We start from the raw sequence: 71,115 nt of genomic DNA, 5'->3' as shown, positions 1-71,115 counted from the left end.
GGAAGCGGAGTGAATAGGAGAGGTCCCTTTATCTAGGACACTGACTTTTCTCATCTGAAAATATAAACCGGATTGTCAGAGCTGGAAGACACACTTAAGTACCACTCCGCGGAACCAAAAGTGCGAGGGAGGCCAGCTTCGGGAAACCTTTCAACATCGCTCTCAAGCTCCGCAGAGTTCCGTTTTCGTGACGTCACTTCTGTACCCAACAAACGCCTCGGTTCGAGCCATGTGCTCTTGCGCCCTCTGCCTGCCGGGAGGAGGAATCGACTTTACCGGTCTGAAAAACTGCGGGATCCATAGGTTGAGAGCCAGGAATGCGGCTTTGCCCCCCAATTTCCACTAGTGGAAACCCGAGCCTTCGCCGAGGGCGGAGCTCCCACGGGAAACCTGTCAACCCGGGACTGGAGCGGCGTGGGGCAGGGTCGACCTGGTCTTTGCCAGCTCAGAGATGCCTGGAACCCAGGCCCTGCCTTCTAGTCCACCTGCTACCATTGCTTCCAACTAAGGAGGAGCCTTCCATAGTCGAGAACCTTAAAGCAGTGCGGATGTCTCTGCTGAGTTCCTGCAGAAAGCCGGAGGCTTTGAACGAATTCTTCGTTTCCAGGCCAAGATATTTGGCATTTAAAAGAATACCTGTTGTCAGCCCTGCCTTGCCTCGCCCTTGCCTTAATTCACATTATTTCATTTTATCTACAACCCTGTGAAGGGAATTTTACGACAAAGATTCTCGCCCTCACTGCCTGTATCATAATCTTAGTTTCACCATTTATTAGCAGCGTCTTGCGCTCTAAGTTACTCTGTGCCACGATTTCTGTGTCTGTGAAATGGGATTATAGTACCTGATTTATGTGTTGCTTGATTAACATATTTAAAACATACAGAACAGTTCTTGGTATATGGTAACCACTAGTGATTACCTAAGTTGTTTACATTTACAAATGAGGAAACAGAAGCTTAAATATGAAGTAATTTGTCTAAGAATAGACAGTAACTGGAGAGGCAGGTTAGGAAGCATCTTTGCCTAACCCTAGAGAGAAACTGTACTCACCCAGTTTCTTCCTGTGTGTGTAGGCAGCTGCTGATGAGCATAATTGCCTTTATTAGTAGCATGTGTACTGACTTATTAGCACCCTATCACAAATAAATGTTCTCTAGACATTTGAACACCAGTGGAGTTGGTGAAGGTCTTGTATAAACAGACCAGGGGCCAGCTTTCTGTGAGAAATGGGAAGAGGTGGCTAAAGGTGAATCACCGGCTAAATCCCAGGGGAGAAATAAAAGGGCTCCTGAACATGTTAAGGTTGTGATCCCATGGCATATTCAAGTGGAGAGAGCTGTAATTTGGTGTGCTAAGGGTTGTTTTAGAGAAAAGCAAGACCTCCAAAGGATGTCTAGCTGGAGATAGACGTATCTGCCTGCTCAGCCCAGAGCTGACTTGCTAAAAAGCAGTGACATTTCAAGGGAATAGCGTGTGACAGGAAGAGTAGCCTGCTAATTCCAGGTCTTCGGAGTTCAAGTGCAGAAGGGAAGGTGTGAATGGGCTGGAGGTTGGAGGGCATATTATGAAAGAGCATGATCTGAGTGTTCGAGTGAGTCATCAGAATTTCTGAGCGGGGAGAGAAGATGTCATCTTTACACTTTAGATGATGGGGTAGGAGGCCTGAAAAGTGTGGCAGGCAGTCTCTAAGATTGTCATCAACGATCCCGCACCCCTGTATCCACACCCTGGTTCAATTCTGTCTCCTGGAGTAGGGGCAGAGCTTATAGATCGCATCTTAAAGAACAGAGTATGTTAGAAGTGATGACATCGGGACTGGAGAGATGGCTCAGTGGTTAAGAGCACTGACTGTTCATCCAGAGGACCCAGGTTCAATTCCCAGCACCCCCATGGCATCTTACAACTGTCTGTAACTCCAGTTCTGGGTGATCTGACACCTTCACACCAATGCACATAAAAATAAAGAGAAATAAGTTATTTTTTTAAAAAAAAAGAAGCGATGACATCATGACCAAGACTAGATTTCATCTTAGGTGCCTACTCTTGCTGGGGGAAGACATCAGCCATGTTATGAGCTCTGCTGTGGGCAGGTGTGTATGTCCAGGAAGGGATGAATTTGACCAGTGGCCAGATCGAAGTCTTCTAACAGTCATATGAGTGAGTATGGAAGTGGAATTGCCACCAGGCTGGGTTTGGGATCATGGCAGCACTAACAGCTGACTGAGCCACGTGAGAGGCCCCATGGCAGTGGCACCTGGCTAAGCCATCTGTAGGCTCCTGACTCACAGAAACAGGGGTGGTAAGTTTTGCCTAGTTTCAAGGTAAAAATTTCACACAATAGATACTTCTACAGAGATCAGATGCACAGAGTATGCAAGAAGGTTAGGACCAGAGCAGAGATGATAAAACTTGGACTAGGCAATGGCTGTGAGGGTAAAAAGCAGGAGATGACACTGAGGTATATTTGGAAAAAGGACGGAAGACACTTGTCAGTGGGATCAGATGGAAACAAAAGGGAAGACAGGAGGGAATGGCATCCGTGTTTAGTAGCACACGGGATGGGATCCGAAGCATTTTCAGCACACAGGTCACTGGGATGAGTTTTAAAAGGAGCTCCTCGAGTTCTCCTGTTACAACAAGATAAATCAACAGTGAAGATTCAGGGGTGAGCAAAGAGAAAACAGCCACGGTGATCCGGAGACGATAGAGTGCAGAAAAATAGAACAGAGACGGTAAGTGAGAACTCTTTTCCTGGTGAGATCTCCTTACCCAAGTGTGTGGGGTAGTGCACACTGCTTCATCGGATCACATATTCAGCATGTATTGACCATGTGTCCTCTGTAACAGGCACTGTTTCAGGTACTGGGGACACAAAAATCCTTGCCCTTGTTGCATTCATCACTTGGTCTCAGGTAGAAACAAAACTTTTAATTTGCGGGTGCCACTCCCAGGCTGTGTAACAGGTTTAAACTTTGAGGACTTTGGTATGCGCACAGATGAGCCTTCCAATGCTGTCGTCCTGTTTGTAGACCTCTTTCAAAGATCCTGCCCTCTCCGTCTCTGCCACTCACTACAACACCATTCGTTAGACAGTGTCATAAATCCAATTCTCCGAGCAGCATTTGCTGTGTTTCCAGTTATTCTTTCTTGTAATCTGACTCCAACTCATCAACACTAGGCACTGCAATCATCCTACATTTTGTGTTAAGTCTCACCATGTGAATACTTTCTCTTCCAGTTCTCTTAGTCAGGATAGGCTAAGTGGTGCTGCAGTAACAAAGAGTCCCTACATTTCAGTGGTTTAGACTTTAAGATTTTAAAAGGGGGCTTTTATTTCTTGTTTTTACTACTTAAGCACTATGGGACTTCTGAGAGCTCTACTAACAGCCTTTTAGGGACTCTTGTGATGGAAGAAGCCAACACTTCAAATAATGCTGGCCACGATGTCAGAATTAGTGAACCTGGGAGTGTCTTGTTGGCAATTGCTCCATCTAGGACTTATCACCAACAAACTGACCCAAATCAGGCACATGGCCACAATCAACTTAAAGTGGTCAGAAAACTGTTTTCTACTCAATGTTTAGAAGTAGGGTAAAGAGATGAGGTGGGAGAGCCGGACCAGTTATGAAGAGCATGGGAAGGTTCTTATACCAGCTTCAATTCCACGGGTAGACTTTGTAATCACTCTGTTGCATTAACCCTCAACTCCCTCACCTCTCTTTCATTTGTTGGACTGTCTTAGCCGAACCACAACCCAGTTAAATACATCCATGCAACTGAAAGGACTTCTTACTTCAGACCTTCTGCCCCATCCTAGATATTTTTCTGGGGGGGGCACCAGAATTGTTCCAGGTTCTTACATTTCTGGATTAGGGATGAAGTGTGGGATGGCACTGAGAAGTCTGAGGAAGTAAAGAAGCATTTGTTATCTCCTGTTGTGAACCACTTTATGTGCATATCTACCGAGGGGATTGGGAAGGAGTCGCCATTTTCATTTCCAGAGAGGATAAAGGAAGATAGTTAGGATGGGGCAGAGGAGGGGTGTATAAAGGCAGACAGGTGGAAGCCAGCTTTAGTATGTGACGGCGGTGATCACAACGAGGTCTGCTGCCTCAGCTCCCCCAGTCAGTTTTAGACATTATCTCCCCACTTCCAAGTCCCAGACAGCATCGCCTCAGTTGGAGTTAGTTTTCAGCTGCCTTGTGACCTGTCTCCCAAGCTCGCTCTTCTCCAGTCTGGCCTGTAAGTAGAAGTCAGATCTGACCATGTGAATTCCTTGTTTGAATCTCCTTAAGGGATACCATTGCTTCAGAGAGAAAGACTTAAGCCAGTTCCACCCAGTCCTGAGGGTCAAAATCTATGTCATCCACGGCGTCAGTCACATGTCTGTGGCAGAGGAGCACTTGGAAAGTGTTCAGTCTGAGGTGAGAGGTGTGCAAGTGTAAAATACATAACAATTTCAAAGAAACAGTTTCAAAGGAGACTGCAAAAATATCTAATATTTTAAAGTATCAATTACACACAAATAGAATCATAGGTATATATTTGGTTAAATATATTGCTAAAATAATTTTACTTACAAAACTTTTTAATGTAGCAGTTAGAAAGTCTAAAATTATATATTATATATGTCTTATATGTATATTGTGCTATGCTGACTAAAGCTGTGCTCACCAGTTTCATTTCTCTTCTTTAATTAATTTTAACTAATAAAAGTTTTTTCCCCCCAGCTTGACCTGGATGACATAGACCTGTAGTCCTAGATGCTTAGGCAGTTGAGGCAGGAGGACCATAAACTGCAAAAGCTATTGCATGAGTTCAAGGCCAGCCTGGACAGTTTGGTCTCAGGAATAAAAAAGGCTGGGAATATCTATATCTATATCTTATCTATATCTATATCTATATCTATATCTATATCTATATCTATATCTATATATCAGTGGTACAGTGCTTGCCTAGCATGTCAAAGCCTAAAGTTGTATCCCTAGTACCAGTGTGTGTGTGTGTGTGTGTGTGTGTGTGTGTGTGTGTGTTTTGCACGCACATGCTCATTTTTCATTGAAAGCACAGAAACTAGAGCCAATGAGATGGCTGAGCCGGGGCAACGCTTGCCGCACAAGCCTGATGACTTGAGCTCAGTGCACAGAACCCACAGAAAGGTGGTGAGGGAGCGAGCTGTTCGGAGCCAGATGATCCAAGGCTTTCCCCAAGGCCCTGATGGATGGAGAAAGAGTATAGTTCCTTGTCTAAAGATAGAAACACACTTGGTGGAACCAGTAATATCCTGGGGTCAGAGTCTTAGGGGAGCTTTTTCCTGAGGCTCTGGTGTATGGAGAAGGAACATAGCTACTTGTCAAAAGCCTGGAACCAGTGATGGCCTGGGGCCAGGGCCTTGGGAGAGTTGTGACTTCATCCTGAGACCTCAGTCATCCACTCTTAAGCTCCGGTGCTCAGTCCCAAGGCAGCTGTGTGCTCCTGTGACACTTCTGAGATATTTTCTGGTCCCTTTGTGCACACTGCTTGATTAGCTTCCCACTGACTCTGTCCCATTCCCCTGAAAACTGTACATAAAATGCTGCACTTTTCTTCTTTTTCGAGACAGCATTTCTCTGTAGCCTTGGCTGTCCTAGAACTCACTCTGTAGACCAGGTTAGCCTCAAACTCACAGAGATCCACCTGCCTCTGCCTTCTGAGTGCTGGGATTAAAGGCCTGTGCTACCACTGCCCAGCGAGGCTGCACTTCTTAATAAACTTGCTTGGCATAAGACAGCTTGTATACGACCTCCTGACCCTTGCTTTCCTATCTTCTTTATTTTCTGACTTTATGGTTGGTCCTTCCTTTCAGGGACCTGTCACTGAGGAAGGACCTGCTGGTCCAGGTCAGAGAATCAACTCCACAAAGTTTTCCTCCATGTGTGTGCCATGTAATGTGGGTCCACACGCACATCTTCTTCCCCTTCCTCCCCTTCTCTCTCTGTCTCTGTCTCTGTCTCTGTCTTTCTTTCTTTCTGTCTGTCTCTCTGTCTGTCTGTCTGTCTGTCTCTCTCTCTCTCTCTCTCTCTCTCACACACACACACACACACACACACACACACTCAAGGGACTTCAGGGTGGTAGCACATGGCTCACAGTCATCAAGGCCACAGTAGCTAGGGTGACTGTATGAATGCCTCTGGACCTAAGGGGTTGTTGAGGAATGCCCAGCAGAGCCTTGGCAGGGCAGTGGAATCCAAGAGGCAGGTACCCTAGCTGTGACCTCTGTGAGATTCTCTGGGATTATCTGCATGCATCACCATGGCCGTCATGGTCCTGGAGTGGCTTACCTGGATCCTTCATGGAGATGGAGGGCTGGGATAGGTGAGTCGGGACCGCCGTCGGCATGTCTTCCATAAGATGCAGCTGACTACCAGCAGCGTGGACAAGGAATTCAGTGCTGGGATGATGATTATCGCAGCCTGGAGGCTGCCCTTGTCTGGACAAAGGGATGGGGCATCAGGTGGATTTCTCTCCCAAGGCAGGCTGTGCCCCTGACCTCTGCAGCCATGTCCTACATAACATTAGACTTCCATGTCATGGAGGGGGCATGGTACAGGACAACATAGGCAAAGATTGGAGGCAAAGATTGTGGGACCTGGGGTGAATGTTTAGGCACCTGGCAGGTGCTTGGTAGAGGTTTTGACTTAAACGAGGAGGTGTGACAGTAACACCCCACGCTTTCCAACCCAGCAAGCCACCTCCATTAGCACTATTTACCAGCCAGGGAAGCTGCAGGGCAGAGGAGGGACCCCAACCCAGATCCTCAAGTTTCTATGCCTTCGTGTTCTTCATGTGCTTCCTCCCAAGCATATTCTGAACACTGACCACGAACCAGGCATGTAGCCCAGACCAGGAAGGATTCACTGGCTCCTGAGAGTCCCTCAAAAACTTCTGCTATCACTAAGTGTTATTGTTATGAAGATGGGCTCAGTCTGCACAGAAACCAACAAAAGTAGACATTAAACATATTATTGGCCAGGTGTGAGCGTGCACACCTTTAATCTCAGCACTACGGAGGCTGAGGCAGATCTCTGTGAGTTTGAGGCCAGCCTGGTCTAGAAAGAGAGTGAGTTCCAGGACAGCCAAGGCTACACAGAGAGACCCTGTCTCAAAAACAAAACAAGTTAAAAGAATTTTTTTGGTGGCATATGCATACCATGGTGTGTGTGTGTGTGTGTGTGTGTGTGTGTGTGTGTGTGTGTGTGTGTGTGTAGACAACTTCTAGGAGCTTATCCACCACTGGGCCACCTGGAATTGAACTCTGGCCATCAGGCTTGGCAGCAAGTGCCTTTACCTGCTGAGATCTCTTGTGGGTACCAAGGGTAGATGGAAAACCTAAGGCTGGGAATATGAAGTGTCTTACTCAAGGTCACCCAGTTGCAAAGTGGCAAGGTCAGGTTCAAACATAGGCTGGCTCCACCTTTTCCAGGTCTGCTCTGCCTCGGATTACTCCGCAGAACAGCCACAGGGAGTCTAGGGAACTACCAGAGGGCCCTGCAAGCCTTCTTTCATGGAAAAGAGGTCAAGCCGGTCTGGGGCTCAGAGGACAGGGCCAGGGCCGGTGGACACAGCAGTCGTGGGCCATGGTTGTGAGCTCCATCGTCACACACGCTTACCCAGGGACACTGTGGTGTGGGGGCCTGAGATCACAAGTATCCAAAGAGCTCTGTGGGGTCAGGAACATATGTGGGGGGCTCTGCTGGGGGGCAGGGGCAGGTACTGTACCTGGTAGGTCTGGGAAACAGGGGATCGAGGATGAGCAATCTGACTTTAAAACAGTCCCAACACATCCCTGGCCGCCTACTTCATCCCTCATCACCCCAGGCTTCAACCTCCCAAGCACTGCTGTCTTCGTTCAGGTCTCGCTGTCTCCAACTTTGCTGCATCCTGCACACTAGGACTCCACACTCTCTCTGCTTAAAACCCTGTCCTGGCTCCCTGTTGTCCCCGGGGTGGCCCACGGCCTGGCACAACCCATGCCCGAGTTCCCCTTGGGCCCTGTTGCTCTTCCTTTGCTCTCTGAACTGGTTATGCCTGTGGTCAATTTGATACAACCTAGGGTCACCTGGGACAAGAGAACCTCAACGGAGGACTTGTCCAGATCAAACTGGCTCATGGCCTTATCTGTGAGAGGTGGTCTTGATTGGTGATTGATGTGGGACGGTCCAGCCCACTGTGAGTGACATCATGCTTGGCCAACCCGGGCTGTATAAGAAGCTGGCTAAGCATGAGCTAGAGACCAAGCCAGTAGGCATCATTCCTCTGTAGTTTTTGCTTCCATTCCTGTCCTGGCTTCCCTCAGTGATGGATTGTGGCCTGGAAGTGTAAGCCACCTAGACCCTTTGGTTGTGGAATATCCTTTTACACTGTGTGAAGATGTGTCTCTGTGACTGGTTTAATAAAAAGCCAAATGGCCAATAGCTAGGCAGGAGGTACAGGTAGGACTTCTGGACAGAGAGAGCTCTGGGAAGAAGACAGGCAGAGTCGCCAGCCAGATCTGGAATAACCAGGATGGGCAAAATGGAGATGAGGTAAGGAGCGTGTGGAAGAACATAGATTAAAATATATGGGTTAATTTAAGTTATGAGAACTAGTTAGAAACAAGCCTAAGCTAAGGCTGAGCTTTCATAATTAATAATAAGTCTCCGTGTCATTTTTTGTGAGCTGGCGGCCCCCAAAGAAAAGTCTGTCTACACCCTTTTTCCTCAGTTGTTTTCCGTCAGAGTGCTTATCACGGCAACACAAAAGCAGAGGAGAACGCCCTCACATTCAGTCCTTAGCATTGACCTCCTGCCCACTTCCCATCCCTGGAGAGGCTGCCATCTTCCAGAAACACTCTGCCTAGCTCCCCCTCATCCTCCGGGCCTCAGCTTCCAGGGGGCACCTCTTGTCTGGTTCCAGTAAGCCCACCTTCCCATAGCCCTCGGCATATGCGCTGGGATGGTCTGGTCACTGCGTACTCCTTGACAGAACCCAGGCTCCCATCTGTGGTTGCACATCTCAGTGATTAGCACACAGTAGGTGTGAGATAGGGATCTGGGCGGTGGGTGACTGAAAAGGGGGAGGCCATTGTGGGCTGTCAGAGAAAGAGAGAGAAGAAAGAAGCTTCCTGGCCTAGCCCTTGCCTGCCCCACAGTGATCTGGGGACTCGGCCAAAGTCAACACTTCTCTGAAGTGATCTTGGGCTGAACAAACAACTTTCTCAGCTGACAGCGCCCACTCCTGCAACCCTGGCCACATGACTCTAGTCCGAGGCTTCCTCTGGTTCCCATCATCCCTTCTTGAACACTTAGTTCTGGGCAAGAGGTGAGGGTGAGCTGGGGTGGGGAGGGCACAGAGCCTGGATTCTCCCAGCTCTGCCATGGCCTTGCTGTGTGCTCTGGAGGAGGTCATCTCTCCTTTCTGGCCTCTGTTCCATCAGCTGCAGGAAAGAATTCTCTCCATCAGCAGCTACCCAGGAGCGTGTGTCTGGGCCCTGCACAGCTCTGGGTTAGGATCTGGACTCTTCTGTCGAGTTGCAAAATTTGAACTTGCTGTTTTCTTCTGTAATGAAGAGTATAAAAATGGCACCTCCTGTTTTAGGCTTATTGTGAGAGCTGAATGGGGTGACAGCTAATAATTACCGTGTTAAAAATGTCTCAAGATCTGGTGCGTGACTGGATCAAACCAATTACAAGATATGCTGGGATTTGGAGAAGAAAGAAAACATGGGTTTGAATTGAGCCTTGTATTCTTGAGTGGGGGATGTGCCCTAGGAACCGCATGGCCCATGGTTCCCATTATATAACTATGGGGAGGTGGAAGTCGCCGGGGCAGAGAAGAGTTGCCTGCTCCAAATCACACTCAGTCCAACACCGTTTGGATCATCGCTTCCTCTGTCCCATACCTGCTAGTCACTTGTCTTTCCCTCAGTCCACCAGGCTGAGAGAAAGCTGGTCAAGGTACCAAAGCACTTCCCCTACCTAGCTTGAGTCCAGAGACCCTCCTGCCTCAACATCAGCTCCTCTTCCCATGCTGAGTCTTGGGTTGGCAGCAAAGCTTGAGGACCCCGGAGTCCAGGAAGTGGCAGGGGCAAGGGCTGGCATTTACTTACTGCACAGGTGGGCAGCAGTGGAGGAGAAGTTGTAGGAGGACACCGTGCCCATCAGGAGGATGGTGGCACTTCTGCCCAGGAGGGCCGGATATGGCAGGTGCTCAGGATCTTTGAGAGTATTTCATTCCTGTGAGGGAGCGGGCAGGAAGTGGTCACCCTGACGGACAGGCTTTAGCCTCTTGTGGCAGCACACTCCCTGCTCAGAACGGGACGGGACAAGCAGATGCAGCTCAAACACCATATTAAATGGATGCTATAGAACTGGTCCTTTCCTTCCAATGCATGGGTTTCAGTGACTAGATCCAGGTCATCAGGGTTGACAGCAAGTGTCCCTATCCATTGAGCTATCTCACTGGCTCCTCCACCTTAACCTTTGAGACAGTGTCTCATTGGTTGTTTAGGCTGGCTAGACAATGAACTCCAGGGACCCACCTGTCTCTCCTCCCAGCTCTGGGGGTAGCTCCATCACACTGGGCTTTTTACATGGATACTGAGGATCAGAACTCAGGTCCTCATGTGTGAGCAGTACCACCTTACTGACTGAATCATCTTCCCAGCACCCTGATTTTTGTAAAATATAATCCCTTGGGGAAAAGACTAAACCTTTTTGCCAAAATTGTTATATCAGTGCTTGAACAGTAGCCAATAACGGGTGAGTTTCACCTTGGGCATCTTGACTGTATTTTCCATAATGCATATAAGAAAAATATTTACTTAGAAAAGAAATGGGCAAACCTCTTGACCCACAGCTCCATTAGAAGGAATCTACTACAGAATATGGAGAAACTGGGGCTGGAGAGGTAGCTCAGAGGTTAAGAGCACTGGCTGTCCTTCTGGAGGTCCTGAGTTCAATTCCCAGCAACCACATGGTGGCTCACAACCATCTGTAATGAGATCTGGTGCCCTCTTTAATTAAAAAAAATATGGAGAAAGAGGAGTAGTGTAAAGAATGATCATACTTTTTCAGAAAAAAATGATTATTTTTTTTGTTAATGTACAGGCAAAAATGCCGGGAAGAATGCAACGGACTATTAGTAGCTGATGATTTCTAAATGCAAGATGAAGGAAATTCTGTTCTTCTCTTTGTCTGATATTTATTGTTATTTATTCTTTATTTTACGTGCACTAGTGTTCTGCCTGCAAGTATGTCTGTGTGAGGGGAAGGTGTTGGATCCCCTGGGACTGGAGTCACAGACAGTTGTGAGCTGCCATGTGGGTGCTGGGCACTAAACCTGGGTCCTCTGGGAGAGCAGCTGGTGCTCTTACCCTCTGAGTCACCTCACCAGCCCCTGATTGTTTGAAAATGAATGTGAGTGACTTTATAATTTGCTGCAAATGCAGACAAACCACTCGCTGAGTCTCTTCCACTTCCCCCTGGTTCTCCTTGAGCTGAGTCTGGCTGGAGTGACCAGCGAGGTGCTTCCTGGGAGCCCAGCTTCCAGGGTGGAGTTCTGTTTCTGGTCCCTAAGATTTCTTGCAACTCGGAGACATGGCGGTTACATGACCCCAGCCAATGCCTGTTTTCTGAGCTCCCCCTTTGTCTGCAGTTGGCAGAAGTGTTCTCCATCGTAAGATGTACCACAATGGGAGACCAAAAGCACTCTAGTTCCAGGGCAATGGACTCTGCTGGCCTTGGATGACCCAGACATGGCCAGTTAGCCAGGTTTCAAGAGGAAGGAAAAAAGGGTGGGTGTTCTAGGCAGGGGGAGAGTCTTCCCCAAGCAGAGATGTGAAGAATGAAAGTACACTGTCCATTGTATTAGGGACCTCAATGGCCCAAGTGCTGGGATTGCCACTGTATGCACAGCATCTTCCCCCTCAGGAGGAAGGCCCCTGGGAACTGCTGGGCCATGATGTGTGACCAGGGATGCTGGTAGGAGGAGTAAGGGCTGAGGGCCGGGCTGGCTTGGTTGACAAAAGCTCTGATATTTCCAGTCTGTCTGGGACAGCAGAGTGGAAGCTGCCAGTACCAGCACAGTTTCATATGCAACCCCGATGTCATCTTTATCCCACGGTGCTTACCACAGTACCTGAGATCCCATCACCAGCTGTCGTCAATCTTCTGGGAGGTGTCTCTATTATAAATACGAATGGGTTGGAGATGGATACCTCTCAAGCTGTATACCAGTTGTCCCGAGAGCCCATCCATGGTCAGTCTCCACCCAGAGGACTTCCTGTCACCCCCATGTCCTTCTCCATCTTTCGGGTGCTGCATCCAGACTCTGACAGGCAGGCCTCCACCTACCATGTTGAGCTCACCCCTGCTTCTCCCCTGCTTCTCCGAGCTGGGGCCCTCTTAGCTGGCTTTGTGAGCCTCCTGGGAATCAGGGCACAGAGATTCTGGTCTTAGCTCTGCCCCAGGCTGTGAATCTTGAGCTATAAGCTAACCCTCTCTGGGATTCAGGTTGGGTCAGAGGATCACTCAGGCTCCATCAGGATTCAGACTCAGTCACACCTAGGACCATTGTTTTGGGGGAGCTGCATTGAGAGCCGGCCCTTTGTGCCTTTAACGTCCGCCCTCCTAACAGGCTGTACTTGTTGTGACGTCAGAGGAGGACTCCCCCAGGCATCTGGCCCAAATTGTCAATGCTTTCCTCGTTTCACCTGATTCCTAGGGTAAGGGGGCAGCACTTTACAATGATAAGAGAAACCACAGAACTGTCAAAAACTCGAAAGCAGATAAAAACGCTGTGTATGTCGCATGCGTGCATGTGCATGTGTGTTTGCCCATGAGTACAGTGTGGGCATCAGATGCCAGGACTGGGTGTATTCCTCTGTTGTGCGCCACCTTAGTTTTGAGATAGGGTCCTACCAAACCCAGATCTGTCCGTCTTCACCCGCTTCTCCCCCTAGTGCCAGGCCTGCTGAAGTTTGTGGATACACTCAGCTTTGATGTGTGTGAGGCAGATGCAAATTTGCTTCTTCATGCTTGCACAACAACTGCTTTGTCCACTGAACCATCTCTCCAACCCCTGGAAGACTGTTCCATATTTAGGGTAAAACAAAACAAAACAAAACAAAACAAAAACAAACCCACTTGTATAAAGATAGAAGATGAAGACAGGAAAGTGAAGACATTTAAAAAGAAAGGCATTGCTTTTTTTTTTTTTATGTTTCTGTGCACCCCATTTCTGCTCTGCTCTCCACCATCCCTCCTCCTTCAGGTGGTCCAGGATTTGCAGAAGAAGAACCTGGTGGACAGCCAGGATCCGATTCAGCACCTTGGCCAGCGCCCCTCCCCTCCCCGGGGCCTTCATGTGGCACCCAGCATTTAAGCCTGTGACTCAGGCCTTTGCAACTGACCTTCTGGTGTGGTGGTCCTGGTTCTGAGCTGAGCTGGTGGTGAGCTTGGGGATGTGGAACAGAGTCGAGACCCAGGCAGGAGGAGAGGAATCTGTCCAGGTGTGAGCAGTCAGCCTCTTGGGATGGCCTCCCTGGCAGTGGGGGGAAGGGCCCGTCCCCAGAGTCTCCGAGGTGAGCTATTTACTGCTAAGAGACTTTTTATCTTTGTTGTTTTCTGTCTCTGCCACCACCCCAGAGAGAGGGACAGAGATAATAGCCTAATTTATTGGGGATCGGGTGGCCCAAGCTGTGGGACCCAACATTACACTTACCCTGGTAATCAAGTAGACCTCTAAGCTCTCCCCAGTAGACATGGAGAATCTGAGGCCATCAAGGACAAGGAACCTGCTCAAAGTCACACAGGGGGCTTCAGAGCCCATCTGTTTCGAACAGTTTCTCTGTGTAGCTGCGCCTTCCTGGACCACTGGTAGCCCAGGCTGCCTCGAACTCACAGATCCCCTCTCCCCCGAGCTGAAAACATGCCCCCCCCCCCTCAGCCCATCTTAAGCCATAGGACCCGTGGTGTAAGGTCCCTCTTCAAAGCCCCGGATCCTAGTTCGGGTGGCTGCCCCCTCACTGAATGGTCCTCAGAATTGAGAACGGTCCCTCCAGAGAGGTCCAATGGAGTGTGGCCTCAGTACTTCCAGCTCTGCCAAGGAACAGCTGTGGATCCCCTGGGCAGCGCTGCCTCGTGGCCCTGACACTGAGGTAATGACACTATCCTCATGGGCTCCTCTTTGTGGTTAAAGTGTAAAATGTACTAGCACTTTGCTAGGTTTCAAAGTTGAGGAACTCAAGCAATCCAGCGCCTGGCATGTGTCCTTCTCCCCCATCCCACCTCTAGGCTCTAAAGACACATTTAGTGCCTTAGATGATCTACCTCCTCACCCTGCAGGTGAGGAAAGGAAGCAAGGACACTTCAAGGCAACGCAAACCAATGAAAAGCCAGGACTAGACCCCACATTTCCTGTTCTTGCATTACAGAGCTGTGGAGGACCAGGCAACCTTCTCCTTCTCTGTGGGCACAGCCTGTGTGCGCACAGGCAGGGCCTGGCAGACTTTGCCTAGGCTGCTTCTCCGTAAGTTGGAGGCAGGATGGACTTCTGTCTCCATAGCAACCTAAGGACTTCCCTGTTTACCTTGTTCCACACTCCTCACGGGGTGCAGGAGGAAGATGGACTTCTCAGGGGCCAAGCGGGCGTGGAAGTTTAGAAAATCAATGTAGTTTCAGGCACAGACTGCAGGAGGAGAGACAGGCCCCGTTGACTGTTCAGTTTATAGCTTCCCAATAAATCATGCTAAGTCCATGCTATTATCCCTATTCTCTGAGGGGAGCAACTTAGGCCCTGGGAGGTTAAGCTGTTTTTCCTAAAGTAAAGCCTGATCCAGAGCCCAGGCCTATATAGTTTAAGAGACAAGACTCTTGCTGCCCTGTAGGCTTCCCTTCCTGCTTTCAAGGCTGCCCCATTCTTCTCGAGGCAGAGAGGTCTGCCCTGCCTGGGGCTGTCCTCACAGGGCTGTGGTGTGGGTGCTGGCCTAGAACTCGGTTCTTACTGTCCAGTGTAGGCTGTGGGCTTCTCAGACTCACATCCTGTCTTTGGACCTCACTGTGCTCCTGATCTGTGTCCAGCAGGGCTGCCTTGGGAACGGACTGGCTATGCTAATGAGTGTCGCCTCTCCGGGGTGGGGCTTTGTGTTCATCAGAATGAATGGAACAGACACCTGTGCCCTGTAACTTTAATTTAATACAAATTGATCATAATGCACAAAAAAGGGCAATGTTTTAAATAAAAATACTGTCAGGAGTAGCCTGGAGTCTGGGAGTTGAGGGTGTGAATAGGGCGCAGGATTCCTCTTGCTCAGGGAGGCCCCAGTGCATGGCAGCTGTAAGTGGGAGCCCCTCAAGTTCGTCCATTCTGGCTCCTTGGAGATGGGCATGCTCACCGAATCCCAAATACAGGATTGAAGTCCCAGGACTACAGCGAGGCTGGGGGGCCATTTTGGTTGCACTTCTTACTACTACTACTACCTACTCCTGAGGTTGTTGCCTCTGGGCAGGGACAGGCAGGGACAGAGCCATGGAGCAGGACATCTCTAGCAGCTCTGCTTCAAAGTCAAGGCCTTGAGGTGGATTCATGGATTCTCCTGAGTTCTGCACAGTTGGATGCTGTGGCAAGGAAACCGTAGATGGGCCGGTTCCACCTCCACGTTAACTTTCTGTATGGCTGAGGCTGGAAAAACTACATTTCCCAGACTTCTTTGCTGTCAAAGTCTGGGCTCTGACTCAGGTTTCCCCAAAGGGATCCCTCTGAAAGATGTTGATTTGGAACCTGAGTTGAGAGAGAGAGAGAGAGGCAGGCTCGGACAATCACTTGCTGGTATGGACAGTGGCAGCGAGCAGCTTGTGAGGCAGGGGCTCCCTGCAAGTGGAAACAGCTTTCCTGGTTACTCGAGACACGATCCCGTTAGCTACTTGGAGTTGTTTCTGGAAACCCCAAGGCTCTCCTCCTCCAGCCCTTCCAGTGATCTTGCAAGCCACCAGGGAGCTAATTTCGAATTCTTGTCTGATGAAGCCAACTAAAGTGGTTTTTGTTTGTGCATCAGGATCCTGTGGGAGTCAGATGCCAAGTCCAAGGTGGTCCCCACCAACAGCCCTCCTGGGGTTCAGGCAGGTCCTGATACAAAGAACCAGTGCCCTCTCTGTCCCCATAGCAGGTCACAGAAGCCTGGCTGATGAGGGCTGGCTGGGACATGGATCGTCCATTGGTGCTTTGCCCTGACAGTATTCTGTGTTGGTTTCTGGGGCCTTTACGCCTCACCCTGCCCCAGAGTCCATGGACTGGAAGGTAGTGGCGTGACTGTACTGTGTGGGCTGCCTGTCAAATGCCACAGCATCGTCTCTGACTTGAAGATTAGTGGGAGAGGAGGAAACCCACAGCTCTCGGCTTGGTGCAGGGGTGGCAGGAGAGGGTGACCTCAGACAACCCTAGGATCAGCTCCCACCCGGGTCTCCTGTGGACTTGGGTCAAGAGTAAAATGGCCCATTACTCTCTTGGTCAGGGCCGAGTCACGTCCTAGGCCACAAGCATAAGAGGATTCTGTATATCTTTTGGGCTGCTAGCTAGTGATCTCATCTGATCTGTCACGAGGCTAGGTCACCTGGGCAGAAGGAGGGAGATTTCTTGTCCCTGGGAGAATAGGGATGATGGGTTGGGCAAGGGCAGCCCTGGGGAGAAGCCACGTCACATCCCATTATGATCAGAGCCACAGGATATTACCCATGGACCACAATCTCCAGCTCACAGGCAGGGCAGAAGAGGCTGGGGGATAAACAACTGGCCTGAGGTCTCAGGGTGGCCACGGTGGGTCTGAGTAATCCAGGCTCCCGTCTGCTGGGCAAGGCTCTTGCTGGTGGTCACAGACCCAGTAGGCTTTGGTCTCCCTTGGCCCGGATTAGATTCGGACAGTGTTGATCCTTAGTGGCTGGACATTCTTGCCATTGGCATGGCTCTGGCCAGGGCTGAAGTAGGAGCAGAGCTTGCCAGGGAATTTCTCTCGGAAGGTGTAGAGCCAGGACATGTCATCGGCATTGTAGAAGATGAGGAGGCCCTGGTCGTAGTCCAGGAAGACACCCACTTTGTCAAGCTTGTCACGGACGTTGAGCCGCGTCCAGGGCTCTGTGCATGCGCTGTACTGGTTGCCATCATGCATGACAATGCAGTAGAAGCCACGACTAGGCTGGATCTGGATGCTGCCCTTGCGGCTGGCAGCCTCGTGGGCCAACCCAATCACCCATTGGGTCTTCTCGGCCACCACCACCTCCCAGTAGTGGACACCACTACTGAAGGCTTCGGAGCCCAGCACCGACACCTCCACATCAAAGCGCTTTGGTGAGTCCTGCAGGGGCTGTGGGTGCAGATTCCCATAGGCCACGATGGTGCAATCATCAGACAGGATCAGGCGCTGGTGGGCGGTGCCTGGGTCCAGGGTCAGGGCAGCTGGCACTAGGTGGGAGAGAGAGGAGGAGGTGGAAAGATCAGTGGAGAGAAGGCTGTGGGTCCATTAGCCAGTGCCTCCCTGAGGAGAGGGTCCTGGTTGGTCTCCAGGATGCTATTGACCTACTGTGTCATGATATATATGAATATTAACTTGTCCTCTTGTCTGTTTCTTCCTCCTCTGAAAAATGGAACACCCTGCTATCTTTACACCTGGCTGCAAAGGGGTAGCTGATAGGGTCACGGAATGACTCCCAGGGCAAAGCCCAGAGGAGGTCCAGAATTACAGGAGTTTCAGAGCTGGGAAGGAGCAAGATTAGTCAGATGATACTGCCCCCTAGAGGGCAATCTGGAAACGTTTGCCACTTGTCTCCAAAACTGGTCGGATCCTGGGGCAGGCCGGCCTCATCAGGGATCCAGGGATCGTTCACCCCCACCACTGAACTCCAGATGTCCCGTCACACATCCACGTGGTCGAGAAATCTTTATATGAGGATCCGAAAGTAAACCTACTGATGTATATGTATAAATGTGAGACCGCTTTCGTAATGTAAAAACACATTGAGGACTCAAAAAAAAAACAAAAAAAAAAAACAAAAACAAAAAAACCACAAAGAGGATTTTGGAACGCAACGACCAAACCGAGGGGTCTACATTGTATTGTTGCTGTTTAGAACGAAGAATGATTTGCTCTTTTGGAAAATACACCTTCAAGAATGACGCCGTTGACATAGGCAGTCTCCTGAATGGTGCTTCAGTTACACTGTGAGCACCTAACGGTGGCTTGGCTGTGTTTTCCAACGTCAGTCTGAATGAGCTTCTGCATACTGACCTTCAAAATATTTAATTACGGGCTGCGGATATAGTTCAGTTGGCAAAGTCCCTGCCTGACATGCACAAAGCCCCGGGTTTGATTCCCAGCACCTCATAAAACTGGGCATGGTGGTATGTGCCTGGAATTTTGACACTCTGGAGGTGGAGGCAGGAGGACCGGAAATGCAAGGTCATCTTCCGCTACACAGTGCATTCGAGGCCAGGCTGTGCGGCAGGAAGTGCTGTCTTCAAAGACGTTTAACTACAAATAATCTTCTATTTTCCCTCTATATTATGGTCAGTTGTTACACATGCATGTGTACATTATTGTATATACATATATATTAAAAAGGTCATATGTATGATCTGAGATTTAAAATTCTATTTGTTATGAAAAAAATAGACAATATGTCCCAAAATGTTGGAAATCTGTAATCCTGCCGACTCTTCCATTTGACAGATAGGAAAATCAAGACCCTCAGGAGCCCTGACTAATCGCAGATCAAAAAATGTGGCAGACCTGGGACTGACTATTCAAGGCCACCTGGTACCTGGCCACAGTCTACCTCTTGATTCAGGCCTAGACTTCTGCTCATGTGTCATGCCCCCCCCCCATCCCCACTCTATTCAAAGGCCGGTCCTCTAGAAGCCTTTGCACTGGAGGACTCGGCTGGTTCCTCCCTTAGCCTCCAGGACTCCTGTGCTCTCTCTGTGCTCGTCTCCTACACGGGCATGGCCTTCTGGGCCCTATCGCACCCACTTTGCACCCAGAGGCCTAGGAAGGCCTGGGTTGCAGTGAACTCTCTCTCCCTTGAGAGTTCAGTGCCCAGCACGGAGCCTGGCATGGACAGGCTTCTGGTCACACGAATGCATTCACCCCTGCCCAAGAGCGTCCGGAGGGAGGGTGGTGTAGGCTGGGTCACCTGCTCTGAACTGGTCATACTGGCTCAGCAGGTCTGATTGGACGGTCTCTTGAACTCTTGTCAAGACATCTGTTTATTCTTCCGGCTCATTCTGACAACCCCCCCCCAAGGAGTGGAGGAAGCCTGGGACTTCTCAGCTAGATGAGCATTTGCAGGCCAGAGCAAGACAGAGGCGAGAAAGAGTGGGAGGGATCGCATGGAATACTGCTACTGTTCCTTGGGGCCAAGGACTTTGCCCAGCTCGCTGGTGCTGTCCTTGTTAGCTGGAGCAGGGACATGATCTCTAGACTGGACCCCTGTTACTTCCTACTCTGTGCCTCTGTAGGCTGTACCCACAGAGAAACAAGACGCTCCATGGCCTGTGACCATGCCACGAGGCAGCCACGGCTGGTCCCGGCATCATGCAACCCCAACAGGCTGACCTGCATGGAGCGTCTTTCCATGAGCTAGGTCACGGTAATCCACTTCTGCACCTCACATTTATCTCTTGTCTTCAGAATGCAGAGAGCAGTGTGTCAACAGGAGCCCTGGGTATAGAGAGGCCCATGGAACAGTCCCTTGTCCAGGGACATAAAAGGGGGGGTGGCTAATGGACCCACACATGAACGTTTGCCTGCATTCCTGTCAGTCACTGGGTAGTGGGTAAGAAGAAAGTTGTGCAGTGTGAAGAATTCCCACCGTGAGGGGAAAGGCTGGAGGGAAGTGTGTGTGTGTGTGTGTGTGTGTGTGTGTGTGTGTGTCTAATTAGATACAGATGTTGTGTCTCTGACACTACAGGCAGTGGGACACCCTGGGGGTGGAGTGATGTGTGGGTGTTAGGGTCCCAGGGAAAACGGGAGCAATTGAGAATGCCAGACTCCCACATCCCAGACGCCTGGGATACTGTGGGGAGGCCAGCAAAAGGGAGACCCCAAGGCTCAAGGAACAGCTAAGGGGATACTGGCAGGCAGCATGCAGACTCTGCCTGACTCTAAGTCTGTGTAGGGCATTGTGGGCCACTTCCGGAGCCTCTGCTGAGTGGGCAGGGCTCCCGGCGGTTCTGAGACGGGCGTGACAAAGAAGAATCTGTGGGCAGAGGAAAGCCTGACCCCAAGGGGCATCCATCCTCCGTGCAGACCCTGATTCCCTGGGGGTGGGGCCAGCTCTTGGGGGGCAGGGCCTGGGCTGTGAGCCTGGCATTTCCCCTAGGCAAGAGGTATGGCCTGACTCTGGGCTGGCGTTCGCCTCCAGAGAATGTGAGGCTACGATAAGCTCTCCCACCTCGTCTTTAACAGAGGGTCCCATTCCCAGGTCTCACAGCACCCTCCCTGGGGCTGGCAGGAGAAGTGATCTTCAGTCCAAAGAGAGGGGCTCTGGAGTGGCAGTTCCCTTCCTTCCTCCACTCCAAGAAGCCTGTACCCTCAGGATTGTGATGAGACCCAGTGAAACCAAAGCCTTTCTCCAGGCTCATTGCCTTAGAGGTCAGAGTTCACCTCTAGCTGTGACACTCTTATTTATAAACAAAGGCTGGGCCGAGGCCTCTCTCCTCTCCAGGTGTGTGCTGCGTCTCTAAAATGTCTCCAAGGCCTTGGATCAAAAGGCAGCCAGGAAGGGTCACAGACTTCCAAGTCCCATGAAAATGTTCCCTGTTCCTCCTCCACTATCACAAGCAGCAGAGAAAGGCCTCCCAAATGCCCAGCCCAGGACACGGCTTGGCAGCGGGAGGCCTGTGACTCTGGGTTCTCCAGTATGGTAGGGGTCTGATGGGACAGGAACTATGTCTATTTTTTTTTTTTATTTTCCTCTTCAAGCCAGGCCTTAAAAAAAAGGAAATCTAGCCCTTCAGGTCTCACACCTCCTCAGGCCCTCAGTACCCTCGGCTTCCTTCACAGTCTCTGCACAGAATAGGCACTGCTCCCGAGTCACAGTCGTCCCAGGGTCTCCATGATTGCAGCCATTTTTCGGAAGAGAAAATTGAGGCTCTCCGAGGTAAGTGGCTTGCTTAGATTCTACCCAGGGGTGGAAGGTGAATTGGTCTCTTTACATGGTGTCCTTCCATTCTTCGGCCCCAGAAAATCTGACCAGCAAGATGGGCAAAGAGTCTGATTCATAATAATAAATAGTAACCATGCTTGCTAAATGATGGGATCATCTTCACAGAGAAATCAGTTCTCTCTCTTATCTACCCTGGGCAACAACCAGGACCATCTCTAAAGTGTAGGTGAAGAAATTGAGGCTCAGCTTCAGGGGGTGTGGGAGGTACGGGTGTGTGTGTGTGTGTGTGTGTGTGTGTGTGTGTGTGTGTGTTAGTGCTTGGTGGGGGGAGGGGAGGCAGGTTGCCTTGGGTCCCACAGCGGGGCAGGGAACATTCTGGGACTCTAAATGATTAGATCCAGATGAGTAGCAATGGGGGAGAGGCCAGACAAGGCAGGGGAGGCTGAGGAGGGGAGGAGTGTCTGGTGTCCTTGGGATAATGGGCTGCCTGGCTCCCCGGGGAGGTTTGCACCTGGGAGCCTGTGATAGGGCTGGGTTGGCAGAGGGACGGTGGGCGAAGGGGTGGGGGGTGGGCAGGCGGCTGGCGGAGATGCAGTGTGGACGCTCCAGAGTAGAGGAGCGACAGGTGTTGGATGGGGTTCTCAGATGACCCAATGGGAAGCTCAGGCTGTAAAGGAGGGGCAGGCAGGAAGCCACCAGAAGCCGCAGCTAGGTCTCTGGGGGGAAAGCCGCCCTCCCATCTGGACAGAAAAGGCTCCGGCGCTCCCTGAAGAGCCAGAGTGACTTCATAGGTCCCACAGACAAAGAGAGGGCCCAGCCAACCAGGTCACCGTTGTCTGAAGTCCCAGGGGCCTTTGCTCAGGGCAGAGTGCTCAGGTCACACACCTGCCCCTCAGGCCTCTTGCAGGCAGTGTTCTCAAGGCCTGTGGTCTCCACTGAGACAATTTTGCTTCCAAAGGAAATCTGACCACGGCCGGAGACACTTTTGGTTGCTCTAACGGAGGGGAGGGCCAGTGGCATCTGGTGAGTAGAGGCTGAGGAGACTGCTAGTCTCCTGTGTGTAGGACAGGGCCTCCAGTGAGACCTTGTGGGTCAGTGATGCAGAGGCTGGAGACTCTCTCTCTGCTTGGAGCAATCACTTGCTCACTTGTGATGGAGGCAAAAAAGGGATACTATGGTCCCCATCATTCAGAGGACATAACTGGGCTAGAGGAGAAAGGGAGTATCCAAGGACCTGCAGCAAGTCCCTTTAACACTTATTGAGTACCTGCTGGGTATACTAGGAACTGCTCTAGAAGCAGACTTCAGCCTCTCCTTTAGAACTCAGAGTTGAGAGAGAGAGAGAGAGAGAGAGAGAGAGAGAGAGAGAGAGAGAGAGAGAGAGCCAGCACATAGGCTATGATCAGGCATTGCAATCAGAAAAGCCCAAGGTTCCCTGAGGAAACCCAGCAAGTCGTTTCAGCTGAGGTGTTTAAAGGCGAAGCTACAAAGGAGAGAGTCTTGGCCGTGAAATACCGAAGACGGTGCCAAGGTCTCCAGGCAAACTGTGCAGAGGGAGAATTTGGCTCCCGCCCAGGCTGGAGATGGCTCGGTACAGCTGACTGTGGTGTCTTGGAGGGTTTTGACTGACTGGGTGAGGCTCCTGTGACAGGGAAGGGGCAGGTGGCAGCTGAGGTGGACAGCCACCCACTCGAGACAGCTTCTAGACTGCCCTGGGTCCCGGGGAGGAGAAAACAGATCCTGGGGCTCTCGTCTCCCTTGAGGTACACGGCTTCACCCACATATGGCTCAGTGTGAAAGTCCTTCAGAGGCGGGGAGCACACCCCAGGAAGGCAGTTGAGTTCGCTAGAAAATGTTCCCTCCCCACAACCATCGTTGCTTTTGTTAATTAGCGCCCCCCTTCAAGTCTAAGACAGCAGGAATGATATATTAGATGAGGCCTGTCACCTGAAGGGGAGCCCCAGCTCTGTGGCCCAGCATCGGTAATTGTACCAGGCCCTCTCCATCACTGATGGGGCTCAACTGAGGACATCCTGGGGTGACCCACGCTCCTCAGTACTCAATGCAAACCTGGGCTTCCCCGGGCTGCTCCAAGTGGAGCTTCTGATTGATTGCTCCCTTACCCTGCCCACACACCTCCCCACCCCACCCCACCCCCTAGGCTTCCATGACGTGCAAATCCCATGTCAGAGTCCTGCCCCACTAGACTGCCAAGGTCTGGCCACTAGGCTTGACTCTTCAAACTGAGGGATAGTCACTGTTTGTAGAATGGACTAATGAATCCATCCAGGTGGTCTGACTCCCGTGTCAGGACAGGGAACGTCTGTCCCTCCACTAGGGGAACAGGCACAGTAACGGCACCTGCTGGAGAGGGTTTTCTGGGGACTCGGTGAGCTCAGCATAGGCTCTGGGGACCAGCAGATGACCCATCCCATTGCTCTAGCTCTGAGCCTCCAATTTCACACGTGCGACCTGCGATGACTGTGGTAAGTACCCCCACGGTGACATACAGCACTTAAAGACAGAGCAGAAGCACATCAGCAGGCACTCTGCCCACTTCCTGCTCGGCCACCTGTCACACCTGGCCCAGCTGGCAGTCCACACTTCCCCCTGTCTCCCTGGGAAGACAGGCGGAGCCTCACCTGGGTGGATGTCCTGGAAAAGAGACTTCCAGATGGTGTACTGCAGAGGGCCCGTGTACTTGGAGGTTGGGAAATCTTCGTATGTCAGGTTGGTCTCATGGATCTTCCCCTTGAGCCTGGAAGGACAGCAGGAGAGAAGGCTTCATGGGGTTCGGTACCCACCTCCAGGGCGAGGTCGTGAGTGGGATGTCTGTGGGGCTGAGACGCACGTGCCTGCTTCTGCCACGTCGGAGCTCTCTTTACCTTAACTCTGTTTGCTCCTCTGTAAAATGGGTACTGTGCAGTTGTTTCTCAGGCTCCTGGCCAAAGTCAAGTGCATCGGGGTACTGTGCTAGCCCTGCCTTTCGAGGCTTGTTGAGAGGATTTCACGGAGTCATTCACAGAAAATGTTTAGCTCAGTGGCTCGCTCATGGCCAACATCAAGCACATGACGTCAGTGGTGAGTGTCGATCTCCAGTGGCCAATACTAAGTGATGCCATGAAGGGGAGCTTTGAGAAGCCTGGGTTCAAACCCTGGCTTTATCACCAGACCAAATAGCCTTGACCAGTCAGTCAACTGATTTAACTTCTCTGAGATTCAGTTTCTATACTTGTGAAATGAGTATTGTAACTCCTGGCAGGGGGCTCAGAAGTTACAATAATATAATGTCTCTAAAGAATGATATATAGTATTGTTATTGTAAGTAAGGGGCTGAGGAGATAGCTCAGGTGGTAAAACGCCTGCCTTGCAAGTATGAAGTCCTAAGTTCAATCCCTATAACCCACGTCAAAATAAAAACAGGTGGGCACTTGAAAACCCAGTGCTGGGGAGGTGGAGGCAGGAGGATTCCCTGGGGGCTCGCTGGCCAGCCAGTCACAGCCTGCTTGAAGAGCTAAGGTCAGTGAGAGACCTCATCTCAAAAGACAAGGTGGAGGTCACAGAGACGCATCAGAAGTTGAGAGCTTACTGCTCTTCAGGGGATTTGGGTTCGTTTCCCTGCACCCATGTCCAGTGGCTTACAACTGCCTGTAACTCCAGCTCCAGGGGATCTGACTTTGCCCTCTTTTGGTCTCCACAGGCACCCATACATCCGTGGTATACACTTAAACAGACACACACATAGCTATAATCCTAAAAAAAAAAAAAAAAACAAAACAAAAAAAACCAACAGGACAATACCTGAAGAAGGACAGTTGAGGGTGTCCTCTGGCTTTCACACTCATGAAATGCACACCCCATCTCCCCAAATACATAAAATACATACGTGACACACAGCACAAAAGTGTGTTGAATGACTATAAACACCAACAAATGTTGCTTATGCTGTTACAATATAGGTACTGTTCTGAGATAAGATTTCACTCTGTAGCCCAGGCTGGCCCCAAACTTGTCACAAACCTCCTGCCTTAATATCCCCAGGGTTGTGATTACAAGCGCCAGCCACCACGCACACCCAGCTTAGACAGAATATATTATATACAGAATAGTATGGACACGGAAGGCCTTGAGCCTGGGCTCTGGCTTATCTATGGCAGATTCCTATAAACGATGAGGAAAATATGATTGGATGAATTATCTGCTGGCAGCCCCATTCCCATGAACCCCCTCACTGCCTCGGTTGGGTTGGGAGAGGCACTCGGGGGAGGCTGGAGCCAGGCGGCTCTTACCTCTCAGACAGGGAGGCCACTCCAGCCAGGAAGGTGTGCCGGTCCGTCTCGGCCAGCCGCTCCTGCAGGATCTGGGCCCCCTCTTGCACCTTCCGCAGTTGCTGGCTGTAGCGCTGGACCTTCTGCTCTATGTCCGTCAGCGTGCGGGCGGTGTCAGCCTCCAGCTCCTCCAGCATGGCCTTCTGCCGCTCGCGGAGAAGCCTGTGCAGCCGCTCAAAGGCCTCCCCGATGGTGGTCCGCAGGCTCTTGGTGGAGGACTGTGTATGTGGGATGACCATCAGGGGTTATGGGGAAGCGTAGGTGGGACCCAGTGTGGATCATCTCACTGTGGTCAGTTGCCAGTGAGAGGGGGGCGGCTTTGACACAAAAACGGGGGAGGGGGCCTTGCGTAGAGGCTGGGAACGGCACACAGAGAAGCAAGGTGATGAGACGGGACCTGGCCAGGACAGAAGGGCTCACAGTTCTTTGGGGGTCCATCAGGAGACGAATGAAGTGGTACAGCGGAGTCAATGAGGCTGAGAGGCTGGAATGGGCGATACTGCCCAGATTCCCGGCACGAGTGAAGGAGGGATGGGAAAAGCTACATAGGGATGCCTACGTGCCCAGGCCAGGATTTAGCGGTCTGTATTTTTTTTTTTTTTTCCCGAGACAGGGTTTCTCTGTGTAGCTTTGGAGACTGTCCTGGATCTCACTCTGTAGACCAGGCTGGCCTCGAACTCACAGAGATCCGCCTGGCTCTGCCTCGCGAGTGCTGGGATTAAAGGCGTGCGCCAGGGTCTGTATTTTAAACACCTCATCTATAGGTTCAAAGGATGATGACAAGGAGATCATGGAGACCAGAGACCTTCATAAACAAGCAGAGACTGGGCACATCTTGATGCTCACTCTAGGAACAAGGCCACCGCCATGGGAGGTCTGCACATACCTAGAGATTCTCCCTTCCCCGCGGCCCAGGAGGAGGCAGAGGACTGACTGGAGAAAGGTCCCAACTCTGGGTCTCTAGCTGTGGTGGCCTCAACTACCTGAGCTCTGGGTAGTCCAGTTTCCCCAACTGTAAGAGGGGTTACAAAAGCCACATCGCAGGGGTGTGGTGGAGATGTTCATCAAACGGGGTGCAAACCCAGGCGCAGAGGGAAAGCTGATGTACAGCAAAGGAAGGATCTCTAACGCGCATGCCCCTGGAGTCCACACGGAGAGGTGGCTTCTGAGTGGGCTGCAGGGATGGGGGGGAGCATCGGCTGGGCATGGCGGTGGCGGGGGTGGGGGGGGGTAGGCAGAGGGGGGAGCTTGAGGAAGGCTGACAGTCAGGCGACACAGGATGTGGCCGCATGTGGGGCCTGCCTCTGCAATTTCACTTTGTGGGCCTCTGGCTGGCAGTTCACAGAGTCAGAGACCCCACTGTGTTCAGTGCCCGGGGCTCCGTGGGAGGCTCCACAAAGGCTCAATTAGGGCCTGTTCTCTCCTGTGGTGGCTGCTGGCCTGCAGGAAGAACGGCTGGCAGCAGGCCAGCCTCCCCGCGCATGCCCACCCAACACGCCCGCCAGGGAAGACAAAGGAGAGGAAGAGAGGCTGGGCATGGAGGGAAAGGCTGCCAGGGCCCTCCTGGAGTCCCAACCCAGGGAGGTTCAGGCTGCTGCTGCCGAAAGGATGGGGTCCACCTCCCTGTGTCCTCTAGAGCCATCTTCCAGGGCCTCCCGGCTCCAGGCTCCCCTGCCCGGCTCCCACTAAGCTGCTCCGCAGCACTGTCCACCCAGTGGCGGCTGATAGTCTTGGTTTGTCTCCGTTTCTGTGACTGTGCCTCCCCAAGGCTAGTGGGGTGGGGGAGGGCTCCCCCCCCCCCAGAGGCGCTCTCACTTTTCCAGCTGTTAGGTAGCCAGGGTTCTTATCTGCTGCCTCCTCCACAATATGTCTCTCCAGCTAGGGCACGAGCTCTTCCTAGGGAGGAATGGCACGTTCCCTGTCCTTGTGTACATCCCCAGGCCTGGTGCAGGCTGGAGGTCAGAGAGCATCGCTGATGGAGGGGAGAGGGATGGATGGATGGACGGACAGACGGGTGAACTTGCTTAAGATTATGTCACAGTGTTGAAGGCAGACTCCATTTCCTTTCCAGGCTAGACTGTCCAGTGTCCCCAGGACAAGAAGGGATGGATAGAGAAAGAGGATGAGGCAGAGAGAGGGGACCAGGAAGTGGCATATCAGAGTGACAGCCCAGGAGTTCTGTACCGAGCCCTGTTGGGTCTTCCCAAACTCTTCACGAAGTCATACATCTTGCCACTAAAACAAACAATGGGGCCTCAGGCCTGTCTGCCCGTCTCTCCCGGCTGAACTTTCCTCTCTGATCAGAGTGGGATTGCGCTTTCTCACTACCAAACGAGATTTATTACTATGGTTGTTGTTTACACACTTCTTCCACAACTCCCTGCTACGGATCAGATGCTGGGCCAAGTTTGGAGAGTCCTGCTCTCAGGACTCGCCTTTCACCACGGGGTCCCGGGGATTGAACTTACGCTGTCAGCCTTGGCAGGAAGCGCCTTGAATGTGCTCAACCACCCTCCCTGACCACTCTATCGAATCCTAGGGCCGAGCGACGCTGCCCTGCCTTTCATTTTGGCTCCTTGGTGGGGAAGGCAGCCCGGCTTACCACATTCCCAGACACACACTGGGTCTGGGGCAGCTGTGGCCCTTTCAGAAACACTCTGCCAAGAACGTGTCATCCATCTCAGAGCCTACCAAGGAAAACACCGTCGGAGGAGGAGGGAGAGCAGACGGCCCCCAGGCAGGGCCATCGGAGGGCAGGCAGGCAGGCGCTGCAGAGGAACCAGTCAGGCACCAGGTGAAATATGGCCTCAAAGCTTCCATCAGCATTTCTTATATAAATACACCCGTCCAGACAGGAAGCCGGGCTGGGGAAAGGGAGGGGAGGCGGGCCCCCCAGCAGCACACAGATGGACAGGGAAGGTGGGCAGGAGGTCAGTGGAGGGGAGGAGTGGCGGGGGGGGGGGGGGGAAGTGAAGCTGTAGGGAGAACAGACCCTCAGACACCCGCCCAGCCAGAGAGATTTCCATCTGTTTCTCCTCACGGGAGCAGTGTGGATGGAGCCTCCAGAGAGACAGAGAAACCAAGGCTGTGAGGAGCACTGAGGTCGCCACCCCCGTGGCTGTTTCTCATCTGTCACCCACTGAGGGGTCCCGCTCAGAGGCCCTCTGGAATGTCCTCCGAAGGAATGTATGTCATGACCCTCCCAAGACCACGCAGCGGGTTGGTGGCCGTGCCAGAACACAGATGTGGGTCACCAATGGCTTCTCCAGCCCAGGTAACCCCCAGGCTCTGCCCCAGCTGGGGTGGCTTTTATCTTGTAGAGCAGGGTCAGCCCCAAGTCGTTTCCTAGAGTCCCCCCGTGTGTGAAGCTCTCCTCCCAGACCTGAAGCTCTGGATTGAACCGGCCAGCGTCCCCAATGTTTGGATAAGGAAGCCCAGGAATGTGATTTGCTCAATGTCACATGGCCAGTGTTAGGACTGGACCCAAGCACTCTTCTCAGGTTAGGGACAAAAGGTTCCACCCCATCCCTGTAGCCGGAGACCACAGAACAGAATTTTGCCTTACTTGTCAGCGTTGGAGTCAGGTCCCCCCCATCCTCTCCAGACATGGTCTTGCCATGTAGCCTAGGCTAGCCTGAGACTCAACGTACTCCTGTTGAGCCTCCTCGGTGCTGGGATTACAGGGGTGTCTCACGACACCTGGGTGTAGAGTCCTTATCTCTATGCTTGCATGCTTGAGGGGAGATGACAGGAGCCGTGGCTTGGAGGGGACATGCCACAGTCGGCTCCTGGGCAGTGGGCCCATTTAATAAGGGAAGAACAAAGAGATACTGAGTAGACCTTGTCAGCACTTCCTGGTCCCACCCCAATGCCTGTCGAAGCTGAAGAGCAACGGCCCCACTCAGGCACCAAAGCCCTCTGTGGCGTTGGGGTTGGGTCCTACGCCCCTTCGCTTTCCCAGAAGCTCCACTCCAGCCCACCCTGCCTCTCTCCCACCACGCTTACGAACCCGGAAGCCAGGTTTCCTCAGAGGGCAGGAGGATTCATCTTTCAAAGCCCGGCCTCACCACTGCCCGCCCCGTCCCCACAACAGGTCAGGCTCACCTTGGTCTCCGCCAGCTGTCGTTTAAGTAGCTGTAGCGCCTCGGTGTGCTCACGCTCGCTGTCCTGAAGGGCTTGAAGCTGCTCCTTCAGCTCCCTCTGAAACACACACAGGGCCTGCATGGGGGAGCAGGCCACACCCAGCCAGGGCAGTCTTCGATGATGGAGAGCCCAGCTCTGTTGGCAGCTGGGGCCTATCCTGCCCTTGACCCCCCAACCCCAACGGCCACCTCCCGTTATAGCTCACCCATTATACTCTGCTGAGTATGTTGATTTGTTTCCTAAATCCAAGAGAGAACACTCAGTCATGGTGCCATATCCTAGACCTCTCTTTATTTTGAAATCGGGTCTTATTCTGTAGACCAAGCTGTCTCAGAACTCACTATGTAGCCCAGGTTGCGGCAATCCTTCTGACTTACCTTCTCAAGTAGCTAGGGTTACAGTCATGAGTCACCAGGCCTCGCTCTCTGGTCCTCCTGATGCCAAACAACCTCTGCATACCCTCCCTCGCCTGCCCCTTAGCCACTGGCTGGCACCTGGGTGACCTGGTGGGGACCCAGATGGCGGCAGCACAGCCCCCTGCCGCCGCCGCAGGCTCACCGCCTACGGTCTCTGCTTGCCTGGCTGGACCCTGCTCTCAGTCTCTGCTGGCACTAAGTCACTGCAGCCTTTCTGCAGCACTATTGCTACCCCCATTTTCAAGTGGCAAAAGGGTACGAGGAGGTCAAGAACCTGGCCCCAGACATACAGCCTGCACATACCGGTCAGGGCCAGCACGGTGAGCTGGAGCCGGCAAGCTTAAAAAGCCAGGTGACATATTTCTACAATGACGAATCTAAGATGACGCACCGCAACAAATCCAGGCAGACAAGACACCACTCTCGGACTGAAAACAGGACTGGGAGCCGGGAGACAGGCAGCCAGGAAAGAGCTCGCCATGCTGCCGGAGGCCCCGAGTTTGGTCTCCAGCCCTGAGGCACAAAGCTAGCTGTGGTAGCACATGCTGGGAACCCCAGAACCAGGAATGGGGCAAGGGGATCCTTGGGGCTCACTGCCTAGCCAGCCCAACCTAGTCGGTGAGCCCTAAGCCCAATGAGAGATCCTGTTTAAAAAAAAAATGTGGAGGGCTGGCGAGAGGGCTCAGCTGTGAGGAGCACTGGCCGCTCTTCCAGAGGCGCCAGGTTCAGTCCCGGCGCCCACAAAGTGGCTTGCCACAGTCTGTCACTTCCGTTTCTGGGATGAGATGTCCTCTTCTGGCCTCTGTGGCCATCGCACAGGCATGTGGTACACAGACATGCATGCAGGCAAACACTCAGGTACATAAAATAAAAAATTTAAATCTTGAAAAGAACAATAACAAAGACAATTGAGCTTTTTTTTTTAAAGGTGGACTGCTGCTGAGATTCAACAGGTGAGGCTGACCTCTGGCCTCCATATGTGCGTGTGCGCGCACACACACACATACACACACATACACATACACACACATACACACACACACACACACACACACACACACACGCACGCACGCACGCGCGCACACCCCCAAATGCCTCCCCCTCCGACAAAAAACAGGCTTAGTGTTGTGATTTTTCCTCTGCCAGGAGTTCCATTTGGCTCAGCAGGACACTTATGATGGCCTTGCTTAAAACATTGATAGTTTGTTCATTATAGGTTTTCTGGCCTTAATTTTGTTTGAAAAAGAATATTGTATTGGGTGTTATTTATGTGGACCCCTGAGGTATTTGGAATCTGCCCTTTGCCTCCACCACGGTCTCCACCATCCTCCCTTCTCGCCTTCATCCAGCCAAAATGGCTCTCCTCCATCATCCAGAGTCACACTTGGGACATTGTTTTGGTGGCGGCGGCGGTGCAGGGATGGGCACCCCCCACCCCCAGCTTGGGCCCGCTAGGCGAGCATACCACAGTGGAACCACGTTCTCATCCCTCCAGCCTTGGGACTTTGCACTCACTGTTTGCTCAGGCTTAATATCGTCCACTTATCGGCTGGAGTCTTGTCTGACCTCCCCACAGGCAGAGGCAGCTCCCTCACACAGTCTTGGGGGCTGCGCTGTACCTTCCCTTGACAGAAGGGACCAGACCCGTCCACGGCTTGGGTGTGTATTGCTCGCCTCACTCGTTGCAATCGGACTTTGACGAGTGGGAATCCTGTGCAGTTTGTCCACTGTTATTGCTTCCTGTATCCTCAGTGCCCAGAGTGGTAGGAGCACATGGCAGGGTCTGTTTATTTGTCAAATAAACAAATCGGGGTGGAGGTGGGTGGTCCCCAATGGAGTCCAGCTGTCTGCACTTACTGAGCCTCTAGCCTCTGTATCATAAGCAAGTGTCCTCCTGTCTGTCCCTCCACCTTCCCCTTATTAGCCCTTGGGTTCTCCATGAAGGTCCTGACTACTTATCTCCCTCTGTGATCTGCATCCAGTGGCTATCTGGTACTAGTTGGGGCTCCAGGAAGGGGCCATGTCAGTGAATTTTCATGAAAACAGACCCTGTGCAACCCCAGGGACCCCAGTCAGCTTAGGCCAAGTAGTGCCAGACAGGCTGAGGTACTGGTTCCTATTTTTTTTTTCCTTTTGAGGCAGTTTCTCTGTGTAGCCCTGACTGTCCTGGAACATGTTCTGTAGACCAGGCTGGCCTTGAACTCAGAGATCTGTCTGCTTCGGCCTCCAGAGCACTGGCATTAAAGGCGTGCACCACCACTACCCAGCTGGTTCCTATTTTTCCCCTCCCTCTTACTTATCCATCTTGTCAGAGCAGGGAGGATCCTTGACAAACAGCTGGTCCACTAAACACCGACACGAGATGGCCAGGATGACTTAGGAAAGGAGGAACGGAGAACACAGAATTTCCTCGGCTTACTACCACTCACTCATTCACCAATGGTTTATTGAGCAGCTACGTTGGAAAGGGCACCCCTGAGGTCTGGAGAGACAACAGAGAACAAGGCCGATGCACTTTCCACCTGCGGGGATCTTCCAGTCCAGTGAGAAAGACTGACAACAAACAGAAAGATAAACAACGAGCAAGGGCATGACCAACATGGCCCATGCTCTAGAGAAGATGGCCGAGTGTGTGCCGGGCAGGCCAATTTAGACGCTGAGGTTGGGGAGGTCTACTCAGAGGAAGGTACATGAGCATAAAGCCAGCCATGAAAATAGGGGTAACAAAAAATATGGGGGTGGCATGTTTTGTGAGAGCAGAGAGCTTCAACAGACACAATGGCTGGAATTCTAGCAGCCGTTTCCGTATGAGGCAACGGTGACCCCAAAAGTCACCGGCTGGAAGGCTCCCGGGCCTCCGAGTCCTCGATGGCAGGCCTACTGCACCGTGGTGCAGAATGTGGCTCCTTTGGCCCCCTGGCAGCTTGGGGACTAATCTAGCTTGGGAATCTGTCAAGAAGCAGATGTTTAGGTAAATGGCTTAGTGCTGCATTCTCCCCTACGGTGGTCCCCACGGGTCCTGTAAGGTTCTAGAAACCCCACTTGTCACATTGTTCAGAACATCCTGGGAACGTGGACACACGCCTCACTGATTTTGAATCCAGGGTCCAAGGAACTGGCTTGCCCTTCTTCCTACATCCATCCAGGGGCAGTGGAGACCTTTCACCCCTCTGCACATACACACCAAGGTCTCCTAGGACACCTACGGCACTGTCAGGGCTGGGGACAGAGAGACAAGGGACAGGGTGAACTGGAGAGAGACCAGGACAAACTCACCACAGTGGACTCAGGGACAGTGCTGGGGGCGTCACACCTACCTTTCCTTACTGAGGAGAGGTGGTTCTGTGGGATGAAGGGTACTCACTGACGCCATCCTGGCCAGAAACCTCAGGCCTGCTGTGGAGTCTGGTCCGATGGCCACACCCACAGCTCCCGCTTTGCCTTCATCATCCCTTTTCCGAATTCCAACCTCAGGACCCCTCTCTGTTCTGTGCCCGATGCCCCCCACAGAAGCTTCAGTGGACATAAGAGAGTTTCTCCAAACCCCCAAGATGTCTTCAGAGTCTGGGAAGGAGGGCACAGGCCTGGGGCGGGGGGTGCAGCATTCAAAGCCCTCTCCATCCACCCCACCATCTCTAGCCATCTCTTGGTCTGTACCTGCACCCGCTCGGCACGACAAGCCTCCAGCCTCATGCGGCTACTTACACTGGGGGAAGATGAAATGGGGTGGAAAATTCAATTTCTTGACCGTGCTGGTCTCAGCTCATCCTCAAGGGCTCAACAGCCACTGAGGGCTGGCAGCCAGTGCATCAAGCAATACAGATGCAGAACCCTCCGGTGTTCCAGAAAGTTCTAAATTAGACAGCCCTAAATACCGTGCAGCGTTTGCATCCCAGCCCTTGCTCAGTGTGGCCTCTGTTCAGGATGCTCATGTGACTCAGAGGTCATCTGTCCTGCGAGCCCATCTCCCAAACCCTCCCCTGTCGTGGGGCATTCCTCTCTGTGTGCAGGGCCCATCCTTACACCGTTGTTGCAAATGGATTCTTCTCCCTTTGAGAGAGGGTCTCACAGAGCCCAGGCTGGCCTGAAACTCACTAAGGGGCAGAGGATGACCCTGAACTTCTGATCCTCCTGCAGGTGTGCAACACCACATCCAGCTTATGAGGTGCTGGGGATCGAACCCAGAGATTCACGCATACTAGGTGAGTCCTCTCTTAATGGAACCACATTCCCAAGCTCCACACACTGTATTCTAACCGTGAGGTTAACCTATCAGTCTCCCTTGCTAGATCTTGGGCTCCTGAGGGCAGGGGCCATGCCCTGGAGTTGTTCTCACTTTCAGTACCGAGGCCAGGGCCAGACACATCTAGCTTCTGACTTTTGCTAGGTGAACCTGTTCAGAGACCAGGACGGGAGACAGAAAGGCAGGGAGAGCGGCTTAGGAGGACTTGGGCGGGCAGCTCTGGGCCAGCCTCAGAAACGGCTAACCCAGGGAGCCCAAGGCCTGGAGCCCACGGGTAGCCTCAGGAGGCAGACTGAGCTGTGCCACTCGGCACTCTAGCATCTTCTCCGGCTCTGGATCAGACAGATGTGGGTGAGAAAGTCACCTGCCAGCTGTGTGTCCCCGGTGTTGTCAATCTAACCTCTCTGAGGCCCAAGGCCCTCATCTGCAAGATGGTGATACATCATAGGTCCCAGGGTGGGGACAGTGAAATGAGGTAACAGGAGGATGTATTTAGACCCCCAGGGCACATAACCTGGCATTTACAGAGTGCCTGGGATGCTGTCACTGCGTTCCATCCGAGGCCCCTGTCACCGCTTCATGTCCTCGTCCCAGGCAGTGTCCAGGCGGCCCCTCCCTGCTTCCTGAGATGGCAAAAGCAGGAAGGGGTGGGAGGGACCATCTGCTCCAACCCCAGCCTTCGCCAGGACGGGAAACAAATCTGAGGGACTGACTGGCCCAAGGCCACACAGCTTGCCAGGGAGAGAGTAAGCCAGAAAACTCACTCCTAGTTGAGAGGCCAGTTAGCAAACAGGAAACTGTCAATAAACTCCTAAGTGACAGAGCAGCCACAGAGGAAGGACACGGTGAGCACAGCTGCCCGTAGGGAGGCTTGGAACCACCGGAGCTGGGAGTAGTGTGGTCTGAGTTTGAACTGTACAGGCATTTCATTGTGACCCAGTACTCACAACAGTCTAGAAGGTTCTATCTTACAGAGAGAGGAACTGATGACCAGAGAGGCCAGGCAGCTTGCTTAGGGTCACAAAGCTATTAAGAGAGAGCCAAGGTTCTGGGTGACTCCAAAAACACATTCAAGACTGACCCTTGAGCTCTCTACTCCCTTTATTCAACAGCAACACTTTAGAGTTGCCGAGTACCTCAAAATCCAGAGCAGCCACTGGGCATCAGGGTTATGTGAGGCCCTAACCGTAGAGACATCGAATAGTCTGCAGCTAGTTGGAGAGGCAAAATCTCGAATAGGTGTCAGGGAGGGCAGAGTTCACATGGGGGTCGGCCTGGGATCCAGTACAGCTGCCACCACTTAGCCAGGTCGGTGGCACCTTCCGCCTTCTTGGGTTTCCAACCTGTAAAGTGAGGCTGTAACAGCATCGGCCTCAGAGAGTTGCTGGGACCATTAAACAGCTCGGTTCCTGGCATGACACAGGGTGGGCTGTCATGGTTGTGGAACCCTGTCCTCCAGGCACGCCATGGCCACCGTCGTCTCGAAACCAGAGACGCTGATTGTCTGCTTGCGCTCCCTCACAGAAGTGGGAGTCATCAGACTCTCACGTGAGAGTCCAGCCACCCAGCGCCTCCTGCTCCCTCTGTTGTGTTAACCCTGCCCCGGCTTTGGAGGTTAACAGGAGGTAGGAGGTTAACTGGAGAAGCCACAAAGCCATTTATGTGACTCGTCACCTACGCTATTTCCATGTCGTGCCTCTGGGAGCCATCCACACTTCTATAAGCAACCTCTCACCCATTCTCCAGTAAAGGAGCCTAAACTCATTGGTCCACCAAGCTGGGTGCGGGCATTTCTCTGGCTTGCCATTGCCCCTCTGTCTGACAGAACACCTGGAAAAGTCACGCAATTGTCAGCCTAAGAGTGAGAGAAACAGGACCTTGGATCACAAGAAGACTGGAGTCCACCTTCATTTCTGATGGAAGGGCAGAGAAGGCAGGTGACCGGGCTCCCCTGGCCATTCCAAGTGGTAAGGACTGGTCAGGCAGGGTATACTTGATGTGTGTAGGAAGTCGCCAGAGTCAGGCAGGTGACAGGTGGGTAGAGCCACAAACTGGAAAGGCTGGCTAGGGCCAGCTGGGCTGGAGTGGAGGCCTTGGATGTCATCTGGGGAGAGTTGGAGTCCTCAGTCCATCAGAGCTAGTTCACCACAGGATAGGGAATGGGGGTGGGGTACTGTGTAGGACTACATAAACACACAGCTGTACAGCTCTGTCATCAGCTGGAAGGCCCCGGGGCTCTCCGTCTATTTGGAAGGATCAGTTCAGAGGAAGTGATTACGGAGAGGACAGAACCAGGGCTCAAAGGCCCAGACTCCTCTACTATGAAGCTGTCCCTCTTCCTGACTCGGGGGTGGGGGTGGAGAAAGATGCTGTAGAAGCCATCTTGACTCTAGCCTCAGGGATCCTTCTCATCTCCATGGAGGCCACACAAGCTCAGAGTCAGAATCCTGACACTGCTTGCCTGTGGTCCTACCCAGAGTCAACTTGCTCAGTCCCTCCCCTGGGTGCTCCTGCTCTTCCTGACAGACACGAGTTCTTCTCTGGCATCAATATTTTTGAGGGCAAGCCCTCCCTGAGCCCCTTGGAGCCTCACGGTCCCTGGCAATACAGCTGCTCTCCTGTCCCTGGCCTCCCACAGACGGCCGTGCACCGCTCCAGGTGTGGAACTGACAGGCTACACGGTCTGCTCACATCTGCCTCCGGTTCCCCAGCATCTTCAGGATCAACTTCTAACCTTTGAAGCATCCCTCCTGCCCCCATGCCACATCCACATCCAGGGCCCATCCTAAGCAAGTCCAGCCTCTTTCCAATCCTTATGCCCTCCCCCAACAACTGTCCATCTGTATGTGTGCCCACATATCCATGCCCCGGCCATATTCACCGCCCAAATTCAAGTTCCAATTGACTCATTGGTGGTGTGACCTAAGCACAGTGTCTGTGCCTCAGTTTCCCCATTTGTAACATGGGGCAATGGTTGTGAGTATTAAAAGAGAGAGGGAACAGCCTGGTGATCGTGATGGCGCACGCCTTTAATCCCAGCACTCGGGAGGCAGAGGCAGGCGGATCTCAGTTCAAGGTCAGCCTGGTCTACAGAGCGAGTTCCAGGACAGTCAGTGCTACATAGAGGAACCTTGTTTTGAAAAACAAAACAAACAAACAAAAAAGTGTGTGTGTGTGTGTGTGTGTGTGTGTGTGTGTGTGTGTGTGTTCCTTCTCAGTATGCGCCCAGTCCTCTGCAATAGCTGTAGATGTCTTCCTTTCCTCTGCTCACGCCCTCCCTGGCCTGCATTACTTCGGTGAGTTGGCTAGACCTTGGAAACAGCTCCCTATTCAGGAGGGGGCCAGACCCATAGAACCATGGTAGGGCCATGATCAGGTAGCTTTGTCCTGGGTTCAACAGAGGACCAACCCTCAGCAATCATATAGGTATTAAGTCCAGGACAAAACATTAAAGTCAACCTTGAATCCAAGTTTTTTTTTTTTTTTTTTTTTTTTTTTTTTTTTTCGAGACAGGGTTTCTCTGTGTAGCTTTGCGCTTTCTGAGCTCACTTGGTAGCCAGGCTGGCTCGAACTCACAGCGATCCGCCTGGCTCTGCCTCCCGAGTGCTGGGATTAAAGGCGTGCGCCATTGAATCCAAGTTTGATCATCACCTACGCACCTCCAAATCTTTCATGCCCACCCTGTGTCCAGCAGAGCTCAGGGTGGAGTGTCCAGCCAGACTGTGGCCTTGGACTGACTGGATATGGGGCTCTGGCAAACCTATTTTCTTATCTATAAAGTGGGGAGAGTGGACCAGAGGGTGTCCGAAGCTCATGTTCTTTTGGTTGCTCCCGGAGGAGACAGTCAGAGGGCTGATAAAGAGGCTGTGCCTTCCACCTCTTCCGCCTGCTTATAGGAAAGACTCAGGCACGTTCCCAGTCTCCCAGCCTCAGGGAGTGTCTGAAGAATGCTGCTGAGCCTCGACCCTCTCTGGATGTAGGGACAGGAAGGGCTATCTCAAGGGACTGTGCCCACCACACAGCACCAGGTACACCTGAAACACCCAATCCACTCCACTCTTCAGACTTGTATTTTGTCACTATCAACCTCGTCACCAGACAGTTTTGTTCCAGAAAATGAACATTCTGGGAGTGGGGGGCGGGCAACTTCAACTCTCAGCTCTACCCTGTGACCTGAGCTCTGTGCAGCTGGACTAGGCTTCCTGGCTGCCCAGACAGCTTCATGGAGAGGAGTGTGGGCGCCGCCAGCCTCACACTCACACAGGCTGCTGTGTGCACAAAACCCTGCCCTTTCCCAGGAGATGTGACGGCAGAGGGCCTTTTCCCCAGGACAGAAAACCTCATCGGTCTCCTTGACCAGGGTACAAAATAAGCGCTTTCGTGGCTGTCACCCTTGGGAGAGGCAGTGACTCTCTCTTTACATGGAAAGTGAACAGTCTTCCTCTGACTCTCGTGTCTTAGATCAGAAGGGGGACAGAGAAGTCCATGCCTTCCACTCTGCAGAAAAAAAGTCAGAGCCGAGATTTGAGCCCTGCCCCCCCCCCCCAGCCCGCTCTTCCCTCCTGGGCTGACTTCTTGTCTCTCTCTCTCATCACTGTGCCCAGCTTGTCAGGCTCCCATCCAAGGCCCAGTCCTGCTGCCTTTGTTGGCGTGAGGCACGCCTTAGGAAAAGCTCCAGTGATCACATGAGGCCTGGAAAGGGACGCTCCGATGAATCGGATCCTCTCTCTGGGGGTCAGGAACCTGAGATGGCTAGGGAGCCGGATGCTCTGCTTGATCAGGGTGACATCCCAGCCACCTGCCCTGGGGTGTCAGCCGGCACCAACAGACTGTGTCCCTAGTCTGGTCTTGTGCTAAGTGCTCTTGATACAAAAACAGGCGGGGTGGGCAGGAGACAATTCTGAATGATGGATGGGGAGGCCAGGGAATGGCCCTCAGAGGCAGCAGAGAGGCTGTACGTGGCCCAGGTGGACTGGCCCCAAGTCCTGACCCTGACACTCACCATCACTTAGCTTTGCAAGCCTGCCTCCATTTACAAAAGGAATAAATCACAACGGTACCCACAGCAGGTGTTGTGAAGACCACGTGACGCATTATAAGACAGCTGTGGGCAGCCCTTGGCTCATGGACCCCAAACTCTTTGGAGATGAGCTCATCCCTCTCCTTTGCTCTGTGGTCCAGGTGCTCATCAGCAGTGGGGGGAGGGGTGCATGCACGTGCACACACACACACACACACACACACACACACACACACACACACCGGCATGAAACTTTTACACAACTATACAGTAATTCTAGCCAGGCTTGTCCACAGGTAGGATGAGGGATATTTGGCCTTTTATATCATATTGCCCCCACTTCCTGTGTACATATTATCATTAGAATAAGTCCAGATGTCTAAAAGTTATGCTGGCTGGCTGTGCCAGCCACAGTTCTAGGCACTTCGAATCAAGAACTGTTAACCTTTACGACACCCTCCCTGGGAATGTAATCGATGACACCTGGAGACTCAGACGACTGAGGTGACCTGACTGAACTCCTGCAGCAGTCAGGATGTACCCCCTGAAATCCAGGGTACAGAACAGTTTTTATATGGCAGGTCAAGGGGTCAGAGGCTCAGAGATAGCAAGTCATTTTCCTAAGGTCACACAGGCAGCATGTGGCAGGGCCAGGGTGGAGCAGCCTGAGGACAAAGACAAAGCTATTCATCCTCTCACTCCAAGATTCAGAATAAAGGTAACCGCTGCAGGCCAAATTCTGGGTAGGGGGTCTGGAGACCCCAGCTGTGTGTGAGCCTGGCCTCCTCTGCCTTCAAGACCTAGGGTAAGTCTTCCCTCTGCGCCCCCACCAGTTCTCCATCTGGCAAGTGAGTTCTACACCAGGTGCTCTCTCAGGCTCTGCCAGCTCTGGGGTAGGGGCCCCAGCACAGGGGCCACTGGCTGCTGGGGGAAGCAGAGCTTGGGGGTGGAGGCTGCCCCGTTCGTTCTCAGTTCTGGGATAGTTATTGAGCCTGCTTTCCTAGGAGGCAGGAGAGGCAGATGGGGGTGGGGCGGGGCCTCTCGGCGGCGGCTAGGGGAGGCAAGTTTCTCTGCCACCATCTGCCTAAGTCCCAAGGGGACATCAAGGCGAGTCTCTTTCTCAGGTGAGAGAGGTGGGGTGCAAGTTGAGCCAGGAGAGCGTGTGAGTTCTTGAGAGATCTCAGGAGGAGGAAGGATGGGAATGTGTGCTGCTTGCTCCTCCTACCCTGGCTCTACACTTCAAATAAGTTCTTTCCAGATGAGCCACAGCAAGGTCCAGGCGGGGAGGGAGGTAATTATTTCCTGATTAAGTTCTTGAGGGATGGAGAACTTGCTACTCGAAAGTTAGCTGACTCTGTTTTCTTTTTCTTTCTTTTTTTCTTTTTTCTTTTTTGAGACAGGGTTTCTCTGTAGCCCTGGCTGTCCTGGAACTTGCTCTGTAGACCAGGCTGGCCTCAAACTCAGAGATCTGCCTGCCTCTTTCTCCCAAGTGCTGAGATTAAAGATATATGTTACCATTGCCTGGCTATTTTTTTTTTTTTTTTTTGTAAAAACATCTTCTGCTTCTAAATCCTCTGGTTTGGGCCAGATTAGACCAAGCTTGGTCATTCATTCATTTATTCATTCATCCACCATATTGGGGGGGGCGGGCGACAATAAACTTACTAAGGGAAAAGCTGTTGAAACCTTGAGGAACTGTCTACTATTGGTATCCCAAAGCCAGGGAGGAGAATTGCTGGGTTGAAATAGGTTAGCTTGAAAAAAGGATTCAAATAAGCTTGGGAATCACTTTATTAAATAGACTTAATCTTAAATAGACTCAAGATTTCTCCAAGCCTTTAGCAGGCAAATGTGAAACCGAGAATTCTCTAGTGGGGAGACTAGGGAGATATGCAATATGATCCCGATAACCTGACCTTGGGAAGCTTCCTTGCAAAGCACCCACCACACCTGAGGCTGGAGGGTGGCTCAGCAGCTAAGAGCTTCTGCTCTTGCAGAGGACCTGGGTTTGGTTCCCAGCACCCCCTGATGACTCATAATCATCTGTACCTCCAGTTTCAGGGGATCTGACACCTTCTCCTGGCCTCTTAGGTACACACAAGTACATGGTGTGCATACACAAAGGCAAAACACTTATACACATAAAATAAAATAATTAAAAATAAATAAAATGTCATACTTATTGGTAAAGGACATGAAGGGAAATGTAGGTCTCAGCATGTGTATATATCTGTATTTCTCTTCATATGCATTTCTCTTTCTATACAAGCATGGAGCTTGAGGGAAGCTCTGGAGGGAAGATGTCGTAAGTGGAGCCTTGGGAGTTTTATAGACACTGATAAGGGTCTGGCTGTCTTGTCAGTGACAATAGGGAGGTTTAACGGAGATTAGCTGCAGTTAAAGGCTGTGTTCAATTAAATACTCAAAGATTTTCATGTAGATGACGTCAACAGGGGTCATCAAGAGGCCCTGGTGAGTCCTAGGGGCCTGTCTTCACCTTCCCCTATCACCTTTGAGTCTAATTCTCCAAATCTTGAATTTTCATTTCCTGGTTCCACTCTCAATCCGCCCCTTCTCTGGTTTAAATACAAAACGGTTCTTGCCATATTTGAACTTGATCCCAACCTTAGACCCTCACACACCTTGGCCTAAGACTTGGCACCCAAATCTGCCCTCTGGGCAATCTGCATGTCTTAAGCTTAACTCCCACCTGCATGGCACAGCCGAGGCCCAGTCCTTACACTAGATCTCTATGATCACCTGGAGCAGCAAGCCGCACCCACAATGCCCCCAAACCTGCCACTGTGGCTGCATTTAGAATAGCATATTCCCCATCCTCCCCCCCCCCCCCCATCCCGCGCTAGCTGTGATAGTGGTCCTGCCCTAGCCCGGAGGAGCTGATGTCTCTCTTTCTGCCTCAGCCAGCATCTGGTCCAGCTGTGACTCCCTCTCTACCCATCATCCCCACCCCACTCTCTCCGAGGCACGGATTCCCACCCCAGATACGTCTCGAGCCCATTCGATAGAGATGCCCAAGGACCACGCCCCCTGCTCCGCCCCTCACCACAACCACGCCCCTCTGGCATTAAGTCGGCTTGGGGCCCTTGGCTCTAGTGGAACCCTGACCCCACCCACTTCCCCGCCTGCCTGCCACGCACCTGCAACTCCTCGAAGGCATCGTCGATGCCGGTGACCTGGTGCTGCTCGTGCAGCGCGGGCTCATCACAGAAGAAGCAGAGCAGCGCGCGGTCTGTGAGGCAGAAGAGCTTGACCTTGTCATGCGCCTGGCAGGGTCGCGCGGCGCGGCGCGCGTTGAGGATGGCGTCCAGCGGGAAGGCGCTGTAGCGCTCCACGATGTTGGCCAGCTTGAGACTGGGCGCCAGCGCGGGCTCGGCGAACGTGCGCCGGCACTCCGGGCAGTCGCGGGCGCCCTGCGCCTCCTGCCGCACCCAGTGTTCGGTGATGCAGCGGCGGCAGAAGTAGTGCTCGCAGCCCAGGCTCACCGGGTCCTGGTAGATGCTCAGGCAGATGGAACACAGCAGCTCGTCCTTGAGGCTGCACGCCATGGCGCCGGGGGCGGTGCGGAGCGGAGCCCGAGAGGCCAGCAGCCGGCGCGGCGCGATCGGGGGCGGCACCCGGGGGCCAGGCCCACGGGGGCACGGGAGACAGGCGCCGGGGAGCGCGGGGGGCGCTGTCTGCGATGCTGGGGACACGGTGGCTCGGTGCCGAGTAGGGGCCACCCGGGATGCGAGCCCTGGAGCTCGGTTTCGAGATACTAGATGTCCATCAGCGATGGGCGCTGGAGGAGAGAGGCCGAGGGCGTCCCAAGGAAGAGGCTCCAGGCGAGGAGGGTCTAGAGGACCAGACAGTCCCAAAGGATAGATGCTGCGAGAAGGAGATCCCGAAGGGGGGCGGAGGCCACAGTGGGGCTGGAATCCCGGGACCCGGACAGCTTTGGGAGCGGGGCGAGCTGGGGATGGGGAATTCTGCGGGACAGAGCAGCCAGACCCAGCCGCACCGCGGCTTTGCCCGGCAGAGCAGAGGAGGGGTGCCGGCCCGCTCAGCTGCCCGACCCTGGCCGCAGATCCCGGCCCCGCGCGGCCCCTTACCCGCACCAGCTCAGCGGCCACCGCTTCGGTCCAGCGCAGCCTCTCAACCCGGAACCAGCCGAGTCGAGCTGCCCGGCGCCCTGGCTCCCTCTCCGCCCCCGCGGGCGGGACCCAAGCCGCTCCGCCCCCGCGGCGGGCGGGGGAGGGGCGGGGCCTCCAGGCTCCAGATCCTGCCTGGCCCCCACAGTGCTTCTGGCCACTAGGGACAGGGAAACCAGCTGTTTTGTTCCGGGTCTGCACAGCTGGCAGGTTTGCTTAGGGTTCTGGCGGCAGGGGCCAAGAGGAGAGCTAATGCAGAAAAGTGAGAGGCCAGCGCCCAAGTAAGGACCATCTCAATGGACGGTCAATTTTTGGATGATCGAGATTTGAGGAAAACAACACTGAGTGTTAAGACAAGACGATGCTGTGTAGTCTGCATAACGTTTGCATAGATTGTAGGTATAAAATTGGAGACTTGCCATGTTGGCTTAGGCTAAGTTCAAAGCTGCCACACACCTAAGCCCTCAGGTCCTATTTCCTCTTCACTTTCTTAGGAATGCTCTTAGAACATTGTGGAGAGAACCCTGGCTAATGTCTGGCCTCAAGGGTTCTTGCCATCCATCAAATGTTTCTGCATTGCTACATTTGTGTGTGTGTGTGTGTGTGTGTGTGTGTGTGTGTGTAGGTGGTGTAGGAGGGAAGGAAAAAGTATAATGGGAGACCTTGTCTTTTGTGCCAGATAGAGAGGAGGTAAGGGATTTCTAAGCAGGTGTGTGTGTGTTGTGTGTGTGTGTGTGTGTGTGTGTGAGAGAGAGAGAGAGAGAGAGAGAGAGAGAGAGAGAGAGAGAGAGAGAGAGAGAGAGAGAAGGGGAGGGAGAGACAGAGAGAGAGGGAAGCACATGGGGATGTCCATGCTGTTCTGTATTGTTGGGGTGGGATGGAGAAGAGGTTTGGGGGAGGTAGAAAGCATGGGGGTCTTTGTAAAGAATTTCCTGAAGAAGTTGAGCTTTCAAGCAGGGAATGACCTGTCATGGTTTGGGTTTCTGGAAGTGTTGGATGCTCATTACATCATCAGGACAGTGAAGGCAGGGACCCTTTCCCATGCACGCAACGCTGGGCACAAGTGGTACAGGCGATCTCAGCAGCAAGCTGAGGCTTGCAGGGGGAAGGAAAGGCTAGGCCCCGGGGAGCTGGTGGCTGTCCGAGTGCCTGCCAGAGGTCAGCTCCGAGTTTGGCCGCTGATGACTGTGGGTCAGGAGAAGGCCGTGGGATTAAAAATATAGACACCTAATAAGTTAGTGGTGGATAAAAGGGGGTGGTGGAGAGGAAGCATTGAGAGCACATTGCGTGACTTTTCCTGTGGAGACATGAGCAAGGGTTTGTTCACCCCAGACAGGCACCTAAGGCATGGTGAACCAGTGAGTTTATTGGGATTAGTTACAGGAGCGGGGCTGACTCAAAGGCAGCTGCATCACTGAGGATCCCACCCCAGCATGAGTGACAGCTCGTGAAAGTTGCATCCCTAGGGACCCTGCACAGCGTTCGGGTAGCGCAGCCCGCCTGAGAGTCCCCTCTCCTTGTCAGTCGCTTTAAGGCTTCTATACCCTTGGGAAGGGGCTTAGTGAATCCTGTGCCTGTCCGCATTTCTTGAGCCTTGGGAGTTTTGTTTAACTTTTGGGGTCTTGTGAGCCTCTCCCCTTCTTAGAAGGAACATTTCATGCAAAGGAAATGACTACGCAGCTCCCCAGTGCCCGCCTCTTCCACCAGTGTGTTCACCGGAGTTAAACTTTCCTGAAGTACAATTTAAGAAAGAAATGTTTAATTCTGTTGGTGCGCCCTCCACCATCCTCACCTGGCTCCTGTTTCACCTTGTGAGAGACGAGTTGGTTGCTCAGGAACAGCTATTCCTGGCACTCAGAGGCTGGATTCCGTTCGAGTGACTCTCTATCCAATATGATCCCAGGAAGGCGGACCTCAGTCCAGTTCCAAGTGGGAGTTGTATTTGATCCAAATCATGATGGTGGCAATCCCTCTTGTCAGTAATGGATTGGTCATTTCCGACTTGGAAAAGAAAAACCAGAGAGAAAGACTCAGGATAGGGGAGACTTCTGGGAGGAGTCTCTCCGTACTTTGGCATTAGAGTAGCCGTGCCGTGCCTAGTCTGAGCATGCAGCCAGCGCCTGAGGGAGAGTGAAGGATCCATGGGGTCCTGTCACTTGGCAACCTAAAGAATCCTGACTGATACTTCGACACATATTCCCCCACCACTCTTTTTCCCCCCAAACAGAGCAGAGTCTAAGTTATTGAAACAACTGGAGAGAAATGATTAAAAAGAAAAAAAAGGCTTGGTGATGTATAAAACAGGTTGTGTTGTTCAGTGTGTATTTACTGATACACGCAGGCCTTTTACTAGGGTCTGAAATATACTATGCATTTTGCAGGCTCAATGGGAAAACAAGAACACATTCTTACACTTACACAGAGCATTATTGGATATGAGTCTCAAAGCAGTCTTAACTGTTTTGGATCATGGTCCCCATTTTACCAAGAAAAGTGCCAAGATACAGAAAACAGGAGCAGAGTAGAATCACTGGCTGTCCATCAAAAGTCCTCCTCCTGTTTGTTCAAGGTAGTAGAGAAGCAATCAGAAGAAGTAGCTGGTCTGCCAGAAACTGAACTTTCCAGCTTCCTTCCCAGCGCAGTGTGGCTTTGTAACTCAGCTCTTCCCAGTGAATTGTAAGAAGAAACAGACCTTAAGGCAATGAGCTTTTGCTCTTCCATGCTGTGTCCACTGGACCATTTATATGCCAGGAACTTGACTTCAGTAATCTTCAAAGGGCTAACAGAGCAAAGATATGGAAGGAACCTGGGATCCTGAATGACTGTGTGGAGTGGGACCACCCGCTGGCATGGATGTGAATGAATGGTGTGAGCTAAGACCGAGCTGACCATAGTGTAAGCCACTTGTTTCTAAGAAATAACATCAAGAATTTTGGGAGGGGAGGGGAGAGCTCTTCAATAGATACTGTTGAGTAAAAACCACCATGACCACCACTACAACAACAACAACAACCCCACAAATATATGCAGACACTTAGACATGGGCACATGTGGACTTATGCATACATACAGACATGAATTTCAGACCCAAAATTCTGCAGAACCACGTAGCAATTCTAAGTGTGTTCAGCTGTGGGCTGGAATTGTGAGAGACTTCAACTTTTTCATTATATAGCCCTACTTTTTTTGTATTCAGAAAAATAAGGATTTAATTGAGCCTTGTTAAAGGTTCACATTTGCAAATTCACCTTCCCTTAAAAACTGGCCTGAAAACCAATACTTGAGATACCAACTGTAGATCAAAGATATTTGAAAAAAAAAAAAATCACTGGTGCTAAACACAAACAAGCTTTTAAATTGTTATTTCCCTCTCAACAATAGTCTAAAATGGCATAGCATTTTCATGTGTTGGATGCTATAAGCAATCTTGAGATGATTTAAATCTATGGGCAGACATGTATAGGTTATATATGATGTCATTACACATGGTTTGAACACCCGTGGATTTTGGTTAACGTGAGAGTCACCAAAGATCTTGAAGGATGGCTGGATATTTAAAGTATCTTTAAACAGAAACGTGCATAAAATGCAGTTACATATTGATAGATGGCTGAAAATGTGCTCAGGGACTTGCAGGAGTGCAGCCCTGTGTTTCCTCTCAGGGCAATGACTCAGTATTTGTAAAGTCAGTTCTTGCACTGACTTTATAGACCGTCACTACCACGAATAGTGAGAGGCGGCTGTATTTAAAGCAGTTATGTGTAACAGCACCTACCAATGCAAGGTACCAACACCCACGTCCCTTTCCATCTAGGTAATGCTGGCTCAGGCCATTGGCAGGGGAAGAGGAGGGTGAAGGTCTAAGTGACCCTCTTGGGCCATGCACTGATCTGGGTGCTTCGTGCCATTATTTTTATGAAAATCTCATAGCAGCCCTCCGGAGCTGACATTTTTCTCTGCAGCTGCAGAGCTGGAAACTGCTCAGAGCTGCGAAGTGGCCTGCGTGAAACCAAATCCAGTAGGCGACAGAAGGATCTTACGCCGTGCTGCCAGAGCAAGTGCTACCAAGTTAGCTGTGGGGTCTGCCCATCCACTCTGTAAGACTCCAAGTGGCCTTCCAGTTCCCAAGCCCTCCCCACGGGGTAGTTCTGAGGTGGGGCTCCCCATTACCCAAAGCCTTACCCCGGCCCTTCTAATTCAGGGAGATACCCTGCTGCTTCTCAGTGGGGGACCTTGCCTCCTACTGCTACAGAGAGTAAAGCCCCTGTGTGGGACTTCTCTGTTTCCAACCCTCAAGGTATCTATAGAAACACACACGGAAGTGCTGGGCGCCATGAGGCAGTGTGAAATGAACCTACGGATGGAATCTACACACTTCTATCTTCGTTCACCCCAGCCGCAGAGGGTGAAGCTGGCCTGAAGTTCAAAAGGAGTTCCTCCACCTCAGCCCTGCCCCCCCCCTCCCCGGGCCACCTCTGGGATCTGTTTCTTTCAATTTTCCCCTTCTTGACTCCATTTCTGCCTCCTTCCTTGTCACTGGCTGCTTGTCCTCAGGCTACAAACATGCTCAAAGGACACTCCCCGATTCCCACACCATGGTCTCCCCTGCCAGCCACCACCCCTTGCTGGCCTTTCTCTAGCCCAGCTTCTTGAAAGAATCGTCTGCACCTCCTCCCCTGCCGTGTGCCAGCCCACGACTCCACTGAATTCACTAATAATCTCCTAATTGCCAATTAAAAATAGCTTCTGATGTGCAGGGGCCGCGGTATGAAAACAAACCCAAGGAAAGAGCGGAGGAAATTTAAATATTCATTATTCCTCCATCAGAAGGACGGAAACTTGGATTATATCCTTTATCACATGTAACACACACACAAGGAAAGGAGACACACACACACCACACACATGAGGAAAGGAGACACACACACCACACACATGAAGAGAGGAGACACACACACAAACACACACACCACACACATGAGGAAAGGAGACACACACACACACACACACAGAGAGAGAGAGAGAGAGAGAGAGAGAGAGAGAGAGAGAGAGAGAGAGAGAGAGAGAGGAGATCTTTAAAAACAGCCTTGTATTCTCTCTCTAAACAGTGTGCCTTAGTGTGGTTTCTTCCAAGAGCTGAGATTGAAAGATTCCAGTAAAGACAGTCTGTTTGGGGGAGCACAAATAACTGGAATAGTGTGAAGTGGGAAAGTGAGGTAGGGAAGGCACATTTTTATCACAGAAGACAGCTAGAAAGTTGCTCTGCAGGAAGCCCGGGCAATGGTACAAAACACTTATCTCAGAGTCATTTCCCCGGAAAGGTACAGGAGCTGGAGGTGTTCCCTTGCCGTCTTGGAGTGCCGCGGCAGCATCTCAAAGGTGTGTGATTCCGTGACCCCAGTGAGCAACAGCCAGCTAGCTCTCAGTAGTTCTGGGGCTAGGAGTTGCCACTCTTGGGGATACACCGCCAGGTGTGAACAATAAGGGCAAGGCAGTGACAGAATTTGTTATGGCCTCCCCCCTTGCACTTGCTCAGATTCCTTCACAGCCATTGAAAGTTCACGGGCTGTCACTGCTTCTCCGTGGTGGCGGTCATTCAGAACAGAGTAAAAGGCGAAAGAAGAGCTGGGCTGTATGACTGTACAGGACTGTGTGAGCCTGTATACCTGCAGGTCAGCATTAGGGAAGCTGATGCTGATGTAAGAGAAAGAAGAGGGGGAGGGGGAGGGAGAGGGAGAGAGGGAGGGAGGGGGAGAGGGGGGAGAATAAGTAGGGGAATGGGCGCAGAGTAGGGCAAACTCTAGTCCCCCTTGCTTAGACTACTCATCATCCTGCTCCTCTCCCCTCCTGGGTCAGCACAGGTTACTTAAATTGCCAGTGTCGGGCTTCTTTCTTTGCCCAGAGTTTGTGGGAAGCCCCAAACTGTCAAGGAGCAGATGGAACCCACTTGAGTTAAGCTGTGAACAGGCCCTCTCTTCTCTCCCTCCCCTCCGAGATTTAGGATCTTCACCCTAACAGACTGAAGCATTGGAGACAGGGAGCGTTGATTTACCAGGCAGGGTGTTAGCATAAAGGTGGCAGGGGTCTGTTACAGACCGCTGCCAGTCAGGGATGCAGTCCACCCACGGTGCTGTGGGCTCAAGGGACAGAAGGGCATCAAGGACAACTCATGCCCTCCTTCTAGATGGTGCCTCAGCTCTCTGCCTCCAGGCGCTTGGTTCAATGTTGGTTGGTTGTTTTTATGATGGCAGCTGGTGGGTGGTATACAGCAGGACAACCTGAGTGTCAGTCACGTGCCCACTTCTTCTACAGTCATGTTTGGGAGAATCCCACATCCTGTGGGAGCTCAGAGAGAGGTGCTATCCAAGACACTGTGAAGAGAGGAGGTAATCCAAACTGGTCAAGTCTATGAAGTCCGAGGAGAGTCATGGTTCTTCCAGGGCACTCTGCTCCGTTATAATCAACCATCTGCAGCTGGATGTTCTCCAAGAGAGAGGCAAGAGCTCAACCTGTATCTGCTCTGACAGATTGGACACTTGGTGGTGGCAATACCTAGATCAGCTTGGTGACAGGGATCCCATGCTGCTGGACTGCACACAGCTTCTATTCCTGCCACTACGGCTTCTTGGTTCACTAGCCAGTTGGGCATACTCCGGGATGTTTAGAAGAGAGGCAGGCTCATTTCCACTGGATGAGTCATTCCATTTACCCGGGCTTGCTAAACAAGGGGTCTCTGGCAGACAATAAGATGAGACAGAGCTCCACACACCTGTATCATTGCCCACTGATGCACCCATGGGCTTCTTCTTTAGACCTTGTCTGTAATTTTAAAATTTCACTCTTGACTATACCATCAAACTGCCCAGGAGTCCTAACCTTAATCTACTTTTCTTTCTATACCAAACTGCCGATTTGATTGACACACTGCTTGAAGTTCTGCGCGGGAGGGGGGGGCAGGATCTTCCCTGACCACCATTCTTTAGGGTCCCTGAGAGGGGCTGTAATGCAGCAAGAACTCTTTTTGTCTTCCACCAATCTATTGAGTTAGCCTTTCCAGTACATCCAACATGATGGCTGGGCACTTGAGACCTATGTGGAGCAAGGAGGACATGAAGGATGTACAGACACACAGACACATGTATAGAAAAACTGGGGTCAGGTGGGTGGTGTCCACTCTGATGGAGTGGTACCAACTACGCAGGAACATGGGAACTCGGGGAGTTTATTATGTACAGTATAGGTCCGGAGGCGTTAGCTAGTCCTGGTAGGAGATGTCTGCAGGAGAACAGTCTCAGCTGTAAACATCTGGGATGAGAAGTTGCTAGCTTTGTCACGCATGCATACACGCACGCACGCACGCACGCACGCATGCACGCACACTACCAACATTCGTACTTGGACCAGAGGAGTCTGTATCCCCCAGAGTCTAGCCCCAGGTTGGAGGAAGGTTTTCGATGAATTCCCATGGATAGGAGGAGGCCCTGGACCTTGACATGGCTGTGCCCATGTCGACAATACACACTCACCCATGCTTCCTCTGCTTCTCAAACTCCAGAAGCTAAGGAGAGACACTTCCTCCTTGGGTCAAATGGTCAGAAAGAATCCCTGGTGCAGTCATAGGTGTGAGCTGGCAGGACAGGCTCCCCTGTACACAGAAGTGATAACACAGGGGTGCTGATCTGACGTCTACAACTTGCTTTTGGTGGCTGGTTCTGCAGGCTCCATTTCCAACCTGCTTTGGATTGCTGTGCACATTCCTGACTGGTTTGGCAGGGCTAACGAGACATAACCTAAGATGGGAAGCTCTGGTTGCGTGGTCGGTCCCTGTGTGGCTCAATGCTCAGTGTCTATTAAAAGCAACACTAAGCACTGGATTTCAGATACCGACTGATCCCTGGATCCCTCAGTGCTTTCACCCAGCACCCCAGGAGTCTCCCACAGGGGATCTCTATGTACTAGGATACTTCTATCACATGCAGTGTACACAGTAAATGGATTGGAGCAGCATTTTCACATGGGACGTATCCTGTCTTCAAAACCTAGAAGTCTACTGATGTGTCTTTCTAGGTTGTAAGTAGAGAGCCTGGTTGTTTGTCTTTCCTCAGAAGGGCTGTTACCGAATGTCCTGGATCACTCAGTCCCTAGCAGCTGGGTCAGAGCCCAACTGTTTTTCGTCTCCCATTCTCTCATTCTGTCCTAGTATCACACGGCTTTTGCCATTTTGGAATCAGAGCAACTAAAATTACCCTAAAGAGACAGAAGATTGGGTCCACTGGGGCTGAGGGGATGGCCCAGTGCATAAGAGCGCTTGCTGTGCAGGCGTGCGGACTGTGCAATCCTGAGGACCCGTGCAGGCGTGAGGCGTGAAGACCCGTGCAGGTGTGAGGACTGTGCAATCCTGAGGACCTGTACAGGCATGAGGACCCATGCAGGTGTGAGGACCTGACCTCAAATCTGTAGCACTCATGTGGGGAGCTAGCAGTGGCTGTGCCAGTGCCTATAATGGATTGTGGGACACAGAGACAGGAAGATCACTGGGACTTGCTGGCTGCTGACCTAGCTCCAGGCTCAGGGAGAGACACTGTCTCAAGGGGATAGGAGGGACGGTGATAAAGCAGGACACCCAATATCCTCCTCTGAGCGCTGCGTGCGCGCGCATGTACACACACACACACACACACACACACACACACACACACACACACACACACACACACGACAGACAAACTCAGTGGTTCAAACCTTGCCAGAGTGGAATTACCTGCTTTGGTTTGCTCCTGGTATCCCATCTGGGGTATACTGACATTTATTTGTTCCTGTTTACCCAGGAAAATTCACACAACACCTGCCTTTGTCTTAGAGGGCATCCATGACACTTGCTGCTTCCCTCTGTCAGACCAGATGAGCATGTGATCACCACAGTGAACCAGAGTGAGAGTCACCGGTCACCGTAACGCATAGCTGGGGAAAGATGGCACGCACAGCGCCATCTGTTCCGAGTGGACGCAGATCGGCTTGTCCTTCCTGAAAGTGCCTGGGATGAACAAAGAAAGCACGTTTACCAGAACATTCTCCCTCCCCACCTTGACCCTCAAATTTTAGATGTTTCTATTTGACCTTCCTACCATTAGGGATCTGTCTTTATACATTAAGAAATGTGACGCCTGGCAGTGGTGGCACACGCCTTTAATCCCAGCACTCGGGAGGCAGAGGCAGGCGGATCTTTGTGAGTTCAAGGCCAGCCTGGGCTACAGAGTGAGATCCAGGAAAGGCACCAAAACTACACAGAGAAACCCTGTCTCGAAAAATGAAAAAGCAACAACAACAACAACAAAAAAAAAAACAAACAAAACCAAAACAAAACAAAAACAGAAATGTAAGGGCTGGGGATGTAGCTCAATAGGCAGAGTGGGCAACACAAAGCCCCATGTTTGATCCCCAGAACTGCATAAAACTGGGTGCAGTGGGGCATGTCTGTAATCCCAGGACTCTAGGAATGAGTCAGGAGGAATATGCGTTCAAGGCCATCCTCAGGTGCATAGTGACCGTGTGGCCAGCCAGAGCTGGGTCTCAAACAACACAACACAAAATAAAATAAGTAATAAGACAAACAGAACCTAGTCTTTTCTTCAAACAGTGGGCTCTGGATCTTGTGGTTTTCAATGGTGGTGGCTCCCCGGGCCTTCAGATCACATGCTCTTGGTCTATTTGGGCCACCAATGCTCCAGGGACTGCCTACTGATCTCGGTTCAGGGTTTCCAGGCTCCCATAGATTCCTGTGGGTAGGGCCTTTGCTTGGCTTTCTGACCTTGCTGACTGTGACGGCAGCATCCATGTTGCTCTTGATGTGTTAAGTGCCACCATCTGGATCCTGCAGCGACCTCCCCTACTGTCCACCTATCCTGGAATGGATAGCCACTGGTGAGCCGCTTGCCAGGCTGCTTGGTGATGCCAGGGCTCACTCCTGTTTGCTCGGGTGAGGGAAGCATACTGGGAGTGGGCACAGCACTGGTGGGCCTCTGGTTTTTATTTTACTGTGTGTGGGGGTGTTTTGTCTGCATTGTCTGTGTGTGCATCCTATGCATACAGTGACTGTGGAGTCCAGAAGAGACCATCAACTCCCTCGGAGCGGGACTCACAGAGAGCTGGTGTTGGGAATTGAACCCTGGTCCTCTGGAAGTGTGGCCCAGGGTTCTTAATTGCTGAGCCATCTCTCCAGCCCCCAAGGCTTTAAGTGGTGTCTTTCTTCCAGCAGACTCACTTCTCTGACCCTTTCAGTTGTTCCTCTAGTTCTGGAAGTTTGAGCATTCCTTCGTTTATGTAAATCTGTCTTTCTGTTCGCTAAGCTATTGCCTCTTAATGCCACATCTGCCTTCTATACCATGTTGTGTGATGCTGGCTCAGAGGACCACAGTCACTTCCTGATGCTCGAGGCTGGGAAAGCAGCGGTCAGAAGAGGGGACTTGCTTATTCCTATTGGCTTCCTGTTCCTCCAGCGTCGCCCTAGCAACACCTCTCTCCGACCTGGCATCAGCAGTGCCTTCCTTGGCAGCCGCTGGACCCACTTTGCAGTTTTCCCAGACTCGCTAGCATTAACCTCTTCCCTCGTTTGGCCAGCCCTCTATGGTATCCGTTCCTGCTGCTGCTTCCTGTGAGATAACTGAGCACACATTAAAAAAAAAAAAAAAAAAAAGATTAAAAAATATTTTTCGCCGAGTGTGGTGGTGCACACCTTTAAACCCAGCATTTGGGAGACAGAGGCAGGCAGATCCCTGTGAGTTCAAGAACAGCCCGGGCTGTTACACAGAGAAACCCTGTCTCGAAAAACCAAAAAAAAATTTTTTTTTCGTGTGTGTGATGTGTGTGATGTGTTTGATGTGAGTGTGATGTGTGTGTGTGTGTGTGTGTGTGTGTGTGATGTGTATGGTGTGTTTGATATGAGTGTGATCTGTGTGTGTGTGTGTGTGATCTGTGTGGTGTGTTTGATGTGTGTGTGATCTCTCTGTGTGTGTGTGGGTTGTGGGTGTGAATGTGTGTGAGTGTGTGAAATGCAGGTACCCATGGGGTTTAGAACAGGATGTCAGAATCCCCTGGAGCTAGAGTTACAGGTGGTTGTGAGCTTTCTGACACCACTCCTGGGAACTGAACGCAGGTCCTCTGAATGAGCAGTAAGTGCTCCGAGCCGCTGAGCCACCTCTACAGCCCCCCTGAGCACTCTCTTTTACCTTTCGATTACATACTTAATAATGTTCTACATACTCATCAATGATTTACTTAGAGTCTCAGCTGAAATTAGTGCTGGGATTTCTGTGTCCTAGTGAACACTGATAGTTTTCCCTCCAGAATTCCAGAAACTACTTCAGTTCCAGCTACCCTATCCCGAGAGGTAGATGCTGAGGCCTAGGACAGAAATCCCGATCAGTAGTTCTCTTCTCCATGCCTTTCCCCACTCAACACCCTCAGCATCCATTCCCAGCCGTGTCCTCTAGCTTTCTCTTAGTGCCTAGTGACTGGGACCTAAAATTCTTCTTCTTCTTCCTTTTTTAAATCTCATTTCTCTAGACAGAAATAATACTTCTCAAGGGTATGGTTCTGAGACCCGATCCTAGTCACTGGCCTAAGGACACAGAGGAGGTATCAGCAGGTCTGAGGAGAGCAGGTATCAGGTGAGGCCTCTGCCTGACATCCAGGCAAGGGACGGGGTCTGCTGCTCTCTGGCAAAGGGTTGTATGCAGAGATATGTAACCCACTATATCTCCTTATGCTTGTGTCTTAGTCCCAGTTAACCACACATAAGAGTCCTTATGACGGGGATCCTACCACACCGGAAGGGGAATCTTGCTGTCCTTGGCTGGCAGTTTATTCAATTCTTGAATGTATCCTAAGGACCTACTTTAAAAATATTTCAAATATTATTTTATTCTGTGTGTATGTGTATGTATTTTCCCTTCATAATTATCTGTGCACCACATGCATGGCAGATCCCTCTGGAGGCCAGGAGAGTGTACTGGATCCCTGTACAGACAGTTGTGAGTCACCATATATGTACGGGGAATTTAACCCAGGTCCTCTGGAATAGCAGTCAGTGCTCTTAACTGCTGAGTATCATCTCTCAAGCTCCGTTTAAAATTTTTAAAATTACTTTTATTTATTTACGTTCCTGTGCGCATGTGCCCTGGCTTGCATGTGGAGGTGGGCAACTGTGGGAGTTGGTTCTCCCCGTCTCTGTGTGGGTCCTGGGGACCAAACTCAAGTCTCTAGGCCTGGTGGCAAGCATCTTAGCTGCTAAGCCGTCTCACTGGCCCAGAATCTGCTTTTTAAGACACTTAGGGTTCAAGCTGCCTCAGCTTAACAAACCGGAGGCTGACCCCAAGACAAAGACCAATCAGACCAGCATTCTGGGGGAGTCAGTGACACTGGGAGAGAAAAGGAGGTGAGAAGAGAAAGAAGAGCAGCCACTCGGTGTGAGATGTGCAAAGTCTGCCCCAGAAACCACCTGTCTGAGGAGTGAGGACGCCGGTTATTTACCCAGCAATACCTGGTGTCCTTGGGTAAGGGTGGGCACGCCAGTCAGGAGGAAGTTCCAGGGGACACAAATGGGAAACTGACAGGTTCTGTGGCAGCGTCCACCCACATTTGAGCCCTCAGATTCCTTTCTTTAAGGGCAGGGTCCTGATTAGGAGAAACTGTGATGCACACGTGTGACTTCTCTGGCACTTCCTGGGCACTACAATTATTTCATAACCAAATAAAAATTTTTAAAAGAGACAAGATGACCAAGTCAACAAGTTGTATGGAGATAGTTAAACATGTATGTAACTATTTTAAATGTAAATTTTAACTGCTATTTAAAACAGAAATAATATCTATATATTAATAGATAATATAATAATAAAGAGATTAAATATGTACGTATTAATAGAGTGCCATGTGAAGTGTTTTTTATGCTTACTTATCTGCTTTGCCCATGTGGGAGGCACACATGCCGCAGTGTGCATGTGGCGGTCAGGTGACAACTTACACAAGTTGATTCTCCCCCTCCACCTCGTGGGCACTGGGGATGGAATGCAGGTTGCTAGTCTTGGCATCAGGCACCTGCTCCTGAACCCACAGGGATAGGACTGAGGTGTCAAGTGGAAGGACCAGGGATGAGAAATAAAGAAGACGGGAGGTCTTGCATGAGCTGATGACTGATGCCAAGCAAGTTACCAAGAAGCACAGCGTCTTGTTTTTGTTTTGTGAGTCAGCATCTCTCTGTTAGGTACCTCTTGGTGCCCTGGAACTCGCTATATAGACCAAGATGGTCAACAAGCGCTGGCATCCAAGGCATGGGCCACCACCACGCCTGGCCTAAGCTACATACAGCATCTCATGTACTATTTGCAGGGGAGAGTGGGCAAGGTCAGCAGAAAGTTAAATCAAACAATATTGGCAAAGAAAACATAGGCTACCTCAGACACTGCTGCCTTAGGATAAATAACCACAGCCCTTCAGGAAGCAAAGCTGGGCTCCTAGGAACTGAAGCCTTAATTCCTTCAAGGCCCAGGCTTAGGCCCCAGTCTGGACCTTACCAAGACTGGACCTTACCAAGACTGGACCTTACCAAGACTGGACCTTACCAAGTTGGCTCCTGGACAAGGACACAGAGCAACATCCCCTTTGTCCTTTCATTATGGCCTCTGGGAAAGCCTTGTGTCTGTCTGGCTCCCAACACACCTCCATCTCACTGGTTCTGTGTGGTGTTTGAATATAGAAGACACAAGTAAGACATCATACAAGTTATACATCACATATATGATGCATATATCAAGTTCCTGGGTTTTAATTCTAGTGAGTGTGAGGTACTATAAGATGTCCCGAAGTCCCTTTCATTTCTTGCTCTAAATATATAGAAACACTGGATAAAAGATAAATTAATTTTATTCACTTATTTTAAGGTTTTTGCTCTATAGTTCAGGCTTGGCCTCAAATTTAGTTTGTTTTTAATTTCATTTTAAATTGTGTGTGTGTGTGTGTGTGTGTGTGTGTGTGTGTGTGTGAGAGAGAGAGAGAGAGAGAGAGAGAGAGGAGAGAGACAGAGACAGAGAGACAGAGACAGAGACAGAGGCAGAGGCAGAGGCAGAGGCAGAGACAGAGACAGAGACAGAGGCAGAGACAGAGGGTTGTGTACTTGAGTGCAGTGCCCACGGAAACCAGAACAAGGTATTAGATCCTTCAGAGCTGAAGTTAAGGTGGTAGTGAGCTGCCTGCTGTGGGTGCTGAGACCCGAACTCAGGCCCTCCGCATAAGCAGTCTGTGCTTTTAACTGTTGAGGCATCTCTCCAGCCCTTCAAACTCACTTTGTAGCCCAGGCTGGCTTTGAATGCGCAGTCTTTCTGCCTCTGCCTCTGGAGTGCTGGGATGCAGATATGTGCCACCATACCTGGCAAATATATTTTACAATATGAGGCTGAACTCCAAGCGTGTAGGTAGAGAAGAGGCACCCGGGAGCAATGGTCACCACCGTCTGAACTAGTAGATTGTGAGGATAGGTTTGCACTAACTGTATCATGGTAACGTTAGTACCTGGGGAGAACCCTAGGTGAGAAACAAACACCAAATTTGTCTTAGAACTGATTAAACTAAAGGGTCCTCTTGGGAAACTACTCAGGGCAGGGTATATGGGATTTCCACAGGAAACAGCTCCCACGGAAGAGAACTGAGTAGAAACAGTATAAAGCCACAATGAGAAAGACTGTTGGGAGAGAAAGTCAGGAGACCAAGTGACTTGGGCGAGTCCTGTGCTCCTCTAGGAACTCAATGCAGAGATGGAGTTGGGCGTGCAAGGGGTGGATCCAGGGGCAGTGATGGCAAAGCTAAGGGTGAGGAGCAAGCATGACCAGGTGGAGAGAACCCACACATGATGAAGATCTGACCAGGGCAAAGAGGAACGGTAGAACAGATACCGCCCATCAAAGCAGTCCATTGAGCAACAACAGCCATAAAAGCGCAGCCCCCCTCCCTGTGCTCAGCTAGTGTTAGGGGCTGCCAGGAAGAGCACAGCCCTGACTCAGAAGCTGAGGCAGGTCCTGAAGGCCTCAACACCTTGAGGTTGCCGGCTAACTGCTCTCCTATGGCCAATGGACAAGTTCTTTCTTGAAGAGAGATCCAAGGGGTGCACCTTCCCCAAATTAGGACATTAGAACAACCTGAAAGACTTTCAGTGCAATTATGTTTACAAGAAATAAAATTAAAGGCTGGAGAGATAGCTCAGGGGTTGAGAGCACGTTCTGTTCTTCCAGAGGACCTGGGTTCAATGCCCAGTACCCAGGGCTGGGTGAATAGTGGCTGTTGTGAGCAGTGGCTCACAATTATTATAACCCAAGTTCCAGGGGGAATCAAATGCCCTCTTCTGTCCTCTGTGGGCACCAGAGTGTGCATGGTGTACAAACATACACACAGGCAAAATACCCATACACATGAAATAAAAGTAATGATAATATTTTGGGGTTTTTTTTTTGTTGTTGTTGGTTTTGAGACAGATTTCTCTGTGTAGTCCTGGCTGTCCTGGTACTCACTCTGTAGACCAGGCTGGTTTTGAACTCAGAGATCTGCCTGTCTCTGCCTCCCAAAGTGCTGCTTGGATTAAAGACGTGTGTGGCCACTGCCCAGCAATGATAATATTTTAAAAGAAATAAAATTAGACATCATAAGGCAAAAAGAGCGTTTGAGAAGAGAAGAAAACACCACGTTCTCTTTGTGCGTTTATTTGTTGTTGAGCCTCTAAGCTGGTTCTGTTTCTTAAGCTATTGTGAATAGTGCAGCATGAATATGTAAGCGTCTTTGTGACAGTGGTTAGAGTCCTTGGGGTATGGACCCAGGGGTGGCATAACTGGAGTCCTACAGTAGTTCTTTGTTTGTTTGTTTGTTTTGTTGTTTTGTTTTAAATATTTTTATTTTATAATTAACTTAATTCCACATATCAGCCACGGATTCCCCCATCCTCCCTCCTCCCACCCCCAACCCTCCCCCCCAATACACCCCCCATTCCCACCTCCTCCAAGGCAAGGTCTCCCCTTGGGAGTCAGCACAGTCTGGTAGACTAAGCTGAGGCAGATTCAGTCCCCTCCTCCCTAGACCAAGGCTGAGCAAAGTGTCCCAGCATAGGCTCCAGGCTCCAAAAAGCTAGCCCATGCACCAAGGACAGGTCCGGGCTCCATTGCCTGGGGTCCTTTCATACAGTTTGAGCTAAACAACTGTCTCATTTATCCCAAGGGCCTGGTCCAGTTCCATGGGGGCTCCTCAGCCATTGGTTCACAGTTCATTTTGGCTATTTGTCCCTGTGCTTTTTCCAATCATGGTCTCAATATCTCTCGCTCATAAAATCCCTCCTCTCTCTCGCTGATTGGACTCCTGGAGCTCCACCTGGGGCTCGGCTGTGGATCTCTGCATCCACTTCCATCAGACACTGGATGAGAGTTCTATCATGACAGCCAGGGTGTTCGGGCAAACTATACAGTGGGAAAAGGAAAGCATCTTCAACCAATGGTGCTGGCATAACTGGCTGTCAACATGTAGAAGACTGCAAATATCTGTCACCATGCACAAAACTTAAGTCCAAGTGGATCAAAGACCTCAACATAAATTCAGTTACTCTGAACCTGATAGAAGAGAAAGTAGTAGGAAGTAGTCTTGAACACATTGGCACCGGAGATCACTTCCTAAATATAATACCAGTAGCATAGACACTGAGAGAAACAATTAATAAATGGGACCTCTTGAAACTGAGAAGCTTTTGTAGGGCAAAGGACATGGTCAATAAGACAAAAAGACAGCCAACAGAATGGGAAAAGATCTTCACCAACCCCACATCTGACAGAGGACTGATATCCAGAACATATAAAGAACTCAGGAAATTAGACATCAAAATACCTAACAGTACAATTAAAAAATGGGCTACAGAATTCTCCACAGAAGAAGCTCAAATGGCTGAAAGACATTTAAGGAATTGCTCAACATCCTTAGTCATCAGGGAAATGCAAATCAAAATGACTCTGAGATACCGTCTTTTTTTTTGTTTGTTTGTTTTTTGAGAAACTTCTGTATCGATTTCCACAGTGGCTACACCAGTTCACACTCCTACCAGCAATAAAGATTCATCATCTTTGCCAGTATTTGCCGTCTTTTGAGTCCCAGATTTAAATTTTATGAATGTGTACATATACATGTGTTTGGGAGATGGGTTTAGGTCATGGAACTAGAAAGAATACTATGGGGGTGGGAAGAGATCTTAAGGGAGGGGATAATAGAATAGATATGACCCCAAAGCAGTAGGGGAGCTATGGGGGAAGGGGACCAGCAGGCAGGGCAGGGGAAGGGGGCAGGGGGAGGAGCAGGGGAGGAGCAGGGGAAGGAGCAAAGCATATATGAAAATACCCCATTGAGATCTATTACATTGCATGCTTGTTTTAAAAAGAACCAAATAAAAGTAGTAGATAGGAACTTTTAACAACTGAATGCACATGAGCTATGAAAGAGGATATAAAACTGATTGTTTTTCTAATTCTAACTTCGTTGTGGATTTTTCATTTTGGATGATGGATAAGTGCATAAAAACATATTCGATAGCCAGGCGGCAGCAGCACAGGCCTTTAATTCCAGCACTCACTCGGGAGGCAGAGCCAGGCGGATCTCTGTGAGTTTGAGGCTAGCCTGGTCTACAGAGCGAGATCCAGGACAGGCACTAAAACTACACAGAGAAACCCTGTCTCAAACTGCCCCAATATATAGTATATATATATATATATATATATATATATATATATATATATGTGTGTGTGTATATATATGTATATATATTCGATAGTGAAAGTGTAAAATTCACTGTGAAGCTCCACAGCTTCAGAATGGCTACTCTAACTGTATAGACATTCATTGAGATGTATAGATTTTGGGTCTGGCTAATTTCTGTATGTATTTTTTTAAAGTTTTTTTTATAATAAAATTTACATATATATATTCAACAGAATATTAAAAGCCCTGGGTTTGATCCCCAGCTGTGAAAGAAAAAAAACCCAAGTCTCCCCAAAATGCAGTAGATGCTTTGAAGGGCCAACTAGACACAGATGGCGGAGAATTGATAAACTCCCATTGATTGCTAGTAACACCCGACTGCAGCTCAGAACAAGCAGAAAGGGGAACTGTGATTGACAGTATAGAATATCAGTGCAGAACACAGGCTCTGAAGCCCACAGCTGGCATAGTGCCAACTCTGCCATTTACTAGTAATAAAGTCTTAGGCATATTTTAAATTAAATTTGTTTTTTTTTTTTATGTATACGAGTGTTTTGCCTGCATTCCATGTCTGTGTACCATGTGCCAAAAGAGGGTGTTGATCCCCTGGGACTGGAGTTACAGATGGTTGTGAGCCACCATGTGGGTGCTGGTACTTGAACTCAGATCATCTAGAAGAGCAACCAACCAGTGCTCTTAACATTGAGCCATCTCTCCAGCCCCTCTTAGGTGATAATTTTAAAAAGGAAATTGCATGTAGTTTTAATGTAATTATTTTATTTAATTAACATATAATTACATTATTTCCCATACCTCCTTCTGCCTACCTTCCCATGTCCACCCTTGCCATGATCCCTCCAAAACTCATGGCTGCCTCTTTTCTTTTCTTTTCTCTGTGGTATTGTGTACCCCCAAATACTGTGCACGCTAATAAACTTATCTGGGGTCAGAGACAGAGCAGCCACAATATTAAACATAAAGGATAGTCAGTGGTAGCACATGCCTTTAATCCTAACATTCCAGAGGCAGAAATCCATGTGTTCAAGGATACAGCCAGGCATGGTGACTCATCACGCCTTTAATCCCAGAAAGTGAGTCTTTAATCCCAGGGCGTGGTGGTAGAAAGCAGAAAGGTATATAAGGCGTGAGGACCAGAAACTAGAAGCATTTGGCCTGGTTAAGCATTTGGGTGGTTAAGCATTTGGCTGGTTAAGCTTTTAGCTGGTTAAGCTTTCAGGCTTCTAGCAGCCCAGTTCAGCTGAGACCCATTCTGGATGAGGACTCAGAGGCCTCCAGTCTGAGGAAACAAGACCAGCTGAGGATCCAGCGAGATGAGGAAGCTGTGGCTTGTTCTGACTCTCTGATTTTCCAGTGTTCACCCCAGTAACTGGCCTCGGGTTTGATTTTATTAATAAGAACTTTTAAGATTCATGCTACAATTCTCTCTCTCTCTCTCTCTCTCTCTCTCTCTCTCTCTCTCTCTTTTAAATTTTTGAAACAGGGTTTCTCAGTGTAGCTCTGGCAGTCTTGGAACTTGCTCTGTAGACCATGCTGGCCTTGAACTCACAGATTCACTTGCATGGCTGCCTCTTCTTTAACCATATTGTCTCATATACATATAAACGAATACACATGTGACTTGCTGGTTCTGTTCAGTGTTCCCAGTCTTAGGTATATTTTAACATCTCTTTGTGTTTTGATTTTCTCATCTATAAAATGGAAATCAACTAGCAAGCTACTCATGGTGCTACCATGAGGATCAAGTGAATTTGCCGTTCTTGGCACATAAGTGTCTGCCAGTGAGGTTGGAGAGACGGCTCAGTGATTAAGAGCACTGGCTGCTTTTCCGGAGAACCTGGGTTCAAGTTCCAGCATCTATATGGAGGCTAACAGTCATCTTTAACTTCAGTTCCAGGGGATCTGATACCCTTTACACAGGCACTATACAGGTGTGGTACACAGACATATATGAAGTAAAACACTCGTACACATAAAAATAAAGCCTTTTTAAAGAGTCCTCAACATAGTGGCTAATATTGTAAAGGAAGAGAAAGTAGAAAGGACAAATAGAAGCAATGAATGAGGAGATGAGAAGCTGCAATTACGTAAGATGGGCAGATTGGTAGCTTCGGAAGGAATACATGAGGAGGGCAGCATTTGAAGAAAGACAGGTAAAAAATTTTCTGTAAGCTAAGACAAAGGGGCCCCTGAAATGATGAGTAGGATAAAAATTCCATTCCTAGACATTTTACAAAGCCATAAGGACAAAGGGGAAAGCATTGAATACCTCCAGGAAGGGAACACCCACAAATAAGCGATATTCTGTCTGAATCCAATTTCTTAGCAGCAACAAAAGATGCAATGTTCTAGCAGCTTCCCAGTGGTCAGAGGACAATTAAAACCCTGCATTCAGCCTGCGGGCCTTTAAAGTGGGACAAAGACACCATCAGCTGTACACTGACTGAATGTTTATCCATAGCTTGCTAAAAAGTGAAGCCCATTTTTCATCTAAACGTAGTATTTTAAACATTTGCTCCAATAATTTATGAAGGATGAATGTTAGTATAAAGGCACTAACTTCACAAAGGGAAGAATTATCTTCCTGCCAAGACGAAATAACAGGAAGTAGATTTATGTCCCCACCTGCAACAACTAAGCTGGATAAAATACCTGAGGTGATGATTCCTGGACACTTGGGGGCAAAGGGCAGTGGTAGCCGAGGGAAGAGAAACAAACCAGATTAGACCCACCCTGAACCTGCCCAGGACAGGCCCAGGACAGACAGGGGAGTCCACGCTGGATCTTGGCTGTCTTCCTAAGAGGAGATTCGGGCTGGGAAGCCAAGGAGGTCAGGGAAGCCGGAGTCTGTGGGACAGCATCAGAGAGGAGCAGGCTTCATGGTGCCGACTGCTGAGTTCACCTACCGCCGAGGGCAGTGCGGTGCCCGCCATGTCTGCCTTGTCTATCGTGCCCACCGTGCCCGCCCGCCGTGCCGCCCGCCGTGCCTGTCGTGCCGCGCGCCGTGCCCGCCCGCCGTGCCTGTCGTGCCCGCCATACCCACCATGCCTGCCTTGCTCGCCGTGCCCGCCTGCTGTGCCCACCGTGCCGTTCGTGCCCGCTGTGCCCACTGTGCCTGCCTGCCGTGCCCACCATGCCTGCCTGCCGTGACCACTGTATCTGCCCCTGTGCCCACCAACCAGAGCAGAAAGTCACAGAATTCTCGGGTCTCAGCAATGGAGAAATTAACTTGCATCTAGATGCTGATCCTGGCAAACATGTTAAGAAGCAAGACAGAGAGATCAAGTTTTCCCTAAGTGACTTAGCCACGTTTAGAATAAAGCTGAAGTTTATAGCATAAAAATTACCCAAATACCCAAGAAGGTTAATGGAATTTACAACGTCTAGCATCTTGTAAAAAAAAAAAAAAAAAAAAAAAAAAAAAAAAAAAAAAAGCTAGATAAATAAAGGGGGGAAAGTTCTACTTATCTTTAAATTTTATTTATATTATTACTTTTGTCTGTGTATCTGTGGTGCCAGGGATCAAATCCAGTGCTTTGTACATGAAAATACTTCCCTACAGGAAATATTGAAGGAAGTTGTTCAAACAGGGGAACATGGGAAGCTAGATTCCCATAAAGAAATAAAAAGCAAACGGAAGTAATCACTATGTGGAAAAATAGAATGGCTCCAATACTTCTTAAATCACTTTAAAATACAATGAGCTATTCACAGTGAAGATAATGATGTATGGTCACTGCAGTGTATAAGTAGGGATAAGATAGAGGACAGTAGCTTAGAAGCCAGAGGGGCACAGTGGGACACACTGTCATGAGTTCTTATACTCTCTAAATTTATGTTAATTTTAGGTGTGTGTTTGCCTGCCTGTGTTATTTTATTCATTCATTCATTTATTTATTTATTTTGTGTGTGTGTGTGCGCGCACGCGCGCGCGCGTGCGTGTGCGTGCGTGCATGTGTGTGTGTGTGTGTGTGTGTGTGTGTGTGTGTGTGTGTGTACCATGTGTGTGCCTGGTGTCCACAGAAGCCAGAATAGGGCATCAGATGCCCTGGAACTGGAATTACAAACAATTATAAACTGCTATGTGGGTGCTGGGAATCGAACCTGAGTCCTCTGGAAGAGTACCCCCCACATCCCGTCCTTATACTCCCAATAAGTGATATGGTATCACTGTAGTGCTAATGTGTATACTGTGTACATAAAGTAACTCCTAGGACAACACTGACAACTAGTAAGCCAACAACTAACATAAAATACAATTATAGAAAACCCAAAGAAGGCAGAAAAAGAGAAAAGAGGAACAGAGGGCGAAGGAGGGGCCAGAGGCATGGCTTGCTGGCTAAGAGAGCTTGCTGCACAATCGTGAGAACTGGGATTTGAAGCCTGGCATCCACACAGCAAGCCAGACATCCTGCACAGGACATCCTGCACAGGCCTGCACCCCACTTTCAAGTTGGGTACAGATAGAAGGGTCGTTGGGGCTCACAGGCTTCCAGTCCAGCCAGGGGAACATGAGCCGAGACCCGACTCAGAGGTGGAGAAAGGTTGAGAATACTTAGCACTCCCTTCCGACACCTCTGTGCGTGTGCACAGACACACTCACACCTGCACACATGTGCATATGCTTACACAGACACACAAATAAGTAAATAGATCTTTAAGAGATAAGTAGAAACAAAATAGTAAAATTATATTAAATGCAAAAGGCCTAAAGACTCCAATCTAAAAGCAGAGAAGTTGAGGTTGAATAATTTTTTTTTTTCTTAAATGGGGCCCAGGTATATGCTACTTAAAAGAAACTCTTTTTTTTTTTTTTTTTTTTTTTTGCTTTTTCAAGACAAGGTTTCACAGTATAGCCCTGGCTGTCAAGAAACACACTTTTAATACTAAGAAAGAGATAAATTAAAGTAAAATGATGGGAAAATATAACAGGAGCTAGATAGACGGCCCAGCAGTTAAAAGCACTTGCCACTTTTGCAAAAGACCCAGGTTCAGTTCCTAGCACCCACATCAGGTTGCTCACAGGTCCCTGAAACTTCAGTTCCTGGGGACCCCGTGCTCCACTCCTGCATACATGGCCGGGACACCTGTATGCACATTAGGACAGTGGTGCAATCTCATACATACAGGAAGAATAGGGGGGACTAACAGAGAGGAGAATTGAGGGAGGAGGAAGGCAGGGGGAGAGTGCTGGAGCCGCCGCCAGGACAAGGAAGATGTAAGGTACCAATAAGCCACGAGCCACGTGGCAAAGCATAGATTAGAATTAAGAATAGAAATGATAGCTGGCTAATAAGAAATAATGAGAGTAAGAGCTATGAGACAATTGATAGGCGCCTGAGCTAATGGCCAAAGCAGTTTGAAAAAAACTTAATTAATGTAAGAGTCTTATTTTATAAGCGGGCTCCGGGACTGGCGGGACTTGGCGGGGCCCAGAGAGAAAACTCTAGCTACAGGTAAAGTGAGTTATTTATTTATTTTTTATTTTTTGTATTTTGTTTGTTTGGTTGGTTTGTCGAGACAGCGTTTCTCTGTGTAGCCCTGACTGTCCTGGAACTCACTAGTTAGACCAAACTAGCTTTGAACTCACAGAGCTCTGCCTTCCTCTGCCTCCTGAGTGCTGGAATTAAAGGTGTGTGCCTGCTGCTGCCACTGCCCAGTTGTGAGTTATTTTGTAATGTTAGTGGGGTCAGTCAATCAGGACGTCTTAAGCATTTCTTTTGCTAAGACACTTTTCGGTTCATTACTCTGGAATGTATTACGTCCCCTTCACATTCATGTTGAAGCGTGATCCCCAGCACCTCAGAATGTGACTAATAAAATTATTATTTAATTTCCAGACAGTGTCTCTCTGTGTAGTTCAGGTTCCCCTTGAATTCGTGATCCTCCTGTCTCAGCCTTCCAAGCACTGGGATTGTGGGTGTGCATTACCACATCTGGCTGGCAGCGTTATGATGAGTGGCTTCTATTGTCCTGTCTAAGATGGACTCTCCACACTGTTATGATGAACATCTTTAAGTATTTCTTATTTTCACTTAAAAAAAAACTTTTAAAAATTTTTTACTTAATGCATGCTGTGTGTGTGTGTGTGTGTGTGTGTGTGTGTGTGTGTGTGTGTGTACATGAATCATGCACAAATGTTGAAGCTAAAGGACAGCTCGTTGGAATCAGTTCTCTCTTTTAACCACATGGGCCTTGAGAATCAAACTCAAAAAGTCATCAGGCTTAATGACAAACTCTTTTACCTGTGGAGCCATCCCGCTGGCCCTCCATTGGCATTTAACAAGTCATTGAGAACTTCATACATGCCTAAGATGTGCTTGGATCATATCAACCCCACCTCTCCAACTCCTCCTCACATCCCCATGCCCCACCACCCCGCCACGTCTCCCTCTCACTTCATGTCCTTTTTCCATGAATCACTGAGTCTTTTGGTATCTTTTCCCCAAAAATTTTATTTGATATTGATTACCTGTATATGCATGTGTCTCTGTGTGGGTGTGTGCATGTGCATGCCAGCAGAGGCCAGGAAAGGGCATTGGGTCCCCTGAAGCTGGAGTTACCAGCATTTGTGAGCCACCTGAAGTGGATGCTGGTAATCAAGCTCAGGTTCTCTGAAAGAGCAATAGGTGCTCCAAACTGCTGTACCCTCTCTCCAGTCCTGTGTCTTTGGGCATTTATTTATTGATTGATTTATTGATTTATTATTGTATGTATGCATGATGTGTGGCATGTATGCCAAAGCATGCATGTGGAGGTCAGAGGACAACTATGTGAAATCAATTCTCTCCTTCCACCTTTATGTGGGTTCCCGGGATCAAAGTCAGGTCTACAGACTTGCTAGGTAGTATCTGTGGTGGTATTGTGTTCCCCAAAATATTGTGCACCCTAATAAACTTATCTGGGGTCAGAGACAGAACAGCCACTAGATACAAAGGCTGGAAAATGGTGGCACTCACACCTTTAATCCTAGCATTCCAGAGACAGAAATTCCTCTGGATCTCTGTGAGTTCAAGGCCACATTGAAAACAGCCAGGCATGGTGACTCGCGCCTTTAATCCCAGAGATATGTAGAAAGCAGAAAGTTTATAAGCATGATGCTGTATTTCTGTATGCAAAGTGTTGCTCTGATGGTTAGTAAATAAAAACTAGCCAGTAGCAGAGGAAGTATAGCGGACAAGGAGAAGAATTCTGGAAGTGGAAGCTGAGTCAGACCTGCAGCTGCACCATGACAATCAGCATGTGAAGATGCGGTAACAGACATGCAAGATAGATAGAAAGGGTAATTAAGCTATAAGAACAGTTAGCAAAAGCGCACAGCCATAAGTTTATAAGCAACATAAGTCTCTGTGTTACTTGGTGGGTTGAGCGGGGGGGGGGAGAGAGATTTGTCCTGACTATGGGCCAGGCAGGAAAACTCTAGCTACACATGAGGACCAGAAACTAGAAGCATTTGGCCTGGTTAAGCATTTGGCTGGTTAAGCTTTTAGGTTTTGAGCAGCACAGTTCAGCTGAGAACCATTCTGGATGAGGACTCAGAGGTCTCCAGTCTGAGGAAACAAGACCAGCTGAGGATCCAGCGAGGTGAGATAGCTGTGGCTTGTTCTGTCTCTCTGATCTTCCAGTTCACCCCAATACCTGGCTCAGGTTTGATTTTTTTCTTTGTATACATCTGTACAGCCCTGGCTGTCCCGGAACTCACAGAGCTCTTCCTGCCTCTGCCTCCCAAGTGCTGGGATTAAAAAGCGTGTGCCATGATGTTCCTCTCCATTGCTTTTTAGGAGCTCTTTGTTATCAAGGATTTAACTTTAGACGGTCAGGTTCCTCAGGATGGCTGGAGTTGAGCCGTCAGTCTGGAAGTAAGATTCCCAAGAGACTGCAGCAATTCTGCCTCTGGTCAGTGGAGGGCAGCAGTGGGCAAGATTCCCTTTAAGGTCAGAGGGACCAGCACACCGGGGGGGGTGGGGGGGGGGGGGGGGGGGGGGGGGGGGGGGGTTCACCCAGACCTGAACAGAGAGGAGGAAGAGAGAGACAGAGACAGAGAGAGAGACAGAGAAATGAGAGAGACAGACAGACAGACACACACACACACACACACACACACACACACACACACACATACACACAGCTGACTAGAAGAATGTAAGCCCAAGCCGTTGTCTGCCTAGCCCACATCAGCCTTGCCCCGCATTCATTGGCTGTTCAAGAAGTCCTGGCCTCTCTTGTAGAGGCGAGGTGGGTGCTCTTCCCAAGCCTGCTTAGGTTTGAGGTCTCCGTGTCTAAAGAGACTCCCTGAGGCTTAAAGGGGTTGCAGACTGCGGGTTAGCGGTTAGCGGGCCAGTGAGGACCCAAACGAGGGCGTGGGCTTGGGAGTCGGGGGCCATGGGGTCGTACTGGTGGTCACATGCTGGTGGGCCGAGATGTTCTACCTGGGGACCCAGTGGCAGTAGGAGAGGTGTAGTTTTGTCAGAGGGGCATTCCGTCAGCACCATGCACAGTTGGAGACTCTCGGGGTGTCCAGCCCTTCACAGTAGTGAGAAGTCATAGCCTAGTCTGGCCCCTCCCCTCCGCCACGCCTCCCCATCTCAGGTCCACGACCCTAGGCCCATCCCTGCCCCAGGACAAGAGCTTCCTAAGATGAATTCAGACCAGAGGGCGGGAGTATCTCGTCCTTCCTCCATCTTCCCTGCTGTCCCCCAACTCTTCTACACCCCAGGTCTGGTAGAGGGACAAGAGAGCCATTTTTCCAGCTGGGGGAACCCTGTCTCTCCCTTAGGCTAGGAGTGAGGCAAGCCCAAGAGCGTCCCCCCCCCCCCCCCCCCCCATGCTCATGAGGGGAAACCAGAAAAATGACTTTCTGGTGGCACCACTATGCCTAAGGGGCAGTGAGTCACCTGATTCACCAGTGTGACAGCGGTGAAGGGCTGGCTGGAACTATGTAGTGTGGGCTTGGGGGCGGGGGGGGGGGCAGGTGAGAAGTAACACACTCCCAGCGCCCCACCATGGCGGGGAGGGGCTGTCCCTGCACCCCCTCCTCTCCACCCCGGGCCAACGATCTAGACTTCTGTTCTCTTCCTTGTATTGATAAGACAGTAATGACTGCTGGTTACGGACTGCTTCTGTGATGCTCACCTCCTGGTCTGCTCCCCCAGAGCAGTCTTTCATCGACTCTCACTTAGGTTGCTATCAGCCTACCATCTCTCTTAGGTGACCACCAGGTGAGGTTAGGAGAGTTTTGGGGGTTCAGCTGCTTGCCCCAGGCCACAGTGATAAATCAGAGCGGAGTCCTCTGCTCGCTCCAGAAGCCAAGACCTCGCCTCCGGGCCCCTCAGGACACTGGTTGTTCTGTGCCCGTTAGCAGGCATCTCTATGGGCATGCAGTGGTGGGTGTGTGACTGGGACAGGTCTAAGACAGTGAGAGGAGAGGCCTTGGGAGTTCGGCCTGCAGCGTATCAGACTTGATAGGTACTTGGGCAAGTTCCTTTCACTATCTGGACCTCCACTGACACTCATGCAACACCATCTTGGGTTTCCTTCTGGGGTCCTGGGTACCTGGTATCCATGAGCCACAGTGAAGATGAAGGATACCTGAGGGAATGGGGTACATTTACTCACCGTTAAACTTCTCAAGCCACGGTCTCCCCAATGCTGCATATACTAGCAAGTTCTTTTCATTTGTAGACCTCGTGACGTCTTAGAGTTTTTATTGCTGTGATAGACACCATGACTGAAAGCCTCGTGGGGAGAAAAGTGTTTATTTCAGTTTACAACATACAGTCCATCATCCAGAGAAGTCAGGGCAGGAACTCACGGCAGGAACCCAGAGGCAGGAACCAAACCAGAAGTCACG

The 71,115-nt window shown here is 50.6% G+C and overlaps 1 protein-coding gene across 1 annotated transcript; it reads right to left on the bottom strand.

Moving 5' to 3' along the window:
- Nucleotides 1–14,692: 14,692 nt before the first annotated feature.
- On the bottom strand, nucleotides 14,693–42,916 carry Trim62 (tripartite motif containing 62). Its single transcript, XM_028855820.2, has 5 exons — nucleotides 42,486–42,916; nucleotides 29,610–29,705; nucleotides 25,467–25,723; nucleotides 23,820–23,935; nucleotides 14,693–17,476 (listed from the first exon to the last, which is right to left on the bottom strand). Exons 1-5 carry the CDS (start codon nucleotides 42,891–42,893, stop codon nucleotides 16,926–16,928), a joined length of 1,428 nt encoding a protein of 475 aa, XP_028711653.1. The 5' UTR covers nucleotides 42,894–42,916; the 3' UTR covers nucleotides 14,693–16,925.
- Nucleotides 42,917–71,115: the final 28,199 nt, after the last annotated feature.

This window comes from Peromyscus leucopus, chromosome 2, assembly GCF_004664715.2.
Source record: "Peromyscus leucopus breed LL Stock chromosome 2, UCI_PerLeu_2.1, whole genome shotgun sequence".
NCBI lineage: Eukaryota > Metazoa > Chordata > Mammalia > Rodentia > Cricetidae > Peromyscus > Peromyscus leucopus.
This window is presented reverse-complemented; position numbering and strand designations above follow the sequence as displayed.

Bases quoted from the DNA above. Each gene is read 5' to 3' on its own strand.
- Trim62 (XM_028855820.2), bottom strand. From the start codon at position 42,893: ATGGCGTGCAGCCTCAAGGACGAGCTGCTGTGTTCCATCTGCCTGAGC. The intron at 25,724-29,609 runs GTGAGCCTGACC...CCACATACACAG, and splicing joins GACAGCTGGCGGAGACCAAG to TCCTCCACCAAGAGCCTGCG. The intron at 23,936-25,466 runs GTAAGAGCCGCC...CTGTCCTTCCAG, and splicing joins GTGGCCTCCCTGTCTGAGAG to GCTCAAGGGGAAGATCCATG.